General features: G+C 43.4%; 3 protein-coding genes and 1 pseudogene across 3 annotated transcripts in view; 1 reads left to right on the forward strand and 3 right to left on the reverse strand.

Annotated features, from left to right (window-relative positions):
- Positions 1-247: 247 nt before the first annotated feature.
- On the forward strand, positions 248-41,413 carry RGS7BP (regulator of G protein signaling 7 binding protein). The gene is made up of 6 exons (XM_086629728.1): positions 248-406; positions 3,161-3,327; positions 30,828-30,958; positions 35,935-36,082; positions 37,539-37,609; positions 41,322-41,413. The coding sequence occupies exons 1-6, from the start codon at positions 248-250 to the stop codon at positions 41,411-41,413; spliced, it is 768 nt and encodes a 255-aa protein (XP_086485854.1).
- A 4,254-nt stretch (positions 41,414-45,667) lies between these two features.
- LOC147526341 (syntabulin-like) lies at positions 45,668-53,316 on the reverse strand. The gene is made up of 8 exons (XM_086629297.1): positions 53,267-53,316; positions 52,190-52,232; positions 51,618-51,689; positions 50,870-51,014; positions 50,314-50,416; positions 49,846-49,995; positions 48,769-49,151; positions 45,668-45,684 (listed from the first exon to the last, which is right to left on the reverse strand). Exons 1-8 carry the CDS (start codon positions 53,314-53,316, stop codon positions 45,668-45,670), a joined length of 963 nt encoding a protein of 320 aa, XP_086485423.1.
- A 2,606-nt stretch (positions 53,317-55,922) lies between these two features.
- LOC147526342 (syntabulin pseudogene) lies at positions 55,923-58,721 on the reverse strand (annotated as a pseudogene).
- Positions 58,722-65,154: 6,433 nt separating this feature from the next.
- LOC147526343 (uncharacterized) overlaps positions 65,155-71,102 on the reverse strand; it is an 8,181-nt gene continuing 2,233 nt past the window's right edge. The window contains exons 5-10 of the mRNA XM_086629298.1: positions 70,908-71,102; positions 68,033-68,115; positions 67,447-67,591; positions 66,891-66,993; positions 66,423-66,572; positions 65,155-65,728 (exon numbers count right to left, since the gene is read on the reverse strand). The exon at positions 70,908-71,102 is cut by the window's right edge and continues 188 nt beyond it. Of these exons, the coding sequence (XP_086485424.1) occupies positions 65,155-65,728; positions 66,423-66,572; positions 66,891-66,993; positions 67,447-67,591; positions 68,033-68,115; positions 70,908-71,102 (1,250 nt within the window). The remainder of the gene's footprint in view (positions 65,729-66,422; positions 66,573-66,890; positions 66,994-67,446; positions 67,592-68,032; positions 68,116-70,907) is intronic.

The following is a 71,102-nucleotide window of genomic DNA, read 5'->3' on the forward strand; positions in this document are numbered from 1 at the left end:
CCGCGGTAGCGGAGGCGATGCTGCAGGGCGCTCCCGGGGCTCTCCCGCAGGCGCCGGGCTATCACCCACAGCAGCCGCGCTCGCTGCCGTGAGCGGCGCGGTCCCGGCCGCGCCGAGGCGACGAGCGGCGCGGGCCCGCACCCCTCCTCGGGGCGGCGGCGGCGGCGGCGGGAGCGGCGGGGGAAGGCGCTGCCCGCGCCCGCGGGGCCCCGCGCGGCGGGCGGCTCCGCGCGGCGGATGCGTGTGCATGAGCTCTGCACCGAGCGGGCGCAGGAAGCGCCCCCGCTCCGCCGCCTCCATCTTCCAGGGCAGCAAGACCTCGCCGCACGGCCGCGACAGTGACCGCCGGGGCAGCGGCTCCGAGAGCGCCTGCCAGACCCAGAGAGCTCTGGATGACTGCAAGATGGTGGGTACCACAAGTGGGCTTGCCTTAGTTTTTGCCTTTTCCGAGCGTTCTCGTCGCTGGCGGCGGTGCCGCTCCTGCCGCCAGCTTGCCTATTCCCATCACGTGCAGCTGCACTATTTTTAAAACTGCAGTCCCCGTCGGGGCTGCTGCCCTGTAGCCCAACTCGTAGCGGTTCCAAGGCGGGAGAGAGGAGGGAGAACGAGACCTGCGGGGAGCCGGCTGGGTGCTGCGGGACAGTCAGGGCAGGGACCGGAGCCGGGCGCCTGGTCCTGCAGGAGCGGGAGCCCTCGCCCCACCGCACGCCTCCTTCGTGGCACTGCCAAGCAGCCGGAGTCGCTTTTTGCTAGATTTGGCCAAATCTGTCCCCAGACTTGCACTCCCTGGAGCCTGAGTAAATAGTTGGCTCCCCTGCATCGCCGCACGCTCTGCTTGCTGTCTTATGCAGCAACCACGCTCTTGCCCTCAAATGCTTCTAAAACAGGACTTAGAATTTAAGGCCCTGAAATTCCGTCCCTGACGTACGTGGTGCCTGTTTCCAGCCTCCCCAGGGTAGCTGGTTGCAATTGTAAAATCTCAGATCAAGCACCTGCATCCATGTTATTTTTGGACTGTCACGTTATGGCATGACATATTTCTCCATTCATGTTCTAAATGCTTGAATCCTGACACTTCCCTCCAAATCAGCACCATACACCACATATCTGGCTCCTTGAGCTACAGTCAGCTGGACATTGGGCCCCAAAATTGATCCTCTTAACCAATGACAGAAGTAGAAAACAAATGTAGTTGTTGCTGCTTTAGTTGAAAAAGCTGGATTTTGCTAGAGCTCTGTCCAGTGGCATTGGAAATGTACCTGCTACTTCTGTTGTGCTGGCAGTTTTTTTCCTCTAATACTGCAAATTGTGCTGGCAGATAACCACTCTGATAACTTCAAAATCGGGAGCTACTCCCAGTGCACTGAGGAACAAAAGCTGTCACTGTAGCTCTATAAATACACCCAACAAGTGGATCTTACTGTGTCCTCCTGCCTTTTTTCCCATTCCTGGCAGCATAATGTGGTTAGTTAGACAGAAGTGCTAGCTTTGTAGAATTCACTGATTAGAAATAAAATGTGATTTACAGATGAGTTGTCCAGATGAAGTATGATTCAGGAGAAAAAAACCAATTATTTTTTTCTTGTTCTGTCTTGGGGCTGCAACATCAGTGTGTTTTTGTTTTCCTTGGCAATGTTAAGGTGGCTGAATGTGTCCGCTGTTTAGACAGGGGGTGCCAGGTGAGAACGCAAAATGTGTCTGGCACAATCAGTTACCAGTTGCAGAATGAGACACTTTTCTCTTTTTCTTAATGCAGAGTAATTGCGCTATGACACAACATAGTATTTTTTTTTTTGTCTCCATTGGTTTCATGCATTGTCTTAAGCTACAGAATGAGAGACCTGAAGCCAAATTTAGCAAATATTGTGCCTGGGGCTTTGTTTGGTGTGTGCTTTTGATTTCGTTTGAGGTTTAGGGGTGGGAGGGTGCAGATGAACTAGAATGCTGCTTCAGAAGCAGAGAAACCTATTTGCTGCTGCTGCTACGATGACATTTAAGAAAGCACGGCCAAAAACCAGGTCCTGGTACTAGTTCTCAGTTATACAGAGTTATTACAATGGGATGCATGAAGAGTCAGAATGTGATACTGCAGGAGAAGCGACTCATTTATTTTCTGAGTGTGAGAATTTGGGCACTTGACTTAAAAATTTGATAGGTCTGGTAGAATCCAGTTTTTTAGCATGCGTGTGTATTGGGATATGATAAATTTCGGGTAGTAATGACAGCTGCAGAATTACGAGCAGTTACTCTTGTCTGTTTTTATGTAGTTTGGAAATTGAGGTCAAATTAGCAAAACACAGATAAGTAAATGCTCTGTTCTGTTGCTCCCTGCCTTCCACCCCCGCCACCATGTGCAGCAAACAGTCTGATGTGCTTGCTTTCAGAAGACAGTGAATGCTTCATTTCCTTAAAATATAATCCCATGTATGTGATCAGTGGAAGTAAACAATAATGATCTTTCCATCACTGTATAAGTTACCCGTTTATCCAATAGCATCTGTGTGTATCTGCTGGATATTAGATTTCTGTAAAGGCTGAAGTGTTTGTTTACTTTGTCTGTTTTTCCCACACACAGATTGGAAAAAGTGCTTTCTAGAATCCTAACTGGAAAGTGCCTATCTGGTATGTCTTCTGATCTTCTGGATCTGAAGCCAATAACTTCAGATCAATTTTAAGTCTGAAATCTGGGTTAGAGGCCAGTGACAGAACAGAAATCATTACAAAATAAATTAGCAAAATCACCAGTGTAAAAGCAAATGCCACATTCCAATCCCTAAATGTGCTGTTAATCAGGAAGCAGGAGGAGCAAAGGCAATAATTTCTGGAGATATTTTTGTCTTTTATGATAGCAAAAAATAACCTCGTGCTACTAGTAAAACAGCTGGGTTTTTGTCTGCTTAATATTTAAGACTAATAACTCAAACACTTTTGGAGATTAAAAGCAAAACCACTACATTCCTGCAAATGAACATTTATAGCTCACAGAAGAGGCAGCTGTCGCGGAGGCCCTAGTCATTTACTAAATCTTGGACGCTTGATCCTGTATGCCACGAAATTGGGAGCAGCAGGAACAAGCCCTGGATTGGGCATATTTTTAAAAAACTTATTTTCATCAGCGTAGTTAAACATCTTGTGTAAGTAAATCCTCTTTGTTTTTCAGCTTGTCCAGGAGTTCAATACCCAGGTGGCTCTATACCGGGAGCTGGTCATTTCCATTGGGGATGTCTCAGTCACCTGTCCATCTCTGCATGCGGAAATGCACAAAACTCGAACCCAAGGATGTGAGATGGCCTATCAGGCTCATCAAAAACTAGCAGCAATCTCTGGGTAGGAGTCTACTTACGTTTAATTAAAGCTGTACTTATATGCACATCTTTGCTAAATACTACATTACAGAACCTTTCAGCAAAAGCATTAACTCCGGTTTATATTTTAGCCATAGTCATGCGTGATCACAAATTTCTACAGAATGCTGGCATCCTTATGATAGTGCAATTTTGGGTCAAATCCTGGTCCCCTTACCAAGATGGTATCCTGCTGATTTCACTGGCTGCTTTTATGTAAGATGAACAGGATTCTACTCCATATCACTAGACAACTTAAAAAGATCAAGGCAGAAGCCATGCCTTTCAGGGGTCAAATAGCAATAGCTTTCTGCCCAGTCCTTCACTGATATACTTAATTGGACAGTTAGAGACAACTAGCTCAGTTCAACTAGAGACTGAACAAAATTAGGTGAAAAAATAATTAGGTGGAAAAGAGGGGGGAAACACAAATACTATGGTGAAAAGTTGTATTTACATTCTGCATGTTTTTAAATCCTTATCTGTGTTGAAATGAGGATTGAAGCTTTGCCAGCATATAATGTTTTCGTTTATGCTTTGGTATTACATTATATACGTTCCTTTCCATGGTGACGGAATGTATCACCGCATACTCGAGACTATGCCTCAGTACAAGAAAAACCACGATACCTATCTGTGTCTTAAGAAACAGGAATTCATGCTGCTTACACAAAGTCTTAATTGTTTGTGTGTTCTTCACAGGATGGTGGCAGGGGCATTTGTACTAGCACGTGTACCTCCCAAGCCATGTCTCTTTGACTACACTGTGTCAGAATTTTCTGCACCTGCCTTATCCACCATAAACCATTTTGTGCCACTGGAAAAAAAGCTTTCTCTTTTGCAGCTCTACCTAATCCCGTTGAAGTTCTTGCATTACTTTAATATATGTGAGAAATCTGTCATAGGTTTAGTATGTAAGGGAAGGCCACACTAAACAAACTAACAGACGTTTGTGGCACTGATTGGTCATTTTAGTAGAACTGTCAACATTTTCAGATGTGCGTTTGTGCAAAGATTCTTAAGTTGGTATTGCAACCTCTGATTTGTTCCTTGAACAAAATATGTGCTTTAAGTTACTAAAGTCTCTCAGAATTTTTTTTAAAAAAGGACCAAACAACCAAAAGATACAGTTCTTTTTCACCAGTGTACACTGCCTCAACACAGTAGTGAAATTGATCTCATGCACTTTCTGACTCAAAAGAGAGACTAATAGCAGAACCAAAATAATACATCTGAATAGCAGAACCCAGCTTGGACTTCCACACCCCCCACCCCCCAATAAAGGAAGCCATCAATACGTGCTCATTTAGAAGTATGGATTTTTTTTAAGCAATCATTTCCCAGTTGGGAATCTGTCATATACAGAAAGATGTCCTGAAGGTTGTGCAGTTGCTGCGAGATTGACATTTAGCTAATCTAAAACTGTTTTAAATAACTGTGATAACAATGTGATATCCATAACAACTGGTAGGTGTTAGAAACTCTCTGGAAATTACTTGTTTGGTTTGACAGACGTTTTACAAGATGTGCTTCACATCCCCACCCTCCTAGAGCTGAGGAAAGCTATATAAGCCAACTTAACTTGTTCGGTGTATCTGTGAGGAAGGATGGGAGATGAAAGTGCACAAGGATTCAGCGTAGAAAAAAAAATAAAAGAAGTAGTAAATAGTCTCAGGGGTTCAGTCTTTAATTCTGCAGGAAGTGCAATGTAGTGCATAAGGCATAGAGTCTGGAATGGGAACCTAATTTGGTAGGAAGAAAAAATATCAGGAAGAAAAATACTTAGGGACAGGAATGTATTAAATTATCCTCAGTATTAAATAGTCAGGAGGGTAGTGTATTGCTCAGAAACCACTGGTAGTCAGTGCATGGGACAAAGGCTCATTTAGTCCACTCCTAGTGTTCAAAACGCACAGCACTGCACTGTGTGAACTTTGGGTAGCACCACCAATTCCATCTTACAAAGCTTGTTAAAGGATTCCTATTGGTTTCCCACCCAGAGAGAATAATAGCAATTAGCTGATTATGTTACTAGACTATAAAATGTAATTACATAGCAGCATTGTATTAGTTAAGGTTGTCAGTAATGTTCAGTTAGTCTCCAAGTGACATAAGCTGTTGCAGGGCACTCTGATTTTCTTTCAAGAAGTTGACATAACTGTCTAGGACAACATTAAGTTCATTAATCTTTCTTGGAAAATTAGCAGACAGCTTCATTTTATGCTTCTTGTTTCAATACGTCAGGATGTGAGACTCTTAAATGCATACGGTACAGGCAGCTGGAAGAGGCACCTATTTCCCTTTCTAACTCATCTGTTCTAAAAGACTGAGGAAGACAACAAAGAGGAAAGGTGCAAAGACTTGCAAGGAAAGAAAAAGGAATAGATCCACTAGCGCTGAGAAAGGCAGCTGTGGAAGAAAATTTGGGAATTGTCAGAAGAGAAAGAAATGCTGAGGTGGAGGTAATGCATTAGGAACTGAACAGGATAGAAGTCATGAGGGGGAAAAAGCTTTGATCATGGGTGTATCAGTTCTGGAATATTAGATGGACATCAGAGTAATGGTGGTGTAATGTGAACAAGAAGAGAAGGCTGCAGTTGTAGGTACAGAAAAAAAAGTATGCACTGATACACCATCAAAAGGAGATTCAACTAGGGAAATGGAGGAGGTGAAAGCCACATTATGTTTTAAAAGCTGAGAGAAAGAAAACCAAAGGACATGATGACAAAGATAAGGAAGTAGCAAGGAAACATAAAACCTTACGAAGTCTGCACTAGATTAGACCATATCACGCCATCTAGCACAAAGCTAACAGATGTCAGTAGAAGAGATTTTGTAAAAAAGCATATAAAAACAGGCTGTGCATAAAGTGATGCCTTCCCTTATATACTTTTCACTGGCCAGCAGTTGTTAGTTTAGGGGTTTCCTGAGCCAAAGGCTGCCTCTGAACAATTTGTATCTGACAAATATGAGTTGTCATAGAAGATTTTAGGATTGTCTAAATATGAAGGTCCTTTACTCAGAAAATGCTGAGGGTGAATAATGACATCTTTACACTGTGTTGTGTTTTAAAATGTTACAAATCAATTTACAAAAAAAAAAGATTATCGAGAAAGGAAACTTCAAATTCAATCTTCAACTTCATAGGGCTTCATAGCTATTACGTCTCCTACTTAACTTGCTCGCTTAACTTATTTTTCTTGTAGAAATAGGTAAAGTTTTGTCAAAGAGCAGATGCATGCCTGAGTTTACCAACAGTATTATGACTTTCAGGGAATGAAGATTAGAAATAAAAAAAAATTTAAATTGAAATATCCTAGTTCTAGTTGATGGTCATTTAGAAATGCAATGAGTAAACTCATCTTTCGGTGTTGGTTTTCTCAGGACTTCAGGTCAGTTCCTGCTCACCACACTCTCACTAGAAATTCTTAGTGATTTTTAATGAAGGAAGTGAGTAAGGTTTGGTCTTTTCATTACATTTTCTGCTGTATCAATTTATCAGAAATTAAATATCTCAAATTAATTACTTTGTGCATCCTTGCAGTATCAGATGTCATGGTCAAAACTGGAGAAAGTAAAGCAGCAAGAAAATGAGTCAGCATGATTTTTTTTTCCAAAAGAAAAGAAAGAAAAAACACTTGCAGCAATACGAAGATGGGGAAAAAAAGTGCAAGTCTCTGTTTTGGAAGGAGGTCTGCTTTATGGGATGATAAAGACTGGGGATATTTTAGAAGTCAGCAAGTAGAGAGCCACCTTTATAGGTGAAGTACACTAAGTCTGGGATGTAAATGGAAAGATAGAACTGTATTTTAATGTACAGGTCTGCAAGACTGTGTATGCACTTTTGTAAATGTCCCTTTCATATTCTCAAGCCACTTGATATGCTTACATAATGAAAGTACTTCTGTGTGTGCTTGGCACACTGAAAGCAGAACTGGCAGTATCTCTGTGACAGTCTGATATATATTTTGACAGCGGCTTTTTTTTTCCTGAAATAAAAGTGTGTGGGGAGCTCAGGGGTGCACAGCAATACACATGCGTGTGAATATAGCTTTGAAGGTGGTTGTCCTCTGTTGTTCAGACTGATGTTGCAAAGTCCTGAATCTAAGGAGGAGTAAACCCATACATTAATACAGGCTGGGGGCCAACCACCTGGAAAGCAGCTTTGCGGAAAAGTACTTGGGAGGTTCTGGTGAACATCAGGTCACACATGATCCAGTACTGCCCTTGTGGCAAAGAGGGCCAACAGCCTCCTGTGTTACCTCAGGAAGTATTGCAAGCAGATTGAGGGAGTTAATCTTTCCCTTCTCCTCAACACTGTTGAAGCCTTATCTGGAGTACTGTGTCCAGCTGTGGGTTCCCTAACAGAAAAGAGAAAACAACGTTACTGAGCTGGTCTGATCAATGGCCCTGAAGATGATGAAGAGCATGTAACATCTGACATACAAAGGAGAGAGTGATATATGTGGGATTGTTTAGCTTGGAGAAGAGACAACTTGGAAGGGGATCTTATCAAAGTGTATGAAAAATATTTGATGGGATAGTGTAAAGAAGACACAGACAGACTTTTCTCAGTGATGCCCAGCAACAGGACAGCAGGCGCAAATTGAAATACAGAAAATTTGATTTAAACATTTTTAAAATCTCTTTTTGACTGCGAAGTTGGTAGAATATTGGAACAGGTGCCCCTAGAGATTGTGAAGTCTCCATCCTTGGAGATGCCTGGACCTCAGTTGGACATAGTCCTTAATAACCTACTCTAGCTGACACTGCTTTGAGCAGGAGAGTTGGACTAAATTAGTTCTAGATGTTCCTTCCGGCCTGTGGCAAAAGTTGCTGCAAATCTTCTAATTGGGAAAATTCCAAGATAAAATTTCCTTATTTGACATTGAGGTGCACCTGTTACTTTTATAAAATAGTTGTTAATGTAACTTGCCCTGAGTTCAAGAAAAGTTAAGGAAGTAGACCTAAAAATCACATCCTGATTGCATTCCTGTCTTTATTGCAGTGCACAAAAATGTTGTGCAACTGTGGTGTTGCTGTAAGTATGTAGTTTTAGGTAATTTCTACTTTTGTTTTCCTTTGCAATCTACAGTAGATTTCTGATGTTTTCGATAAGCAATGAAGGGTAGTTTTTCAGACCTAATTAATATTAGATCAGTTCCTAAGGTTGCATTAAAATGTTCTATTGACACCCAATTGTGGCCAAATTTTTATTAAACCATCTGAATTTTCCCCAATTTATGACACTTTAAAATTATTACCTGCTTTCTAAAGCACACTAGCAAACATAAAAGACTGCTTGAAAATATTTTACAAATTAAGAGAGAAGGAGACTTCAGGCTTGAAACTTAATGAAAGCTACATTAAGACAGACATAACGGAAACCATTTTAACTGTTTAACTTTAGATGTTAAATAAAGCACTGCTGGCAGGCAATATAGCTGAGCAGAAACAAAACATAGCAACACTTAGCTCAACAGAAAAGAATTCTTATGATCATGAATCAAAACCAAGGTAAAGCCAGCAGATAAAGCGACAAACTAGGACTCTGGCCAAGCTAGATACCAATGAAGCGGCGTTTTAAGACCTTAAATATGTGACCTTAAAAATCCTATTAGATAAGTAGAAAAAGATGAGATTCTCTGCTTCTGAAAAGTGTTGGAAACTGAGAACTTCCTATTTGCACTCACAGGCGTATACTAAAATCATCTCAGTAAGTTGTTCCAATCTGGCAGGCCAGATCTCACAATTCTTAACAATCATTGAATAATAGCTTACTCAGCAAGTTGTGCTGTGACTTAACTGGGACTGTCCCAAATGAGAAATGAGAAGAGTCAAAGGTATCTTTGTTTCCCTTCAAAAAAGAGCTTCCAGGATCTGGAGCACATTCATTACTGAGCATTATCGTATAAAGTCTCATTTTCCATGAACATTTACATTCAGTGTCTGTAAACATTTACTGTAACTTTCTTAAATGCTTACAATTTTCTTGTGATTTTGAGCCCGTCAAATTCTAGGGGCAAATTCTTACTGTATTTGTTCCACTTTGTTTGGAATATCTTCACTTATTTCTCAGTCATAAAGTGACTCCAGACTTACTACTGTGTATCAGAGACTGCACCTGTTCCAGTGACTCAGATCCCATTTTTGACTAATGGGAGTTGATCTACATGGGAGTGTTTTGGGGTAAGCTCAGATGTGGATATCTTGTAAATACATTTTTTGTAGACAAACTAGCACATGATAGCACAGCAAGTATACCATAGCTTGCTGCTTTCTCAAGAGGGTAAGATGCACGTACGTTGTTCTCACTAGATTACTTTGCAAAAATTTCTCTAATTATATAAGCCATGTGCATCTAAAATGATGGAAAGGGACAATGGAAAGCTAAGACCATTTTGTGTGGAACTAAGTTAAGGTGATTTCTGTTGCTGAGTATAAAATCTGTTTACTCAATTTAAGTTACAAGTTGAAAAAGAAATTTAAGTCAGATACCTAAAGTTCTAATAGGTGAATTCAGAAAACAAATAATAGAGGAGAAAACAAGGTTGCTTACTAAAGCTAGAGTTCTCAAAATAGCTAACCTCTACAGACTCACTTTTCTTCTGTATTTTTGTCTTTGGAACTGTGCTCTAATAGGCAGTTGGGACTTGAAGATACAAGATATTAATATCTCCCTTTATAGATCTGTCTTTCATAACTGGAGGCCAGATTTAGTAAAGGGCAAACATACCTAAAATCGAATTTAGCCTTTCCTTCTCTATGTCCGAAACAGCAATTCTGAAAAGCCTGGAAGTTCTACATCTGCAGTGACACAGTGTAACTTAGTTTTGACAAAGTGGAAGAGCTTAGCACCTTGCTTAATTAATGTAAACCTAACCAGCAGGAAGAAGTGAGGCATTCTTGCTTGTGCAAGCTCTGGTGAGCTTAGTCTCATAGGGGCTGTCAGAGCATCTTCAGTGCCTAACACACACTGACAATTTCTGGACTCTTCACAAAACACAGTGGCACCTGCCACTTTCTTTTGAACCAAAGCTGAATGTGAGTCAACTTAATTTCTAGACCACTTGCACGTACATCTCAGAAAAATGCCGTGACTACAGTCAGGGGAAAATGGGAGCTAAGAGTAGGACAGATATCATCTTTGTCAGTCACTTATTTGCCCCTTTCGTCCATCTCACACTCAATTAGCACATTCATAGCACCTCCCCGTGCAGCACTGCCACTGCTGAGACACTCAAGGACTGCAGATGCTGGGTAAGACAGACAGGTAAGCCTGCTGCTTACCTGAACGGTCTTGTAACAGCAGAGAAGCTGTGTCCCAGCCCAGCAGCCAGGAACTCTGCCCCGTGCTCAAGAATTACCACAAATAGCCATATTCTCCCAGGCAGGCATAGAGCAACCTAGCTTTTTCTCTGTGACATGACCTGAAGCTATGAGGTACCTGTGGGGAAGGAGGGGGCACATTGCCATCGTCTGACTGGGCAGAGTATTGTGCATGAGGGAGCAAAATGGTGTAGAGGTCTGAGCTCTACTTGTGTTCCAAGCGGTGCCAGTGCAGGTAAACACTGAGGACTGTTACGGAACTTCCTTGGTGGTAAGGAGATCTCGTATTCTAGTCCTTGCTCTCAAGACTTTTTCTGTCATTTAAGCAGATAAAACACAAAGATGGAGGGGAGCAGAGATTCAAGACTTACATAAACGCTAAGTATTCTTTAGCATTCCGTGTCTTCAGCCTGGTGAACTGAAAATTCATCTACACAGTACCTTGGTCTAGAGTTGGAGTAGGCTGCAGGTTTAGGCTGGTTTGGCTTCCATTTCGACATGCCTTCTGCACTTGACACTCCATTCTGGGTCCCAAACATCAGCCTGGAAGAGGATACCAAAAAGTAAGATGTTGCTGTATTTTAAGTCCTTCACTGGAATGCTCTTCTCTGCTATCCATGAACAGCATTCTGCTACGTTTGGATTCCAGGGAGTTTGTTCCTCTAAATCTAACTCAGGAATAATGGAGTATTCCAGCCATCAGTAAGCCTATTTATCTGTAGCGATGGTTGAAATAACCACTCTGGTTTACACTCCTTTTCTGAGCTGTACAAACCTTTTACATCAGAAATTGAAGTGAAGGAGAACAATGTATGTAGACAGACAGATCTGGGGACTTGAATTGCATTGGCAGTGTCTTTAGAAATGCTGCAGCATCAGAGCTGACAGACAATCGTTCAGACAATTAAGAGCTTCTGCAAGCATTCTCTACCTTCATGCCCTTCTCTTGCCCCATTTTGTCCTTCCTTCAGAATATCTGCTATCGCTATTGGACATAAAGAGATTTTCAGACTTCTTCTATGAAAGCAATTTTCTTAGGGAGTAATCAGCCAGAGGATCCAGCGGTTAGGTACATCTATAGAAGCAGGAAACGTGGGTAGATTGAAAAGCCAAAAAAACTTAAGTGGTGACTCTTTCTTGACAGGTGCTGTAACCTTTGCTTCACTCCAAATTTTCTCATACCCTCTTCTCCCTTGTTATCCCTTCTCTTCAGCATTTCTATTTCCTGCATTTTTTCCCTCATAGCCCATCTCCAAACAGTAATGAAATTAATATCAAATTTGCTGCTGTCATATTAATTATTTGGAAACTCTCCAGGGCAGAGACCTGAATGTACTTAGAGCAAGCCCACTGGAATCCATGTACCTTTAGATCTCTGGTATTACTGTAATAAGCGTGATTAACAAGAAGGAGGAATGTTTTGAATATTTTTTTTATGTTTTGGGAAGAGTATTGAAAATCTTTCATTCAACTTCTGACTGATGTTCTAGGTGAATCACTCAATAAATAGATGTGTCAGTACTTATTATCTCTGAAAAGTATTGTGTATATTATTTAATGCTTTTACATCATATTTCAATCTTTCAAGGGGAGGCATAATATTGAAATACTCTATTTAATTATTGCTGTAGTGTTTCCTTAATAAGGCATGTGAAGATTACATTTTTATCATATTGTTTTCCTAAATTCTTTCTTAAGAAATTGATTTTAAATGTCAATTTGCTGGAACTTTAGGTCCTAACACGTAACAGTACATAGCAGCTCCTATATGTATCTTGGCATGTCTCAAGTGGAATCAGTCAATAAGTTCTTCTTGAGCAAAAGCCTGAGGGATACTAACTTAATATATGTAAATAGTGCTTTAAAAGGGATTTAAAACTAAATTTTAAAAGGGATTTAAAGATTTACTTGTGTGGCTGATTATGACTCTTTCATGTCATGCTAATGACCCTATGCCCATAAAAATTACGGATACCACATGTGTTCAAAATTAATGTTAGACCAATACAAAATATTTTTTTCATTTCAGGACTCTGAAAATTTCTTTCTTGGCAAAATTTTGCAAAAATCACATTTGTTGAAAAAAGTATACTGAAGCTTCATGCTTAGCTTCACAGATGCGATTAAAAATTGCAGTTGCCCTGATCTATGATGAAGACAGCCAAGAAGAGTGCTTTTATGTGCCATTTAATCCTACTGCTTTGAGATCTGCCTCACCAGCATATTTCACTAATTTTCTTCTCTCTATTTCTGCAGAAACACAGCTGAGGGCAAAGCTGAGAATTTAGTCAGGAGTTTTAAGTGCTTCTTTTCTAATCATTTTCTTAAATACCGTTTGATTAAGAAATCCTACATGGCAGCAATTTTTAATGTTAGACACTCTGCTTACCTTGGTTCTATATAGCTTTGGTTATATTGTTTTCAGAAGATTACTTCTGTTTCTCACTGAAGTTCTTAACAAATTCAGACTCTTTTAGCAATATGTTCATATATCCTCAGAGAGGTGAGAACATGAAATAATGAAGTTGGGCATTAGAAATAGACTTGAACATGAACTTTTAGAATGCTATGTATACTGGGATTTTGCTTCTAATGTCTTAACTCTTTTTTTAAGTTTTGGATTGAAATTTTCCTGTTAACAGAAATATTTTTATTAATTCTCAGTAGTACTCAACATTCTGAAACACTTTTCTGTAGTTAGGTGTCGTGGTTTTAGGCTGATCCAGCAACTAAAACTCACACAGTCTCTCCTTCTCCAGTAAAGTAGAGAGGAGAAAAAAAAACCAAAGGGACTGAGGGTTGAGAGAAGAACAGAGGGAGCACCCACCAACCATGGTCCTGGGCAAAACAGACAGGGCTTTCTCAAAGCAAAAGAGTTTATTAATGATTACTTAGAAGGACAAAGGGAAACAAAAAAACGATTACTCGAGAGGACAGAAAGAAACAAAACCAGATCTTAAAACCGACACCTTCCCCCCCCCCCCTTTCCTTTTCCTCCCAGCTCTACCTCGTCCCCCCAGCAGCACAGGGGGCAGGGACTGGGGGGGTGCAGGTCAGTTCATTCCGTGCTGTTACTGCTGCTTCTTTCTTAAAGGAGGAGGAGTCCTTACACCCTTTTCCCCTGCTCCAATGGATCCCCTACCCACGAGGAAAAATCCACAAACTTCTCCAGTGTGAGTCCAGCCCACTGGAAACAATCCTTCCCCAGAGATTGCTCCGGTGTGGGCTTTACCACAGTCTCGGGTACTTAGGGAGCTGTAGCCACTCGCTCCAGCGTGGGTCGTCACGCAGACTCCAGATGCCTCTCTGCCTTGCCGTGCACCCCAACACGACCATCCTCAGGCTCAGGCATCTTCTCCCCATGGGTTGCGAGTGGGTCTCTGCTCCACCGAGGCTGTCCTGGTTGCAGGGGGGCCGCCTGCCATCTCACCATCAGCCGCAGGGGAAACTCGGCTCCGGCACACCTCCTCCCGCTCCATCCTCACTGACCTGCTGTTGATGCGGCTGTTTCTCTCAGATCTCAGTCCTCTCCAGGTGAACTCAGCCCAGTGGGCACCCCGGGAGTGGGGTGCCCCCGAGTTCCTCAGCTGGCTCCGCCGCCGACATTCTCCGTGGGCGGCGCCGGCCTGACGCAGGCAGCTGCCCGGCCGGGAGCCAGGGAGCGGGGGCAGTGCCCTCCTCCCTTCTCTGCTCGATCCTGGGCGAAGCACCTTTTCCGGTTCCCTTGTCCTGACTTAAATAGGGCAATTCGCAGAGGCGCCCTATTGGCTCAACCCCGAGGGGGATGGCAGTCTGATCTGGTGGCCAGAACTAAGCCTAACCCGGTTCCAAAATCGGGGAGGTCGCAGGGAGCAAAACCCCTCTCCTGCCACCAGAACCACCCCCCCTCCACATCAAACCATGACATTAGGAAAAACAAATTTAATTCTGTACCCCTCACCAAAATCAGCCAGTGCAGTTGATAAGTTAGCTGGACGGGACCATGCAATTAAGAGGAGATCCTTCTCATGACCAATGTCCTGTCATGCCCCTTCAAGTGCTAGACTTCCTGCAGAGTTGTCTAAGAAAAGACTTCATATTTATCGTGAACTTTGGTGTATAGAGGTTTGCTCTAGTAAGATGGGGAGTACCAAACCGTAAAGTATAACTGCTCTCAACAGCATCATCAGTAACTTGCAAGATCAGTCTCCTACCAAGGGGGATCTCAGATCTGTCAGGCTTACACAGTGAAAATTCCAGCCAAATCCAAATCTACTATAAGCTGTGTAAAATCTGTTCTAGTTTTTCTAATTCCTTTATAGTTCTGTTTCATAACAATTACATATTTGAAACCATTATCTGGGCATTAAAGTCTCATCTGAACAAAGCATTAAATTAAGTATTCCTTAATCAGGAATCCTTCCAGTACTATCAATTAAATAATGTTTAAATTCATGTTTTAAAATTAAACATATACTGAAGTGCTGCCTATTATTGAATACAATTTCTTCTTTGCTGGATACATGTGCAGATCTACGTTTAGATTTTCTGCATAATTTTTAACTCTAAGAGACGTAATAAACTCAACTATTGGTACATGAACAATTATCCATGTAGGTCTTCCTTTTCTCTCGTATGTTCCATTTTTTTACCTTGATGTTCTTATCTTTCATATGAATACTTTCTGGGTGAACATTTCCTGTCAGCACAGGAATTTGGCATAAGAATTCAGATACTGTCATATTATATTAAATTACGTGCTTGAAGTTGTTGAATAAACTGCTTTCCCGTTGCAGAAGAAAAGAAGTATCTGCCCATCATGGCAAGACAGATCATTGCAAATGGGCTGTTAGTAAACTTGTCAGCATGGCAAATGGTTAAGTGGCAAAATGTTTAAAAGTGCCTTGTTCCTACAGCAGCCTCAGATTATTTCCGTAAGTTCTGGAGCTGTTATTGCGGTGAAGCAGAGCTGTCCATCCATATGCATTTACTCCCCTTTCCAAAAAACACCACCACCGACAAAACAGAGATTGATACTTTGGGACAGTATGACAACTGCAACTGTAACATTGTACATAGGCTGAGCAATGTGAGGCTGTGTGCTGAGGAAGCCGTACCTTCATGCAGGCTGAAGAGCACCAGGGCCCTAAAGTCATGGACATTCCAAAGTATGGGCATTTAATTTAACTGCAGACCTACCCAAAGTAGTGTGTGTACAGGCTTGCTATTCATTTTACATCATTCAAGAGGCGGAAATGAGTACTATGACCATGCAGCTGCTAATACAGGGTGCTGGATGTCCAAGGAAGACTTTGTGGAGGTATCCTTGCTTCCCAAGCAGAAATGGGCATTTCAAAGAGGCTAAAAAAGTAAGACCAGTTCACAAAGTCAAGTGGTAGACTAGAGCAGGATTCAAAACTGACGTGAAAAAAATGCAAAGTTCTTTATGCTAAAATACTGCTTCCTGAACACATTTCATCAACAGATGGTTTAAAAAATTTCTTTCACCATATATGAATTTAAAAATTTCAGGAAGCTAATCTATTTCTTTTTTCTCTCCTTTTTTTTTTTTTTTGACACATTGAAGTTTTCTCACAGTCTCTCAGCTATGATTTTTAACTTAACTACTCATACAGATATGATCTGTGAAATGTCTGTTGGGCCTGTGCAAGATACTTCTACTGACACTATACCACAATTTCTTTTTCACTTGGAATACTTCTGTATGGAAGTATTTGGATATTTGTTTTTAAAAACCTAAAGTACTCCAGGGCATAAGAATGACCTATTCAAAGCACATCCAGAATCCCAAATATTACCTTATTCTGAGCACCCTAGTAATTACCTGCTTGGTGGACTGTTTTCCTTTCAGTTTAAAATTGCAGCAGTCACATTGTTTGACTAAAAGAATTTAAAAACGGATTATGAGACTGGATCTTTTCAGTAATTGTTAATGTACTATAGCTCTTACGCAAATTGCAGTGAAGCCTACAGAACATTTTCCCCTCAGTTTCAATAGTTCCTAGACCAAAGTGTTTTGTCATATTTTTGAAGAATGCAAATACATGTTCCTTACCACTTCTCATTTTACCATCTCTTCATATCTACTCTGTTTTTCTCATTTTGAAATGTGGAAAACCAGAAATCTAAGTTACGAACAGATAACAGGTATCCAGATCACACAAGTAGTTTATGGAATGTCCTTTGGAAAAATTTTTATATTGAAATTTACATTCAAAGTAGGTACCAGAGACAGAAAAAAAAAAAAACAAAAAAAAAAACAGAAAAGAGAAGTGTCATAAATCAAAGCAGTCATCTGGTTTAGTGTCCTGTGGATGGTCAACAGCAGATGGCATCATTTGCCTGCAGCAGAGTTCCTTCTAAATCCCATATGTTAATAGTTTGTTGTGACCTAGATCCTACAGCAACAAATACCAAAAGCACTTCATTCATTTTCAAGCCTGTCTGGGAAGTCTGACCCTAGTTGTCCGCACAGATCAGAAAAAATTCATAGATCATCCCTCATGAGATACTTGCTTTGATAGTTTTCAAACATTCTGTTTCCAATATTATCCAAGGGAACTACACAAGAGTGTAGCTATGAATCTTACCATTTACGTTTTGCAGACTTTTGAAAGATCGAGTTTATAAATCATTTATTAATGAGTAGTATGTGATTAAGGGATTTTGAAGAATTTAGAAGCTTAACTAAAATCAAAGAAGAAATCCATAGGCAGCATGAGTCTGCAGTCAAGTTTTAAGAGGCAATATGGAGGTAATCGGGGCTTGAGCTTGTTGGCTGGCGCAGACCTGTTCTGTTCTCTCTGCTGGCTTATCAGAGAAATTAATTTGAGAACAACTTGCAGATGCTGACAAGGCAGGGTGCTGAATAGGAATTTCTTTGGGAAACTTAAAAATTGTTGCATATACAACTACTCTGACCGCCTCCTTCTTGGTTGGCACAGATCCTTTCTGGAACGTCTGTGTCATGGTTTGGGTTTGTCTATTAGAAGTGTCATAGAATCATAGAATGGTTAGGGCTGGAAGGGACTTTCAAAGGTCATCTAGTCCAACCCCCCTGCAAGGAACAGGGATATCTCCAACTAGATCAGGTTGCTCAGGGCCTCGTCCAACCTGGCCTTGAATGTCTCCAGGGATGGAGCATCCACCACCTCTCTGGGCAACCTGTTCCAGTGTTCTACAACTCTCATGGTAAAAAATTTTTTCCTAATATCCAACCTGAATCTGCCTCCCTCTATTTTAAAACCATTACCCCTTGTCCTATCACAACAGGCCCTCCTGAACAGCCTCTCCCCATCTTTCCTGTAGGCCCCCTTGAGGTATTGGAAGACCGCTATAAGGTCACCCCGGAGCCTTCTCTTCTCCAGGCTGAACAGCCCCAACTCTTTCAGCCTGTCCTCATAGGAAAGGTGCTCCATCCCTCTTATCATCTTCGTGGCCCTCCTCTGGACCCTCTCCAACTGGTCCATGTCCTTCTTATGTTGGGGGCTCCAGAACTGGACGCAGTACTCCAGGTGAGGTCTCACGAGGGCAGAGTAGAGGGGGAGAATCACCTCTCTCGACCTGCTGGCCACGCTCCTCTTGGTGCAGCCCAGGATGCGGTTGGCCTTCTGGGCCGCAAGAGCACATTGCCAGCTCATATTGAGCTTCTCGTCCACCAGCAGTCCCAAGTCCTTCTCCTCAGGGCTGCTCTCGATCCATTCACCACCCAGTCTGTATTTGTGCCTGGGATTGCCACGACCCAGATGTAGGACCTTGCACTTGGCCTGGTTGAACTTCATGAGGTTGGCACGGGCCCACCTCTCCAGCCTGTCGAGGTCCCTCTGGATGGCATCCCTCCCTTCCAGCGTGTCGACGGCACCACACAGCTTGGTGTCATCGGCGAACTTGCTGAGGGTGCACTGTTTGTCATATAATAGGAGGCAGTGAGGCCGTGAGATTTTTCATCCGGCTGAGGCTAGAGCTAAGCAACGCTGACTTGAGAGCTTGCTCAAAGATTCCTTTCATCTAACCTGACACCACCTCTTCTGAGCAGGGAACCTGTTAACGTGCAGAGAGAAAGGCCCTCTTCAGCTCATCTTTGGCTAGTGCACAGGTCGAACGTATTTCTATAAAGTAAGGGCAAGGGACAGCCAGCTGAGGGAAAGAACAATGGAAAGGAGGCTTGGAGTTAGTTTCTGCAAAGGTTTGGTGGTCAAGCCCTGCATTTATTTTTTTTAAATCTTAGAGTAGCTCAAAAGCATGATGAAAGACACATGCAATTTCACTTGGAATTCTGAGTGCTTAGAAGTATCCCGTCAGGGATTTGAAGTTTAGCTAGTGTGGCGGTTTAGCCTTGGCCAACAGCCAGACTTCCACCCAACTGCTTGCTCACTCACTTCTCAGCAGGACCTGGGGAGAAAACAGAAATGAGAAAGGTAGGAGGGCAATGAAGATGGGGACTTTGCATACCAACTGCTGTTGCAGGCAAAGCAGGCTTGGCTTGCAGAAGATTAACCTAATTTATTGTCAGTTAAAATAATTACCAATTTGGGTAATGGGAAGCAAAAAGACAAACATTAAACCAACACATTTTCTTCTCCCTTTCCTGCGCTCAACTTCACTTCGGAATCCTCTGCCTACCCCCCGAGCAGTGCAAGAAGGGTGAGGAATGAGGGATTACAGTCAATCCACAACAGTTCCACTTTGCCTCTCCTTCTTCCTCGCACTTTTCCCCTGCACTAGCGTGGGCTCCTCCATAGGCTGCAGTCCTGTCAGGAAAATCTGCTCCAATATAGGCTCTCCACAGGTGGCAGTTCCTTCAGGAATATCCATCTGCTCTGGTGTGTTCCTCTCTGCAGGCTGCAGGGAATGTCTGCTCTGCCATGGAGAACTTCCTCCTCCTTTCTCTGACCTTGATGTTCCCTCTCTTGTTTCTCACTTGTTTCCTTCCTTCCTCCTCTCTCCCAGTGGCATTTTCTGCCCTTTTTTAAAATAAGTTTTCAAAAAGGTGCCACACATTTGGCAGATGGGCTCAGCTGTGTCCTGCCGTGAGTGCCCTGTGGACCCCGTGGCTGTCACCACCACCAAAATCGTGCCACTTACACCCAGAACACCTTGTCTCACCTAAAGGGGGGCGAGCTTGAATAAAATTTCTTACATTAGTGATGATTACTCAGATCCAAGAAGTTTTACCAAGTGATGGTAATCAGTTGTAGTGGAACAGTTTGAGTACTCCCCTGGTGATTTACTTCTTGCTCATGCTTGAGTTAATTCAGCTGGCAAAATTCACTTTTGAGGGAACAAACCTAGAAAACTCCAGTCTGTGATTCTGATCGTTTCAAAATATGTTTTCTGACTAGCACCTGCAAATACTTGGTACGCTGCTAAGCACATGCACAGCTACTAAAAACAGTGTGTGGTACTTGTTCTCCTGATAACGTGAAGTCAGGGATGTGGAAGAACCACAGTATTAATTAATTAATAATTAATTAATTCATTTTAAAGGCAAAGTTACTGCATCTGTAGTAATTATCTCATATAGTGAGTTTCCAAAAGAATATTAGGACTTCAACATTAAAGAAAAAAAAAAACAACAAACGACGACTTCAGTAATATAAGTGATACTGTATTTTTTCCTTTGAGGGTATTTCTGAAAGGGGGGAGCTCTCTAGAAGAAGGAAGCATGGCCCTTGATTTATCACATAACATCTGTGGCAGTCAGTGAGATTTTCTTCAATGAATAAGAAAAGGATATTTCCTACTGTTAATAGTTGTAGGTAAATTGTTCTAGCATGGAAGTGTGTAAACTGCCATCAACTTAGGAGTTAGAAATATCTCTACAACGTGAGTCATTGCATTGTATTTTTGTTCTACTTCTATTATCGTACTTGACGCTGTCCCGCATGACATCCTTGTCTCTAAATTGGAGAGACATGGGCTTGACAGATGGACCACTCGGTGGATAAGGAATTGGCTGGATGGTCGCACTCGAAGAGTTGCAGTCAACAGTTCAATGTCCACGTGGAGGCCAGTGACGAGTGGTGTTCCTCAGGGGTCAGTACTGGGGCCAGTGCTATTTAACATCTTTGTTGGAGACATGGACAGTGGGATTAAGTGCACCCTCAGCAAGTTTGCTGAAGACACCAAGCTGTGTGGTGTGGTCAGCACACTGGAGGGAAGGGATGACATCCAAAGGGACCTTCACAGGCTGGAGAAGTGGGCCTGTGAGAACCTCATGAAGTTCAACAAGGCCAAGTGCAAGGTCCTGCACGTGGGTCGGGGCAATCCCAAGCACAAGTACAGGCTGGGCAGAGAATGGATTGAGATCAGCCCAGAGGAGAAGGACTTGGGAGTGCTGGTGGATGAGAAGCTCAACATGAGCTAGCAATGTGCACTTACAGCCCAGAAAGCCAACCATGTCCTGGGCTGCATCAAAAGAAGTGTGGCCAGCAGGTGAGGGAGGTGATTCTCTCCCTGTACTCTGCTCTCATGAGACCCCACCTACAGTACTGTGTTCAGTTCTGGAGTCCCCAACGTAAGAAGGACATGGAGCTGTTGGAGTGAGTCCAGAGAAGATGATCCGAGGGCTGGAACACCTCTGCTATGAAGACAGACTGAGAGAATTGGGGCTGTTAAGCCTGGAGAAGAGAAGGCTCCCGGCTGATCTTACAGCAGCCTTCCAGTACCTGAAGGTGGCCTACAAGAAAGCTGGAGAGAGATTTTTTCCAAGGGTGTGTAGTGATAGGATAAGGGGTAATGGATTTAAACTTCAAAAGGGTAGATTTTGATGAGATATCAGGAAGAAATTTTTTACATTGAGGGTGTTGAGGCACTGGAACAGGTTTCCCAGAGAAGTTGTGGATGCCCCATCCCTGGAAGTGTTCAAAGCTGCATTGGATGAGGCTTTGAGCACCCTGATCTAGTGGAAGATGTCCCTGCAGAGAGGTTGGAACTAGATGATCTTTAAGGTCCCTTCCAACCCAAACCATTCTATGATTCTGTATACCCAGATTGACTCTATCAGCCTTATCAGAGTAATTGGAGATTTACGCTGGTCTAACTAATGTGATCACATATCTTCTGTTACTGAGAGTGCTGTTGTAACTGCTTCAAAACAACAATCTGATTTAAAAAAAACAACATTGCAGCCGTTTATGGGTCTACTAGAAACAACTAGCCCTGGCTGGACTGGAATGTTGTGTAGCAGTTGTACCATAGAATCATAGAATGGCATAGGCTGGAAGGGACCTCAGAGATCATCTAATCCAACCTCCCTGTCATGGGCAGGGACGCCTCTCAACTAGATCAGGCTACTCAAGGCTCCGTCCAACCTGGACTTGAACACCTCCAGAGAGGGGGCATCCACAACTTCTCTGGGCAATTTATTCAAAAGTCTTCCCACCCTTGTACTGAAGAATTTCTTCCCAAGATCTAATCTAAATCTGTTCTCCTTCAACTTAAACCCATTTCCCCTTGTCCTATCAGTGGACACTCTTGTAAAAAGTCCCTCCCCAGCCTTCCTGTAAGTTCCCTTCGGGTATTGGAAGGCAGCTATTAGATCCCCCGAAGTCTTCTCTTTTCAAGGCTGAACACTCCCAGCTCCTGCAGCCTGTCTTTGTAGCAGAGGTGCTCCAGGCCCTGGATGATCTTTGTGGCCCTCCTCTGAACACGCTCCAACAAATCTATGTCTCTCTTATGGTGGGGACACCAGAACTGGACCCAGTATTCGAGGTGGGATCTCACAAGGGCAGAGTAGAGGGGGAGAATCACCTCTCTTGACCTGCTGACCACGCTTCTCTTGATAAATCCCAGGATGCAGTTGGCCTTCTGGGCCATATCAGAGGATTAACAACCTATTAGTAGAGAACAAAAAACCAACACATGATACTGAAACTGTCAGCAGCTTGTGTGAAACACATCAAAAAAATAACCCCAGCAGATGGAAGGAACACAAGTAAGAATGTTTTCTCAAGTTCTGTTCAGAGGAAAACATAGTCGTTGGATGACTTTTCTACTTACATTCAAAATGAATCAGCAAGTCTTTTGTTACCTTCAAAGATGAATGGTTGAGTGATAAAGAAATAAATGATGTATTTAAGGTAGAAAAACCGAGGCAGGCTTAGTAGTTTGTTGCGCCTGAGACATAATCAGATCATAATCATAAGGGGATTAAGTGGGTCCCCTCGGCCGTATTTGTCACGTTTTTCATTCTAGCAGAAGAGCCATAATGCCTGAGGTAGGCCTTGTTTCCAGATCATCTTTGTAGCTGCTATATATTTCTAAACTACAGTGTTTCTCATACTAAATTAAAAGACAATCTACAGGGCGGTGTTTGTGGACAGTGATTTGCCATAGCTTGTCAAGCCAATTCACTGTCCTTTTCATGAGAAGTACGTGTATGAGGCATAAGGCAGAATTTGATGAATTAATTTTCACTCTAATTTGCCAAAGGTTTATTTTCCTTTAGCTTTTGAAGACAAACATTCTTCATTATACATCTGGGTAGTTCTTTCAGCTCATAATATTTTAGAACTATAGATACTGTTCATAAAAATGATACTTTTTCTTAGAGTTAAGCATAGAATTTGTCAAAACAGTACTTTTAAAAAAAGGTGCATCATATAACTCAGCTACTCTTTTAACCAGAGATAATACATCAGTACGTGTTTTTAAATGTTGTTGATAGTAACATTTTGTAAATGTGTGGCTAAAATTTTTCAGTTACATTCAGAATTAGACCATAATCTTTGTTCAGTTTTAGTAGTCTTGAGTTTCACTGATTTTAATGGAACTAGGAATGCTGGACACCTGGGAGAATTCAGGAGAACCTGAAGGTGTTTTTCAGTTGTAACCAACGTTTTGGCAGTAAAATAAAATCATCTGTCAATTGTTTTGGAAAAAAAGCAAAATTTTAAATGGAATTTTCTCTCTTTACCTTTCCATGTGAAGGAGGGGAATTTTATCATGTTTATTCTTGTATTTTAAAATGATTATCTGAAGAGCCGCATTCATTTGTCTTTCGTATGTATACTGGGTACTACATGGTTGGTATCAGAGCTCCCTCTATAGGTTTTATTTTAAATTTCAGCATAGGAAAATACTAAGTAAAGTAAATCCCACCTCTTGTCAGTGCTTCATAAACGTATTCAGTTGAACAACATGACCTCGTTTTTGAAAAGAAGGATTTTATGGAAAGAAAACCATCGATTTTACCAGTGGTTAAAGTATGAAAATGTAATGTCAAAGATTTGTTTAAGTTGTATTTACAAAAAATTCATACTTTTTATTTTAATAGCAGCCTGATAAACTGTGTAACTTAAGCTACTGTTGTATAAAAGAATAACCCAGCATTTTCTCTTTTCTAACTACTTTTAATACATGTAGGTGTCAGAGCTCTCAAACTGCAGAAGTACGGCTCACACAGTAGTACAAGTTTCTCATCAACTGAGTAGTATTCATGTCTTTGAATAAGCACTTCTACCCTTTATGGCACCCTGGTGGTATAGTATTCATGTGACAACTACAGAAATTCTTAGTAAGGGAGGGACAGGATATTTGAAACTATTTAATACACAGCTATCAGCATAATTTAGCAGACAGAGAAAAAAGGAAAAAAAGAGCTAAATGATCTGCCAGTTTTCCCTAGACATCAGTGAGTGTTTCTAAGTCAAATAAGTAATCCTACAGACCTCTTGATGGAAGTGTGGTTGTTGGTAGTAATAAGCTAATCATCTGGCTTGCTTTCATATAGAGTTTTTATTATTGAAAACAAACAAAAAAATCTCTGTATGAAGGAACTCATTCTCTTAGTTCTGCTTGAAAATTAAAGCCTTCTGTTTTCTAGTGAAGATCAGGCAGGAGTGAAGCTTGACAGTTATTAAGCAATATGCCAGCTTGTATGGACCTAAAAACTTTACCCTACATGCAGAATATTTGCATAAGCACATATACACCCATCTCGGCCAATGGCATCCTGGGGTTTATTAGAAGGAGTGTGGTTAGTAGGTCGAGAGAGGTTCTCCTCCCCCTCTATTCTGCCCTGGTGAGGCCACATCTGGAATATTGTGTCCAGTTCTGGGCCCGTCAGTTCAAGAAGGACAAGGAACTGCTTGAGAGAGTCCAGCACAGAGCCACAAAGATGGTTAAGGGAGTGGAGCATCTCCCTTATGAGGAAGGGCTGAGGGAGCTGGGTCTCCTTAGCTTGGAGAAGAGGAGACTGAGGGGGACCTCATTAATGTTTATAAATATGTAAAGGGTGACTGTCGTGAGGATGGAGCCAGGCTCTTCTCAGTGGCATCCAATGATAGGACAAGGGGAAATGGATATAAGCTGGAACATAGGAGGTTCCGCTTAAACATGAGGAAGAACTTCTTCCCAGTAAGGGTAACAGAACACTGGAACAGGCTGCCCAGAGAGGTTGTGGCGTCTCCTTCTCTGGAGATGTTCAAAACCTGCCTGGACACGTTCCTGTGTGATCTGATCTCGGTAGTCCTGCTCCGGCAGGAGGATTGGAGTAGATGATCCTTTGAAGTCCCTTCCAGTCCCTAACATTCTGTGATTCTGTGATATACCCATCTCACCATTTCCCCTTCTTCATGTATGGGAACACATGTGTCTTGCTGCTTCACTGGCAAGTCAAGAGGCTTCCTCTGAGCAGTAGAATTCCTTAAATTCTATCTATAGTCCCTTCCTATATGGGCCATTCATTGCATTCATCTTGCCACAACCTGTCTACCTAAGTCCTGTAAAAGTTATCAGTACCTCTTTATCTTTCCTAAGTGGATAGGGAGAAGCAAGAAAACTTCTGCTCCACATTGGATGCGGGAAGTGAGCACAATTCCTCTTCACAGCCTTGTGGCAGCTGTGCTCAGAAGCCAGCGATGAGGAACTGATCTTTGGCTCATGGGCAGGTGCTCAGTAGTGTGCTAGCTCTCGTGTCCAGCTGCACGTAAGCTATTAAACAGCTCTGCTGGTAACACCATTTAGTGAGGAGTTGTATGAGATTGTGTTACATGAGATTTCTTTTGAATATCTAAGTGGTCTTCGTGAAGAAACCGGCTGTACTAACTGAAACGGAGGTAGCTGACTTGGGGGGTTAGTAATACAAGTTTGCACTAAGTTTTTTTTGTAAATAAATAAAAATTTGGTAGATAGCAATGTAATAATAAACATATAATCAGCATTCTGAAAGTTAGGTCTTAATGAGTCCTCTGTTCAACATTTCTCATGGCATGACACTGTATAGAAATAGAAAATTACTGAGAGAAGAGAAATTGATGACACTTTAAAAGGAAATTTTAAGTTCACTACACAGAATGAATGTCATGGATTGTAAAAGAAATCTTTATGTGCATTGGCATCGGAATGCCTGGCTTTCAGAGATGAAAATGAGGCCTATATACATGCTTAGCAGAAAATTATTTGTTTGCAAGATGATGGAATTCTTGTGGTCATTATCGCAATTAAACACTCATTAAACAGTTTGAGACAATCAGTGAGGGTAGTGGCCTGGAAGTAATTCTCATTGTGTAAAATTTGGATAATTAAAAATGTTTTTCCTGAATGTCACTACTGTTACTCTGGATTTGCAAATGAGAGAAGAATTTTGCTCACAGTCCAATTACAGATACTCTATAGTCTTGAAAAAAAAAAAAAAACAAAAATAGGTCAGAGCACACATATATTATAGATGTTTCTAGTTCTTATTCTGCTATTCATAAATACAGTTTACAAGAAAAATATATTTACAACAGCAAAAAGGGTCAATTAAAATATATATTACTATGCTTTAAAATTACTCTTCCAGCTCACTTGTGAATAGGAAGCCACCGATAAATTCAAATTGGCTTATGAGGAAATTGAATTGTATGTAATTGCCACCTTCTTAGTCTTAACAATTAAAAATTCTGTCAGATAAAAAAAGTTTTAGAGAAAGATTTTCACCATTTTTGCTTCTTAGAAATTAAACAGCTGTATGAGGAAAATACTATTTTCTTCCACCTGTGTGCAGACCCTCAATCTTCTTGCCAGTTACAGTTAGAAAGGCAGACATACATTCAACATTCACTTTATACCTGAACATTTATGGGGCAATGCCCTGCCAGTGGAATAGGCAAATCAATTATCCATTACTAGTTCTGTACCTGTTCATCTTCAGGACAGAGGAAACCCTGCTCAGAAAGAAAAGTTTAAGCATCTGGGAAACTCAAGCAGAAACTGAAAGTGCCTGCGTGTATGTTGTTGGGGCCCCAGGTGTTACATGAAAGAAGCAAGAATTTTGAAGCGCTAAATTTTGGACCTGGGTGCTAAATATTCCTGAATGTTTTTTTAATCCCTCTATTGGTAAGGATAGCTCAAAGGAAATTACTGTATGTGTGCTCACAGGGAAATGAATTGCAACAGTGAGTGATGCAGATGATGGGGCAAAAAAAAAGCTGTATCTCCATCTACCACAGTAATCCTACGGTGCTGAACTTCGAAATAGTGTTCAGTGCACATGTAAGAATGTGTGACAGTAAGGGGTAAGTTAAAAGATAGGACAAATCAGGATAGTAAAAGTCTCCAAGAGGCCATGTATTATTTAAATATGTATCACAGCTATGTAAGATCCAAAGTTCAGAAAGTTAAAATTCTGTTCCAGAGGAAGAAGACATAGTATACTGTACTTTTGCTGTTATTTAGCTAGTTACTTGTTTCTTCTGTATTTGGTTAGGTGAATTCTGTAAGGTTACATTTATTCCCGAGACTGCCTCTTACATCAAACATCAGAATGCTATTTTACTCTACGATATATTCGATTTTGTGGTAACTCTTTTACAGAAAATGTTGAAATCATTAGGAGCAGTACCTGCAAAATGAATGACTAGATGCTAGTCTTGAAAATGTTGGTATGATCTAGAAAAAACAGTCTACACCTGAGAAACTGTTCCTGACTTAAACAAAAATTGAATTTGTATCTAGGCTATATGTGTTTTATCTTCTTTGGTTAATACCAATATGATTACATCAAAAACTCTTCTTGCCATCTGCCAATTTGAAAAGAAATGCTGTTAAATTTATGGTTATTGTTTATGCAGAGAGAACAGTCCATTTCTAATCAGCTAAGTGATCACAGATCTAACAACTGGAATTCATATAACAGATTGGTTAAAAATGAAAGAAACAGCAAACACAACTGCAGAATATGTTAAGATTTAACTCTTGTTAAACCAGGACTAGATACTGTGGATTAATCCAAGACGAAAAGCACTACATAATGCAAGGTTAAAAACCATAAAATATTGTAATATACAAAGTAGAACTTCTAAGTGTCTGAGGAGTCTGCAATTAAGTACAGTTTTAAAAAAATCTAATTCTGTTTATTCCAAAATAATTTTGTATGCTTTTATGTGTGTTGTAATGCTGTGTCTTCTAAGCATAATTTTCAGCATTTCAGAACTGGCATTCTTTATTTTGTTCCACTAATGCTTATGCAATCACACACGAAAAAAATGTTCCTATCCTTTGAAAAGAATGTGAGATTTCAATGTGGGTCTATGTCTAGGAAATACATGTTTTCATATGCACTTGACTCTGAATAAACAAAAAAAAATTCTGTCAGGAAGCTAATTTTTCAGGAAAATTATTCAGAGTCTTAAGATTATAAAATGTTTTCCAAGTTGAAATCACTGAGAATGCGAAGAAATATTACAGGAAGAATCTGAAAAGACATCTTCAGAGTACTGGGGGTGAACTCTTTTTGTTCGGCCATCATAGCTTTATTCTGTATTTATGATGAGACACAGGAAATACCATATCATGCATGGTATAATTTTTCAGCAAACACAGACTTCACTTAAAAAGTAGAAAAGTAGATTAGGCTTAAGTGAAATACTTGTATTACCATCTAGCCAAAAGAAATAAAGCTCCTAGGATGAGCAGGTTTCTTATTATGTGTATGATATTGCTCCTGAAGTAACAAAGAACCATAGCAATTGTAATTTGTACTCCAGTCATTTCCTGCATTTTTGATGAGTTCTACTTTGTAATGGATTGGCAGGTGGGACCGATCTTCCTTCGTCCCTTCTGACTAAGTCCAGCCTGATTTCTTTTCAATCTTCAGTCTTTTCCAGCCTTGTCTTTTTTTTCTTTTTTGGCTGCATTTTGGCTTGTTTAAGCATTCTTGATTGTACAGCTTACCACTACTGTGATTCTTACAGTTTTTCATTGGCATGTACAAACACCAGTAGTCTTCCTTCATAAGCTATGGAAGTACTGAGGTTGCTCTTTCCTTTTATGAAGGTTCTCCCCAATTCTGTGGAACCTTCATGGTCCCATTTGGTTTCGATGTCACTTGGAGGGACAGGAAGCCTTGAGGACCTTGGAAAACCACAGTTTCTTCCTCATTGGAGGCAGATTATGGCAAGACCTTGCACCAAATATTCCTTTGAGATTGCTCCTTTCTTCAGTCCACTGAGCCACATACATGAGGGCCTATCGTATACTGGCCCTATTTTCTTGCCCCAGGATATGACTAAGTATATTATTCCTTGCTATCAGTGAAATCAGTGGCAGAAGGTGCACACTTTCTAGGCAATGTATAGTCTCCTTTGTTAGAAGTAATGATGAATCTCAAATACAAGAATTAACAAGTTTTAGTATGCAGAATTCATTTAAACTGAACTTCAGTAAGGTTGTATCAGCACAAAGTGGTAGAATTTTCCTTAAAGTAGAGTTTTTAGGCTTTGTTCTTGACAAAAGAACTGGAGTTCACATTTTGTCTGGACACTGGATTGAGGTGTAAATAATGACCTTTTAACTTAGGTCAGAGAGAACCTATTTTGCTAGTTTAAGTAGACATTGTCTGCTGTAGGTCTCAAAGCCTAGGTCGGTATTAAGAAATTATTTGACTATAGCAGCCCAATCTGCTATTGCTGCAAATAATTTATCAGGTAAGTTACTCTTGTTCCCATGAGGAATCCCCAACTCTAATTTTATTTCATGTCTTTTGAAGCATAAGTTTAACCACAGGAAATTCAATCACTGTAAAGAATGCTAGCAATCTTTCTATTGTGAAAGCTTCATTTATATTATTCATAGGCTAGAAATCTGAAAACATAACTCAATTTTTTTTTCATTTCTTAGCAGTAGTATTCAGAAATGACATTAGGTTCAGATTGTTTAGGCTCTTCTAGTTCTTATTAAATTCAGTTTTGAGGGTTATCTTGCCATTTAACGTAACTATGTAGCAAACCAATAGCAAGAATGTCTGAAAATGAAATGGCTGAAATCCTAACTCTTCAATCTTACCACTTACTGCCCTATTATTGAAAGTACCTTTGGAAGAAGCATTGAATACCTGATTCTCAGATATGACTGGGTAAATCACTTCATTAGCACTTAAAGAAACAGTTAGGTTTATAAAAAAGTGTGTTTACACCCATGCGGCATTCTCAGCCTACAAAATTGAGGTTTATTGTCTGGTTTTACAGCCAGGCATGAGAATTGGTTCCTGGATCTGGGTAAGCAGTTAATTGGAGGTGTAGGGTTACTCTTGATTTCAGTGTTTGTTTTTGAGATAATTACTGCTTTTCTGAAAAAATTCTTGAACATCCCATTCTCCTCACAGTGTAGTATCACATGACTACTAATTTAAGCATGGGGCGGAGGAGTAGGAAATTCAGACAGAAACTATAGAACCAAAAGACTGACTTGTTGCTGATGAGAGTGTCTTCAAAGCAGGGTTGATTATGCCTAATCCAGGATTTGTAAGATGAACAGTGACTGTGAAACTGGCTCTGAAATCTACTGCACCTGCACCAGGACCAAGGATCACTGAAACCGGATGGCAAAAGAACCCTTCAATCTACCAGAAAATACTTATACAAAACTTATAAAGAGGAGAAAATATCTCAGTCACTTTTTTACCCCTTTTCTAAAAGTATGCAGGGAAGGAAATAAGGACATACAATCTTACCAAAGGCAAAGTATGTTCAGTTGTTTTAAGCTGAACAACTAAAGAATTATTTGTGAATACAGTGTCGTAGAAACAGGTTTTTTTCATGGTATACACATAGCTTAATAGTTTATGAAGCAGATTGTGGTGTGGTTCCTTTCAGCAGTAGGGAACTGATTTGATGACTCTCACGTCCTTCCAGTCCCATTCCTAACTAAAATTTTTCTGGTTTACTGCAGCCCGGAAGATGGTGAGATTCATCCCGAAATCTGTAGACTATACATCCAGTTGCAGTGTTGCTTAGAAATGTACACAACAGAAATGCTTAAATCCATATGTCTTCTAGGATCTCTGCAGTTTCATCGGAAAGGTAATGAATTGCACAAATGTACAGATGCTGATGTGAAAAAAAGAACAGTCTTTTAGGGCATGCATGGGTATTCATGAAAGACAAAGCACCAAACTGTAAAGTGTACTATACCACTGAAGCTTTTCAGCTACTGAAAAAATAGCTGTATTTCTATTTAATTATTGTCATTTTACAGAAGTGTGTCATATCAGGCATGTATAACTAATGTCCTTCTATGTTAGAAGTCTGAAAATTTTTTTAAAAGAGTGATCTCAAAAGTTTTACCTGTAATTAATCAGATCAGTGAGCAAACTATCTTGGTCATGTTATTAGAGGTGTTTGTTGGGTGTGATATATGAGGGCAAGTGTTTGGTGGAGCAATATGGCATGGTTTTAGTAATAAACTGGTCCCTTACTATCCCTGTTGTTATTTATCCAGCAATGCCAGCTTGTAGCAAAAGACGAATAAATATAGCTAAAAAGCTGCCCATCTTTATAAAAATAGATACGGGATTCAGAACTGAAATCTACCTCATAGAGTATTTTTACACACGAAGGAGATGTCCTTGCTTTGGTGAAAATGCATCTCTGTAATGATTTCATATTTGATTAGCCACCTACTGAAAGGAAGATGTAGAAATGCAGATAATTCACTGAATAGGTTACTTAATAACCTCATTACTCAGTGATGGCACATACTGATTGGGACTGTATCTGTGCTAATTGTAACTGCTCTTTCCCCAGATGATATCTCAGCATAATATTCTAGGTAAAGACAAGACCAAGTTCTGTAATGAACTGTAATGAAGGTCTTGTAATGAACCTTATGTGTTCCTGTCATGCTGAAAGATCCCATAATGTATTTTTCACATCTAGCTATAGCATACAGTTAAACCCAGTGATATTTTTATACTGAAAATAAGAATTAGAGGTTTATAACTGCTCAGTTGAGCTTCTCAGTCATTTTCTCAAGTCAAAAAGAAATCTATAAAATAGGAAGAGACAGAATTAACAGAGGCATTGTATAAGAAGATGCTAGTAGCTACTAAAATGAATCATCATTTTTAAAGACAGATTTTACTGTATTTCTTAGCATTGGCTACAGTTGTCTAACTACCTTCTGTAATTGCAGAAGGAAAGTAGCTTGAGGTGACCTGAGTAACCCCAATATGTCTTGTCTCTCTCTTTTGCCTCTGGATGGAATCTACATTAATAACTTAAACTAAACATCAAATTATTAGATGTCTAAAGTTGGATAAGATGAATTACAACATTATAGTATGGGCCAGCTTAGTTCCTATCTGGCAGTACTTTTGATATACATTGGTTCCTTATCTCATCATGGAGAAAGGCATGGTAGCTATTCTGCCATTGTTACATAGAGTAGTTTTTGTCTTGTATCCATATAGAGATAACCACACTAACCTGGCTTCAGGTTTCTGTGGCATTCTTTGAGAAAAATTCACAATAGGCTAAAATTATATAATCACAGGGTTTCAAATAATTTGAATTTTGGAACTTAGTCAATAGCGCATTGCTCTTGTATATTAAATACTTGCTATTGACAACACCTAGAAGTATTGTAAAGGCATCATGCAACAAGGGAAATTCCAATTACATGTTAAGTGTTTTTTGACCATGAAGGTAATGATATGCTTCTATAATTTCTTCATAGTAGCTCATATGGTGCCGTGTTTTAGATTTGTGACCACAGCAGACTGTTACTCCTCTCAAAGATCTTTCCAGTTCATCTACAGGGAAATCTAACTAGCTCTGGACCTATAATAGATGGGTTTTTTTCATTATGTAAGTTTCTCTGCGAAGTAGATCATGCCTAAGAGTAGGTGCATAGGGTAGCATGACAGAAGCAAACACAGAGGTCACCACAGAAGCAATAAGGAGCACAACAGTTGAGACACATAAAGTACAATGGTCACAGATGTTATATGTAGCTTTACTGAAGTGATCATTTTCTACCCTCTTATTTATCCTCACTCAATTTTGATCCTCAGCATTATTTAATTCTATGAATTTAATTTCATACTAAAGGCATTTTCTGCTTTTTACAGTAAAAAATGCTGAATTAGAGGCTAGAAAACAAAGAATACGTCATATTACATATTAATACATCATAATACATATTAAAATTTCACAGTAAAAGCAGCCTCTGTCTAGTCTACTGGCAAGAATAGCAAGTGTCTGTGAACACCTCTGATAACACTGTGTGCATGATCAAATTCCAACTGAAGTTAATTAAGGTCTTTCCACTGACTAAATTGGAAGTAAAATTTAGGGTTCATATCCCTATTTTAAGAATGTGCAATACAAAAGATATCCTTACCACCAGTAGAAGGATGAGAAGATTAAAGAGCTTTTGTTTCTCTACGGGCTGTGCCGTGTAGTAGAAATGTTAAGCCTGAGTCATGTACGTTATTCAAGCAAAGCCTTTATTATTAGCTGGCTCTTTTAACTGTGTTCAAGTGATGGAGCAGATGCTCTGAAATTCAAGAAAGGCTTCATGAATTGTTCACAATACAACAGAATTACTGATAAAGAGCTTTTTTCAGTTGAAAAGAAATCTGTGCCATTCATTCTGCTAAATCTGCAAGAGCTTGCCTTTGTGCTAACAAAAAGAAGGTTGCAGTCTCAGTGCTTCTGTTCTCAAGTGGCGAAAAAGAACCTTTTACATTATTGCATCTAATATGGTTATTGTGTCCACTGAAACACCTTTCACGTCCATGAAGGATGCATCTATAGGTGGGGCTGTTCTTGACAGTATGTCACCAAAGGCCAGGACAAAGTTCCAAAGTAACACTTCAAAATAATGCGAAAATTAACTAATACTCAGTTCCAGCAGTAACACCTTGTGATATCAGTGGCAAATTAAATGGTTTCCCAGGGTCAACTCTCTTTTACAAAGAAGTGGTGAGATATTGGTAACGGTGTGTTGTGTTACGGGCTTCTTGTAATGGGAAAAATAATGAATAATGAGGCTTACACAGGTAAACAATTAAAATTGTACGAAGTGAACTACCTTAAAATAACAGCATAAGCTGCACTTAAGAAGTAGAAGAATTTGAAAGTTATACCTATAGGGTGATACAGAGTAAAACATATCATACAGAAAGTGGGCATAGGCTGCTGTTCCAGAAACTATTGAGTCAGCGTAATAGCTTATTACCACCAGAAGGATCTTGATCTCTTCCTCTCTGTTTCCCCTCCCTTGTGCCTTCACTGCTTCCTCCCTTCCACTGGTTCTGGCCATATGATCATCCTCCTCCTCTGGCACTTGCTCTGGAACATGTAGGGTTCTTTACTGACCTGACAAATCACTGCAACATCAGAAAACTTCACATTTTACTTTTCCTTTTATTGGAGTAATCTTCTACCGTTTGATGGGTTAAAGTTGCTCACAGAGAGATCTGGCAAAGCACAAGTTAGCAGTGGATGCCAAAGTAAGCAGCAGAGAATGGACACAGGACATAATTCTATTTCACATTATAAACTTGTAATGTCAGGTCATGCAATCTCTTGGAGTCGTAGTTAGATGACTTGGTTGGGGGGGGAAAGCAGGGAAAAGGGCTTCCTGCTGACTTCAGAGAATAATGAAAACATTAAGCAAGTATCTTCTGTAGTATAAGTAACGTCTGGTTTGACATTCAGACAAGTAGCTAGGAATATTTTTTTTCCACCAAAGGACTAATTTACCAGAGTACAGCAGTTTAGAGAACCTGCCCAAAAAGAGCTTCTTAAGATCCAGGATTTTCTAGTTTTAAGAAAACAAGGTCAGAAGCCTGATAGCGGGGATACTTATTTGTGATCTGGAAGAGCAATATAGCGTAGTCTTCAACCTTCGTCTCTAGTGTCCCGGAAAAATGGGCTAAATGACCACTACTCTGTTAGCTGTCCTTGTTCTTCCTGTTCTTAGTCAAACGTTACAGGAACTGCTCAGGTTTTCCTGATGTGAAAATTTTTCAAATTGCAAAAACTGTGAGACGGAAAAACATTTCCTACTCAACTACTCATACCACTGGTTTAAACATTGACCTTTTTTTCTCGGTTTTTAAAAATTTTGTTTCTTTCTGAAGTTGTTTACTCCATTTCAAGAGAGAACTCAGGGTGGGGAAAAGCATTAATTTCTTAGCAACATGTCTGGGATGCACTCCAATTTTAATTGTCTTATTTAAATGTACTTGGTGTGAGGACTGTACTTGCCACTACAGAAAAAGAATACCATCAGACAGTCCACAAGGAGGTTTGCAAGGATATAAAAAAAATTCAGCCAGTACTTAACTCTCTTGCATACTCCACTATCACAGTCCACATCCTTTATCCCCTTCTCTCCCTGACAAAAGCCCTGGCAGATCTGTTATGAATCCCCCATTAAATTCCAACACTGTTTTGTTTTCATATAGCAAGCATGAATTAGACAAATGTAAGGAGGGAAATTGAGAATATAATGCATATTGGACTGTGGGTGGTGGCAGCTATGTATTGCTTTTAAAATCACCAAGTACGAATCTGGACGTTTTTGTCTTTTCTTGTCCTGTAGTATTGCTATAATACTAGTAAACATGGATTACAATGTTCTTTCGTGTTGAAGTTTTTGAAATTGCTTTCAGAATGTATGCTGTAGTTTCCTTACTTCTTTTGTTCTGTTTTGTCCTCTGGCTCTTATTTTGTGTCACGTGGGAGCCACTGGAGTGCAACTGAAACCCTTCATAATACCCTAATAATGTAAAATTTTCAGCTCCACACAGGCCTACATGGAACTTCTCTTAGTTCTGTTTGGTAGGAGTAACATAGAGCAGCACTCTGATTAGCAGATTGATGTGGACTGCTCTCTTTCTGAACCGTTTTTTCTGAGTTTGCATTCACTATTCTCTCTCCTCATTTATACTGTGCAAGGTCAAGGTCAAAATATCAGTGATACAATCTGAGTATGCATTTTAATTAATAAATAATGAACATATATGTTTTGTTTAAATATTTTAAAGGAAAAGAACCTTGTGCCCCACCCAAGATCCTAGATACTAAAGTGGAGGAGAGTTCTGAAGTACCTATTTTAGAAGATACGTCATCATCACCAACAGATATTCAACAGCATTTATGGCAGGTTTCCACAGATATTGAAAACACTGAAAGGTATGTGTAGCACTTCATTCCTAAACAAAACAAGTTTCTGTCTGGGGTTTATTTAGTCTTTTCCAATCAGACAGCCAGTGTTGCTACTACTAAAGGTATTAGTAAATTAAATAACCTGTTAACATTTCTGTTACATTTAACATATCTTGGAGCAACTCCTGAAAGTAGGACAGAGGGAAGTGACATCCTTAATTAGGATAATTAACAGAGGGTAGTTGTCAAAAACAAAGTGTGGGAAATGATGTTGCTAGTGGGCCAGGTTCTCTAAAGGAGGCATCTTTTGTCTCATCTTGAGTGGTTTCTGATTTTGCACCTGAAATCTGCTGGCCTGCGATTCTGCATTCATGAATCGAAAGCAGAGAATCTAGTTCGTGTGAGTTGTTTCTGCCCATAGTTATGATCGTGGGAGCCTTAGGAGGGGAGGGGAACATCATCCAGACGTTTGTCGAAGTGGAGTTCTCTTACCCCCTCAAATATGCAGCTGAAAGACAAAAATGAGACCCTCTAGTAGGGAGTAAATCTTATGGCCAACATTTCTTTGCAAAAAATACTTATTTTGATGGTTGTGTTTATTAAGGTGCTGCTGGATTTTAATGGTGACCATGTTTGTTTATATAAAATGACGTTCTGTTCTACTGAGGGAGTAACTTGGAGAATAAAATTGAGCAATTTCTTACAAGTCATGCTGCTTCATTTCTAAGAACTATTTTATATGTAGATGAATGAGGCAAGACCACATTGTTTTTAAATCTTGAAGGCCTTAAGACAGTACACGCCTGCACAGGAAATTGCCAGTCTCCCATCTATCTGTAAAACAGGACCTTTTTGCAACTTCTGGCCTCTCTCAAAACATATCCAAATGTAACTTGCTTTGTGAGATGATATTTTGTTATCGTATTTTCCATCTTCTGCCTTTTAGAAAATTTCATGCTAGGGTCCTCCTAAGAGGAGTAATAGTGACAGCCTTGTTTCTAAAATTTTCACTTAATGTGCAGGGAGCTAAAGTGTCATGGATTAGCTACATGTATTATAATTTCCTTTGAACAATGAAGCACATTCATGGCACAAGCTACAAAATGCTGGTAAGGGTTATTGAGTTGACATTAGTACTAGCTTGTGCTAATGTTAAGGCATATTGTGTATTTTGCCACTAGGATCACTTTGTGCCCACCAACTCATTTAATATGGAATACTCAAGTGCCAGAATAGATCATAAATTTGGATTAGATGTGACTAGTTAATATCAGTCTGGCTTAAAAGTGCTCCCTTATTAAATCTACTGCCTTTTATTTTGGTATGCATCTTCTTCTACATGTATGTGAACCAAACGCTTGCCCAACAGACTTTTGTATTTGTTTCTCCAGTATTTCAGCATATAAAGCTATGCTGTGAGCCACTCACCATTCAGTCTTCAACTGCTGTTCTATTTTATCTCTTTCAACTTTTGTTTCCCCAGAGATATGAGAGAAATGAAAAACCTTTTAAGTAAACTCAGGGAGACTATGCCTTTACCACTGAAAAATCAAGGTAGGTTTTGTATTCATGTAAGGAAAATTAAGATAATTAAAGGTTTTGCCTTCCATTACATCTGAAATCTAGAGGTTTTTAATAGAAGTTACAAAAAGAAAAATCTAGGTAAAGTCTCTTCCCTACTGATACTCAAGTTTCACATAAGGTATTCTGGAATTTTACAGATCTGCTATGTATAGAAAAAATAATAGACTTTTTCTGGTGACATGAAGGCAGCAGCACAACTAATTCCCTGTCAGGAAGCTTCCTTTTTAAAAGGTAATGAAGGTGTAAATTGCACAAACTGTGACAGGGATCCTACTGAGTGATGGGGTTTGCTTTACCCCTACAAGGCTTGTAGCTTCTGTGACATGACACTGACCCTATGCAGAAAAGATACTTGCCTTGAGTCTGCTAACACCCTGCTTTTCACAGTAATCAGCTATAAGGCACCCTATAGAAATGCACAGGGGGGCAGGATCTCCATCCTATGCATGTATTTATCAATGGGCCTTCATTTTGTGGCCCAACAATGTTAAATATTCCACATCTACAAGACTCTCTTCATGTGAACAGCATTAAAAAGATAATAATTTTCTTTTTTGATTTCTTCTTCATAATGCATATTTCTTAAACGCTGTGTAGTCTGCACTGTGGCAGCTGATGAAGTATGCCTAACATGTCCTAGATCTTGTCTCAAGTAGCTAAGCAGTCTAGCATTCATCATAATATGGTAAGAGATGAATATAGAATGGATTAATTTGTTATACAAGTAACTTTGTGGCAGGATGGCTCGATGAGAAACTGTGTGACAGAAGAAAGGGCATTGCTTATGGTACATGATACAGATGTGCCATTGTAGAGGCTGGAAAAATGCCGTAAAGTCTATGACTAGCCTAGAAGAAAGGAGCATGGTGGAAATAAGGAAGAAAAAGGTAAATTTGAGGCATATAAAGCATATTGAAACTTGAATTCAGAACAGAGATAAAGGCATACAGAATTCTTCTCTGCTCTTTAATGTCTACACTGTCCTTCAACACTGGCCAGAAAGTCACTGATCACCTATGCAGCAGGATGGGAAACATGTCAGCTAGAGTTTAAAAGCTCTGAGATGTGTCCCAGGATCACGTAATCATAAATGGTGTTTTTGCAGCTCCCACAGACTCCCAACTGTGGTCATAGTTTACTGATGACCTCTGAGAATGGATGACTCAGGACTGGACAGTCATATACATTATTCATACATATAGCCCCTAAAATATTTGAAACATTCCAAGCCCTTTAATTACCTAAAACTAGATAACAGTATAAATAAATGGAACAAACAGACGACATTATAGGTAATTAATATGGTCCAGACTGTAGTTTTGATATGTGTATGATTTAGAAGCACTGTTTAAGAGAATGATTACGAGATGAATGAATGCCATTGAATGAGGTGATCTTTACAAGACTGGATCCTGCTCTCAGTAAATTAGTGCTTTGCTGTTGATTTCAGTGACAGCCAGAATGGAGTTAAGGTTGCAAGCCCACAGAAGTTTTACTTAATGTTACAGACTGCTCACAGATCTGTTTTGGTTTTTTGGTATGGAATTCTCTTAAGTGACAGCAGGAAGGTTACTATGCTAAGAAATTTAGCTGATGTGGTTCGTAAGCTTGAGTCACAATATTAAATGATCTCTTACCTATGTTCTTACAGTTAAGTATTCATATTACAGTAGTGTCTAGAGCCTACAATCAAAACTAGGTCCCTGATGTAACCAGAATAGGAACATAATGAGGCATAGCTCTTAGTCTGAAAATATGCCTGAAGATGGCTGGAATTCAAATTGGGTTCTAAAGATTTTGCAAGATAACTCATGGACATTGCATGAGTTCACATAAGTATAGGCACTAATATGTACATTTTGTATGAATTTAAAAGGAGTGAATATAAAAGGAAGAAAGCAAACCAGAAATAGGGGGAGTGTATTGTGCTAACTTTCCCAGACAAGTGCTTTTTCTCTTGATGTGCCAAGTATTGCAGTTTTAAATGGAAATTCTCCCTGTTGTGCACAAATTGCCACCCAATAATTTTTTTTTTTTTATGTAAGCTAAGCCAGAATTTAATTTTGGGATCAACATTTCTAAACTTGCATGTCTGCAAGATCTCAAGCTATTTATCTTTAGGTTTTATTTGGGACCCTAACATTATCAGTCAACCAGAGGGACCTTGACTGGCTGGAGGGGCGGGCCTGTGAGAACCTCATGAAGTTCAACAAGGCCAAGTGCAAGGTCCTGCCCGTGAGTTGAGGCAATCCCAAGCACAAGTACAGGCTGAGTGGAGAATGGGTTGAGAGCAGCCCTGAGGAAAAGGACTTGGGAGCCAGCAATGTGCACTTACAGCCCAGAAAGCCAACCGTGTCCTGGGCTGCATCAAAAGAAGCATGGCCAGCAGGTCGAGGGAGGTGATTCTGCCCCTCTACTCTGCTCTCGTGAGACCCCACCTGGAATACTGCATTCAGCTCTGGAGTCCCCAACACGAGAAGGACATGGAACTGCTGGAGCAAGTCCAGAGGAGGGCCACGAAGATGATCCGAGGGCTGGAACACCTCTGCTATGAAGACAGACTGAGAGAGTTGGGGCTGTTCAGCCTGGAGAAGAGAAGGCTCTGGGGTGATGTTATAGCAGCCTTTCAGTACTTCAAGGTGGCCTACAGGAAAGCTGGAGAGGGACTTTTTACAAGGGCGCGTAGTGACAGGACAAGGGGCAATGGATTTAAACTGAAAGAGGGGAGATTTAGATTAGATATAAGGAAGAAATTTTTCACTCAGAGGGTGGTGAGGCACTGGAACAGGTTTCCCAGAGAAGTTGTGGATGCTCCATCCCTGGAAGTGTTCAAGGCCAGGTTGGATGAGGCTGTGGGCAACCTGGTATAGTGGAGGATGTCCCTGCCCATGGCAGGGGAGTTGGAACTAGATGATCCAACTAAAAACTTATGAGGAGCGGCTGAGGGAGTTGGGGCTGTTTAGCCTGGAGAAGAGAACGCTGAGGGGAGACCTGATTACGGCCTATAAATACTTGAGAAAAGATGGTGGGGAGGTGGGGGAAGGGCTCTTTACACTAGTGATGGGTGATAGAACAAGAGGAAATGGGCATAAGCTTAGTCAGGGGAGATTCAGGTTGGATGTTAGGAAGTATTTCTTCTCTGAAAGGGTTGTCAGCCACTGGAATAGGCTGCCCAGGGAGGTGGTTGAGTCCACATCCTTGGATGTGTTTAAGAATAGGGTGGATGATCTACTTAGGGATATGGTTTAATGGGGATTAGGGATGGTTGGACTCGATGATCTCTAAGGTCTTTTCCAACCTAGAAATCTATGAAATCTATGAAATCTATGATCTTTGAGGTCCCTTCCAACTTGAACCATTCTGTGATTCTATGATTATTCGTCCATGCAGAAATACTGTGGCTTAGGTCTCCCAGTAGTAGAGGTTTGATTTCCTTTAGGTTTCGTCATTGAACTGATATTCTTCTTGCCAAAATTTCTATTGCATTATCATGGAGATCCTGATAATTAGCATTGTAAGGCTCTCATATAAAAAAATCAGATTATTATTTGCTGTATGCCTAGATCAATGGGATCTGTTACTTCATCATGTAAGTATTTTTAGGACACATAAATTATATAAAATTTTGTGTGTGTATGCATGTACACATGCTTGTATTAAAATGTGGGCTTTTTCATCGCAGATGATAGCAGCCTCCTAAACTTGGCTCCATATCCATTGGTAAGAAGACGGAAACGAAGATTCTTTGGACTGTGTTGTCTTGTCTCAAGTTAGAAGATTAAGTACAGAAGCACCAAGAAAATCATAACTTTGATTAAACCGCTATTATTTGACCACTGAAAAGATGAATACAAGTACTCTTGATTATAAAGTACATTTTCTACACTAGCCTATTCCTTGTCTATTCTGCTCCATCCCCCTTTTCAAAACAAGGGTTTTAATTGTTTAAAGTTATGGTAGTCAAAAAACAGCTGTGGAATAGATCTAGCAAAATTAAGAATGTTTTTAAAACTTTTTAAGGTATGTTTTGCATGCTTACTTTCAACCACTCAGAGAAAAGACACATGAATTATGGTTAATAGATAATTTTAAAGGGTTTTTTTATTGTTTGAACTGCAGCTAAAAGTTTGTGCATAGTACAGTACTCTTAATAGTATCATATTAAAATACTTGATCATATTCTAACAGTCTTTAAGCATAGAAAACTATTTAACAGCAAAAGTATTAAAGTTCTAAAATACTTAAACAATATTGTAGCATAATTTGCACAAAATCTCCAGTTGCTTTTTGTGCTCTCATTCATATTTAGTCTTCCACTATATCTCAATTTAAAAGCTTCATAGAAAAATATCTTAATTTATGATACACAAACGATATATGAAAACACTTAGAAATTGTAAATACAGAGAAATAATATCTACATACTGTACAATGCATAGAAGCAACAGATTTCCTTTTAAGCTGATAGTATCCTACAAGCTTTTGGAAAAAATAAATAATTTATTAAAAGAAGGTGTAGTAAAATAAACAATGTAAAACACAACACCAACGCATTTTGTTTCCAATAGAATTCAAAGCATGGTGTCTGCATATCACTAAGTATTAACTCTTATAGGGCATGCCAGAATTATCTCAGACTGTAAGATATTAAACGTTTTACATTGTTAATAAAGTTTTTTATTTAAATTAATTGTTGTCTTGTTTCTAGTTATATTGCCGGAATATGTGTTTTTTTCTCTCATTTTATTGTCAGAGTACTACACAAAGTTTTGATAATATTTCGGTTTCATGGAGTGTATTCACAAAGACAGATAAAAACTATGATGAATATATAAATGCTAAAATGACAGCTAGTAGCAGCAATAGATATGAATAGGTCAGACTCATTGTACTGATAGTTCAGGATGATAGGCAAGACACCAGAACTAAACTTGTGCTAGACTGCAACGCTATGAAACCCATAACAATCTGTAACTACTGCATAGAGCAAGTCACCCTACCCTTGTAGTCAGTAATACACGAGCAAAGTGACTATGAGCCCTTCTACCATTCCACCACAACCCAGCTTGTCAACAGGAATCAAATTCCTTCTTACTGTGTAAGAGTTTAGTGGTGGGTAGGGAGGTATTGTTTCCTTGTCCCAGGAAACACCCATACAGTTAAATTCTCTATGTTTTTTTGATAGGATAATATTACTACACCCCTCAAAGTAGTTTATTAGGGATAGGTATTCACTGGACTATGTCTGACACCTACAAGCTCACTGATTTTTCTAACAAGTTTTTCTCCTGGAATGCCATTTGCTGAAAAAGGGAGAAAACACTCACATTGTCAGAAATATTAGTGTACTGTCTATAGCAAGGACCAAAATTTCAGATCTAATTCCCAAGAAGGGAAGGGTCTTCCTCAGTTGCTAGACCACTCGTGCTTTAGGCCTTCCTGTAACAGCTTCCAGCATTTCTCTGGAAGGGTATCTTTCTTTTCACCCAGATAAAGCAGAGTGTTTTGTTTTTTATCAGGTTGGACTGATAAGTTTGCTTTTCACCTTTCAGTCTCCCAGACAGAAAATGTATTTTTGAATAATCAGGCCTCCAAATAAATACTTTAAATGCAATGAGGACAAAGAAATCTAAAATTCTCTCATGGAAATTGTGTTTCCATAAGCAAAATAATTTCCATCTGAGGAATGCATGACCAAATTCTTTAAATAGCACAGAAGAAGGTAACTGCAATATGTTTTTAAGATTTCAGGTCAAAAACTATTCTTCAGCATACATGGTGTTTAATGCAGGGAGATCCCTACACATTCAAAAAGCTATGTGCTTGTGAGCACGAATGCATTTTTAAGGAGAATGGAATCAAAGTCTGCAGCAGGATGTTTTTCAAAGTTAATTCTTTGATGTTTTCCCTGCATCTCTCCTGAACAATGTCCTAGTTAGTCAGATGCTCGTTTTCGGTAATAAGTAGTTAAAGTATGTCCCAAAGGTGGCAGCACTGACATGTTTTCAAGAAAAGTGTACAAACCAATAGACATGCTCTGTGGTTCCATCCCCAGAGATACAACAGGTTTTGCAACTGTTAAAACTTTGGAAAAACAACTCCTCGTGTCTAATGGCTATTAAAAAATGCTATCTGGGGAGATGATCTGTAATTACAATTAACCAATTAATTTTGGTTCAGCCTAAATCAAAAGAGAGACCGATACTATTTTATTAATCCTGTAGACATTAATGCCAAAAAGCGATGTATAAACACAAGACTGAATATGCAGAGATGCTACGGGAGAGAAGGCAAGAAACAAAATTTCACACAAGCAAACTATATCAATCATTTTTAAATCTTGTTATATTAGCATACACAAAGAAATTGCTGTATCAGGTCAGTGTGGTGGGTTTTTTTTAACAACTACATTCAAAGGGAGATTAAGCAGTAAGTGTGTCTCGTGTGGTACCGGGCCACGTATCATCACACGCCAAGATACATGACAGCTCATATCTCTGTGTTTTTATCTCATCTATTGCAATGGAATATACATTAGTGAGAGAAATGTATACTTGTTAATTACTTATGCAAAGCTCCTGAGATCAGTCATACCTCATGACAATGGTCTGCGCAACTTTAGCTTATTCTGTTACGGAAACAGATTTACAGATGTTGTCCTTAAGGTCTCTTTTGTTTGCACTGTTTTAACGTGTACAGTTAGATGCATAACCTTGTACCTTTTGTTTTTCTGGAAACTTTAGTTGTGTCTTCTTCCTCCTGAACTAAGTTCATTTTGAAGCCTTTTGATAAATTCTAAACAATTTTGCAGTTTCTCTCAAACCTCCTGTAGTTATTATACCTTTTACTAATCCTAATGGACACATGCTTCAATTCCCAAGCTTTATGGCTACTTAAGGAATATCAGTAATTGAGGGTAAATGGAATGTCCTCCAGTTACCTGTTAGTAGATAGTGGCCACAAACCAAGACCTGGTGAGTATCTGAATTGAAAGGTCTTAAGGCACAAATTGACTGACTTAGGAATGCAGAGGATTATCTTTTACTAAAATTCAAAAGGAAACAAAAGAAAGCCCCAGAACATCAGGTAGGTCTCAGAAGGATAAATGTTAATTATATTACTACATTTTAGTTTAATGGAATAGGGTGATGTGGGATTAAAGTTAAAAAGTTCCCTCAACAAAATGATATACAAAGCACTTAGACATGATTTAGAACCATTCTTTTATGGAGTTTGAACATTTTACTTGAAAATGCTATAGGTTAAACGCACCACAACTCTTATGCAGGGTAAGAAACAAGTGAAATTTCTGTACCCAACAAATATGTCAAGTTGCACCAACTCTTTTTTACTAAAACTTTGTGCAGCTCTGACTTTTCTGAGCAAAGCCAAATTCTTTATAACTACCGTTGACTTGTAGCACCTTTCTTCTTTTCAAAGATATTTCATATCATAAAAAACACCTATCTAAATACATAAAATCTATATACAGTGTAAAGTGTAAAGTTTTCAGAGCAGAAGCAAAATACGAGTATACAGAAATAGTAAATGTATATTGCAGGCTGCATGTTAATTCACCCAATATGTTAAAAAAAAAAAAAGTTAGCATGCAAAATCTGCATGTTAACGTATGCAATACATAAAAGGTTGTCCCTGTGACCTATTAACTATTCCTCCCATAGCAGGCCTACTTGGGATGAGATGAAATATAAAGACATTAATTTTTCAATAAAGGTAAACACATAACTATAAGTCAAAGGACTTACAAGAGTTGTCTTGACTGTGGTAATACTAGGGCTATTATAAGAGATGTTTATTACATAGCCCCAAATTTATTTTCTTTGAAGCGGATATAGAAACTCCACAGATATGAAAACAGAAAATCAGTGTGAATACAGTAAACTAAATTACAATGAAGATATGAGAAAAATATTAGAGAACACAACAACAAGCTTAATGGAACATTTTTGTTGAATACTGTGGTGAGTTGACCTTGGCTGGGTGCCAGGTACCTGCCAAGCCATTCTATTACTCCTCCTCCTCAACTGGACAGGGGTGACAAATGTGACAAAAGGCTCATAGGTTGACATATGGACAGGGAGATCACTCAATAATTCAATTACCATCACAGGCAAACAGACTTGACTCCGGGAAATTAATTTAATTTATTGCCAATTAACTACAGAGCAGGATAATGAGAAATAAAACCAAATCTTAAAAACACCTTCCTCCCACCCCTCTCTTCTTCCCGGGCTCAACTTCACTCACAATTTCTCTACCTCCTCCCCACAGCTGGCGCAGGGAGGTGGGGAATGGGGATCGAAGTCAGTTCATTACATGTTGTCTACTGCTCCTCACGTTCTTCTCCTGCTCCAGTATGGGGTCCCTCCCAAGGGATACAGTCCTCCATGAACTTCAGCAACATGTGTTCTTCCCATGGGCTGCAGTTCTTCATATTCATAAACTGCTCTAGCATGGGTCCTTCCCACAGGGTGCAGTCCTTCAGGAACAGATTGCTCCAGCATGAGACCCCCACAGGTTCACAAATCCTGCCAGAAAACCTGCTCCAGCATGGCCTCCTCTCCACAGGGCCACAGGTCCTGCCGGGAGCCCACTCCAGCACAGGCCTTCCACAGGGTCACAGCCTCCTTCAGGGCACATCCACCTGCTCTGGTGTGGAGTCCTCCATGGGCTGCAGGTGGACCTCCGCTCCACCATGAACCTCCATGGTCTGCAAGGGGACAGCCTGTCTCACCATGGTCTTCACCAGAGAAGAAGGGAATCTCTGCTCCAGCACCTGAAGCACGTCCTCCCCCTCCTTCTCCACTGACCTTGGTGTCTGCAGAGCTGTTTCTCTCGCATATTCTCACTCCTCTCTCCCAGCTGCCGTTGCACAGCAGTTTTCATCCTTTCTTAAATACATTATCACAGACACACTACCACTGTCACTTATAGGCTCAGCTTTGGCCAGCAGCAGGTTTGTCTTCAAGCTGGCTAGAACTGGCTCTGTCCAGCGGGGGGGGAGCTTCTGGCATTTTCTTGCAGAAGCCACTCCTGTAAGCGGTCTGTTACCAAAATCTTGCCACATAAATCCAATTCAAGCACCCACATTATGCTCATTTATACCCTGGGTCTAATGTGTTAATACACAAGTAGGCAAAATTCAACCTGGAATGAGGCATTAGCTCCTTCACATGCAAACAAACATCATGAACACAAAAGGGTCGAGTCTTTGAATTTAGCGAATATAGTAGAGAAGTGGGTAATAGCAGGGAAAAAAAAAAATAAAAAGCTGTGAGGCTTTGGTGAGATCCAAATAATTTTAACAATACTTTAAAGAAATAAAGCTTTCACTTTCACACTGTGCCAGAAAAAAACAGTAGTCAGCATGAGATAAATACTTTAAAGATTTAGAAGTGTCTAGTGATGTTATGCAAATATTGACAAGAAAATTCTAAATACCACATACTTTTCATGCAACTTGGCAGGTATCTCTAGAAGTAGAATGATACTAGCTTTTATATCAGTATTCCATAAATGCAGGTACAACTGAGTCTAAATTTATTCACGTGTCATTTATGAGGTGGCATATACTCCGGAAACACTTTACAGAATTATTCATGATTGAAAGCATGAAATATACAGATGCTTTTGAAACAGAACACAGTCTGTGTCAAATGCGTATTGGCTTGATAAAGTCCTAATTCCACTAAATGGAAAGAAATCATTGACTTCAATGACACTTTTGGGGGAAAAAAAATCACAAAGATAAATAAATAAATGTTTAGGGTGCAGCCACCTTCTGCAGTGTGGATTCCCTCCTCACAGACTGCACATGTGGATTCCCTCCTCACTCTGCTCCACGGTCGGTCTCCAGCAGCGTGGGAAGTTCTTCCCGCCAGACAATCCTCCAGGTGTGGAATCGTACACACAGTCACAGTTAGGATCTGATCTTGATGATTGAAGTCTGTGTTCTTGACGAGTTGGGAAAAAACGATAAAGAGAACAAAAAAGAAAAGGGAGTGTGAGAAGCTGGCGTAGGGAGTGTGAGAAGCTGGCATAGGGAGTGTGAGAAGCTGGCATAGGGAGTATGGGAAACTGATATGGGGAGTGCGAGAAGCTGATATTTAGCTTAGCAGAGAGAAAAAAATGCTTTTTTAGGCATAGCCAATAGTAAAGCTAAAATAGGCGCGTGCACTACTGGTTGTAACCAATCATAACTAAGCAAAGGGCGCGTGGACACATCATGGCTAGAAGAATAGTCCGAAAAAAACGGCTTGTAACTGTAAATAAAGGTCTCTCGTATCACATCTACGGAGTCTGTGCGTTTCGGCCACCACATCCAGGAACTCTCTTGTGTGCAGGCGTCTCTGCTCCAGCATGGGGTTTGCTACAGGCTGCAGGTGGATCTCTGCTCCACCGTTAATCTCCGTCTCACCACGGGCTGCAGGGGAACCTCAGCTCCGGCACACCGACTCCCGCTCCATCTTTGCTGACCTGGTGTCTGCGTAGTTGTTTCTCTCAGGTCTCAGTCCTGTCTCTGCTCCAGCTGTGCTGTGCCTGACGAACCTCAGCAGTCCCAGCAAGACAAACTCCACCCAATGGGTGCCCCAGGAGGGGGGCACTTTGGAGCTCTCCAAGCCGTGCCACCACATTTAATTAAACCACAACTTAAGGCACAAGTCTTTGAGTTAGTATATCTCTATGCGTTCTCCAGGTCCTGGTGCTTCCTCCTGCCCTGATGCAGTGCCTCCTGACGCTCAGCTTGTGCCTGACAGCTCGGCTGGGACGCGGTATTTTTTCTGGCTTTGCTACAACAAAATACTCGCACAGGTTTAACGCTTCTAACATGCTTTATTGACCTTGTGATTATGAAGGAGTTTTACAATAAAAGAACTAAATAAACAGTAACTCTTTATGTTATGGCCTGTTCCACCATCACTTTGCTGCTTTTCTGCTCCTGCTGGGCACAAGTGAGATGTTCCTCCATGCCGCTTTCAAGCCTCTCCCTATTGAGCGCAGAGCTGGAGGGAGCCGAATGAGTCGTCTCCGTGGTCGTGGTGGCAAACTCCCTTCAGAGGAATCAGCCCCGGCAGCTCCAGTGTCCTCCTGAACAAGCAGCCCACTACCTGCCACCTCCTCCAAAGCTCCGTCGTCTGCCATCAGGCTGTCTGGCATCGTGGCACACGACACTAACGGCTTCTCCTCCGCATCACACGTGTGCTCCAGGCACTGCTCATCCCTTACAGAGCTGCCCAGAGCCACCTCCATGCTCTGCACCAAAGATTCCAGCTTCTTGTCTTCAATGTTTATGGCGAGGAAGTGTTTCTGCAGTTCTTGGTCTTTCTCGGCCAAGCTCTTCTTCATGCCCTCCACCACCTGCTTGAGTTCTTGAATTTCCTTTCTTGCTTCCAAGAAAGCCAGCTCCGCCTGCACGCGCTTACACTCTTGCTCAATCCACTCTTCCTTCATCCGTGCCAGCTGAGCTTTCAGCTCTGCTATGTCCCTTTCCCTGTGGCAGAAGAAAAACGGTGTCACACGTGTGCTGACTGCACAGTGCAAGAGCCTCTGCGTGAGATGCAGCCCTTGCCGATGCAGAGGTGGGGGGCTATCCCGAGCTGGACCCAGGGGGCGCTGGCTCCCTGCCTTGGGGCTCCACTCAGACGGCCCTTTGGGCCCGCCTGGCCTGTGTGTGCTGGAGAGCCCGCTCTCAGGGCGCTTTTAGGAAAAGCGTCCACCCAAAGGGCTCCCGGGAACAGTTCGATACCGAAGCGACAAAAGCACAAGCGGCCACACTGGTTTGGGGAAGAGCTTTTCCTTCCTTCGGGCAGCAGGGGGACTCCTGTTTCCCTGAGTGAGGTACAACAGGAGACTAAGGAAAGACATGCTTGCAGGGCAGGCAGAAAGCGGTTTATCGATAAAAAGTGCCAATGCTAAACGAGACCCGGAAAAAAGTTCTCCTTTGAAAAGATTCTGCTGGGATAGTTCGAGGAAGAGAAGAGAGACAGGAAAGTGCATGGTCCGTTTTCACAGAGCATGCCACGAAACCGTGAAATACCTGAAAACAACCGAGTCAGACTGACCATGATTACATTGCTTAAAGAAAACTTGATGTGCTCGAGAAACGAGTAAAAACGTGCAGGATTCGCATTCCTAAATGCTCCTGAGGAAATCATTCTAACGCTGATTTCTGAAGGGAAGTATACCTTTCCTTAACTTTGCTCTCAGAGTCCTTCAGCTTTGTCTGCAGATGATGTACTGTGACTTCGTTCTGCTGCCGAGGAGTCACATACTGCTCTGGATTTTGTGGCTTAACGCCGTGACTGTCACCATCAGAAGCGTTCCTCGCTGACTGCCTGAAAAGAAGAAAAAAACCCAAACCGTCACAGAATATCACTCCTACAGTTGGGCTGATGCGGCACCTTGACAGGTTTGGTGCTCCAAATACAGCATCTTTTTCCTCTCTCTCGTCCCACAGTTCTCATCGCCATAAGTGCTGCCCGAGAGCGTAGTGTCACCCAACTGTTTTGTGTACAGTCACTGTAGTGACACTACTCTCACTACAGTGACTGTAGTGTCACTACAATACAGGCTGCTATCGTAGGTCTTAACTGCAGTAGTCTCTCTTTGCACTAGCAGCACTTGCCCTAGGCAGGACAAATTGCTTTGCTTACTCGTGAGAAGAAGAAGATCTTTGGCTTCCAGCAGCAGAGACGTGGAGCTCAGGCGCTGAAATGCTGCCTGTGCAGCTTGAAGAGCTGCAGTAGGCTTCACTCCCTGGGAAAGAAAAGGCAAGAGGGAAAACAGGATGGAAATGACCACGCCAAGATGGTTTTCCAAATAAAAGTGCATCACAAGCATCCTTCCTTGTGCATCCGCTGTGAACTTCAGCAGTTGCGTGAGTTTTCAGACATCCCTGAAGGCAAGCGCTGGATTTGTTCCTGCTTTCTCAGATTACGGACACACAGGTCCAGCAGCCCTTTGGGAGGGCACTCTCCTTCTTTGGGCTCAAGTCTGTCCTCCCCAAGAGGCAAACAGATCTCAAGACAAGTTTTCCTCAACTAAGTAACAGGGATCTCTTTGGATGTGTTTGGTTTCCTTTGTGAGGAAGGAGGCAAATACTGAACCGCAGAAGACTTGCGCCCAAGACCCGGAATTGCAGGTGGCCTGTGCCATCAGCCCATAGCTGGGCAGGCCATTCGCTAGGACAGGAGGGACTCAGGCTCTCACCTTTGACTCGCCAAATCCTCCTTGGCAATTTACTGGCTTTTTGTTTGGATCCTCCATTGTCACGGCGGCATCCGGACGCCTGCTGCAGCCCGAGAGTCTTCTGAAGAAAGAGAGAGAGAAGTCTTGAGAGGCCACAGCCCAACCACTAAGTGCCTACGTCTCTAGCAAGAAACATCTAAACCCGTTTTTCAGAAGGGGGTGGCTTGGAAGAGTTGTGACTCAGAATAAAAAGATTGTTTTTCTAGGCCGCTTGAGCAGGGACTTGGAGATGTGGCTGCAAAGATACGCAACGCTTGAAAGCCAAACCACCCCTTCTAGCTGCTGCATTGCTTACTCTCCTTTGAAAGAAATGCTTGGCTATTTGAACATGATTTCCACCTCCATTTGAGCAAACTGGTTTCAATTCCAAGTTTAAATCTAAAATAGCTGTAAAGCCAAACTAAAAGTAGAGCGCCAAGCCAAAAATTTTTACCTAACTTGTTAAGCATCTTTGGTTCAAAATACCTACATTCGGATTCTATTCCAGTAGTATCTCTCGCAAGTTGCGGAGCACTTTTTTCACTTTGATGCGATTTAGTTAGCTTACGTCCCACAAACACACCATGCCTGTGATTTCACGGCGCAAAACGACGTAGAGAATCTCCCTGGGCAGTGCCTTGGGCAGCGACCCTCAGCAACAGGGCAAACAGAGAGTGCCTAAGCTTAGCAGGGAGGAACAGAAGAGGAAAAGGCATCTCATTAGACCTACTTGAAGATCCATGTGTGGTCTTCCAACACAAACTTTCTTCCGCAACTGAAGGGCTAAGACTGATCCTCCTTTCTGCAAAAAAAAGTACACAGAGAGAAAGAAAAGAGTCAGAGGCTGTACTTGGCTTCAAGGAGGACTAAGAGCGGAGTTGGGAGAGACCTGATGAGGAACACCGGAGACCGGGATGGGAGTCTTCTGACTAAATGTGGATTTCTCTACCGTAGACACCCGTGTCCCAGCCAACCTCGGGCCCATTCTTAGGCAACGGAGAGTTAGGCAGTACAAGCAGGGAGCTGAGGGTACTGTTTCTCTTATCCTAAAGCAAACGCTTCTGTATTTGGTCGGAAAGACCACACGCTAGATTCACTGATTGTACGCGTTATATCCCCTGCAGAGCTCAAGAGGACCTTAGCGCACTTGTGCAGGCGGGACATTCCAGGTAAGGAATCGAGGCCAGCTAAATTACAGGCCACCTCTGCTCTGCCCAACTTGGCTCAAGACCGGGAATTGACATCTCCCTCGCCTCCCAAACAGCTCCCGTAACCCCCAGAAGCAGGGAAATGCAGATTCACCTGTTGAAGCTGGTCCACCTCCTGAGAGCAATGGCACCAGTCACTGGAGCAGAGAAAGAGAGCCCGTCCTCACCCGCAACCCACAGTTCCTGAAGGTCGTCTAAGGAGACCTGTAGATTCAAATCTCCTCTCTTCTGGGTCACTAGTCCTGGACGTACTGTCTGGGCCAGACAGAGGAGCTCCAACTGCACCTGCCGGCTGCGCTGGATCTGTTGACCCAACTGGCAGGGAGCATTCCAAAACTGCCATTGTGACCCAAACGTTCTCTGGGGCGGGGCGGGGGGGGGAGGGGCGGGGGGGGCCCTCAGATATGCAAATGACGGAACCCTCAACAGCAGCTTCCACCTTCCGCCTTCCAGCCTCTTCTAGATCTTTTGCGTAGGCCCAGAATGAAAGGCGAGAGAAGGAAGAAAAGCAAAAGTAAATGAGAAAGAGGATTCGCGTCCAAAAGGGCCACAGCTGTATTTCTTAGACTGTGTGTTAGAAAAGATCTCGGAAAATTTAGTGTCCCAACTAACATTATGAAGTCCACAAATAAGAAAGGGAGAAGAGCGAGATGAAAACTGTCCAGGAAGTCAATGTTGCGCGCCGTTGGATCCCAGCGTCGGGATGCTTCCGCTGTCTGCTGTCAGGTGTGGGAGAGAAGTGAAGCATTCACACCACGTGCTGACACCTGGGAAAGATGACACGTGCCCATGTGCTTCCACCCTTTTTATTGCCAAGGGGATGTTTTCAAAAGCAGACGGAAAGCCTTCCAGAAGCACACGTAATTGACCGCTGCGTGTCTGCTCTTTGCCAAATATCGAGCTGCTTAAAAATCTCGTGCTCAAGTTAAAGCCATCCTCATCAGCTTTAAGTTACTGGGCCAACCTGGGCTTTTGCTCTTCTTCTTCTTTTCACTTGCGAGCTCCTCTGCACCCCTCAGAGAACTTATGCTCTACCCTGATCAATAAACAGGGGCACATCAAGAGATTGCTGACCATTAAAGCTAACACTTTAAAGAAGGGACGAAAGAAACAAAGACATGGAGAACTTAGGGTCATGGGCAAGATGCTCCATTATTGGTTATCAACCTACTTCATTCGCTCCATCGCAGAAATCAGGTCTTCTGATGACTTGTTCGACATTTCTGTTCCTGGTGGAAGAGGAATTGTAACATTTGATGTAAATGCTGGTTGGTGTGGCAAAGAGCTGTTTTCTGCTCTTTGAGTATTTCTGTGTTCCAAAACCCCAGGATTTTTATTCGTTCTCTATAAAGATTTTCTGTTCCAGCATTCTTTTCCTCTAATCAAGACACCCAGCTGGCTACAAAATCTGGCTAGCTATTCCTGCTTTCAGCAGGAAACACTCGCAGATGGCCTCAACACTGCCACTTGCCCCGCTCCGCTCACGGCGATCGGAGAAGAGGTGAACAGCCGGCAGGAAGGGCAGCCTGGCGGCCACGGCACCAGAGGTCCCTCCGCAGGGCCTCCCCTCCCTCTCAGTGCCGGCCCCTTCTCGCTGATTTTTGCTCCCCCGCTGCTTTTCCCTCCTTGCATTTGATGTGGGTAGCCTTCATAGATTCATAGATTCATAGATTTCTAGGTTGGAAAAGACCTTAGAGATCATCGAGTCCAACCATCCCTAATCCCCATTAAACCATATCCTCAAGTAGCTCATCCACCCTATTCTTAAACACATCCAGGGATGGGGACTCAACCACTTCCCTGGGCAGCTTATTCCAGTGGCTGACAACCCTTTCAGAGAAGAAATACTTCCTAACATCCAACCTGAATCTCCCCTGACTAAGCTTATGCCCATTTCCTCTTGTTCTATCTCCCATCACTAATGTAAAGAGCCCTTCCCCTACCTCCCCACCATCTTTTCTCAAGTATTTATAGGCCGTAATCAGGTCTCCCCTCAGCCTCCTCTTCTCCAGGCTAAACAGCCCCAACTCCCTCAGCCGCTCCTCATAAGTTTTATTTTCCAGCCCCTTGACCAGTTTAGTTGCCCTTCTTTGGACTCGCTCCAGGAGCTCAATATCTCTCTTAAAGCGAGGGGCCCAAAACTGGACACAATATTCCAGGTGCGGCCTCACCAGTGCCGAGTACAGGGGCAGGATCACTTCCCTGCTCCTGCTGGTCACACTATTCTTGATACATGCCAGTATCCCATTGGCCTTTTTGGCCACCTGGGCACACTGCTGGCTCATATCAAGCCGGTAGTCAACCAACACCCCCAGGTCCTTTTCCGCCAGGCAGCTCTCCAGCCACTCCTCCCCGACCCTATAGCGATGCTTGGGGTTTTTATACCCCAAGTGAAGGACTCTGCACTTGGCCTTATTAAAGCTCATGCCATTGGCCTCAGCCCAACGATCCAGTCTGTTCAAATCCCTCTGAAGGGCCTCCCTACCCTCGAGCAGATCGACACAGCCTCCCAGCTTGGTGTCGTCCGCAAATTTACTGAGGGTACATTCAATCCCCTCATCCAGGTCATTGATAAAGATGTTAAACAGAACTGGACCCAGCACTGAGCCCTGGGGAACCCCACTGGTGACCGGCCTCCAGCCGGCCACTAAGCTACCACGATACCCGAAAAGTTGGGGCAATTGAAACGGAACTTTCCAAGACTCGTTTTGGAGTTTTAGAAAGCAGGCATTCTTTATCGCAGCACCGGGTGCCTGGGGGATATCTCCTCCTGGCATGCACCCCCGGCCCCTGGACAGAACTTGGTTCTACACTGTGATCATGCATATTCATAACATGTTCACATATTCATTGTTATTCTCCTAAACAACTGGACCATTTTCTCTCGCTTTACGTGTAAATTACTTCACATGCTCAGTTCTCTTCCTCTGCCTCTTTCTTTTGGGTCTGGGGTATGTTTAGGGCAGGTGGTCCAGGAGTCGGTGGTAGCGATCTTCCCCTGCTGGAATTACCTTTCCCCAAGTTGCTGCTGCGCATGCTCACAGTTCACAAAAACATGAGAACAAAGCTTATACATTTCCTGAGATGTTCCATTCAAAGGCAGATAGTTCTGGATAAAGAGTCTCCCTTCTAATCACTTCCGGCAGCTTCAAGGATGTCATCTTGTTATGTTCTTTAGGTATGTGTAAACCACCTACTAAACCCTTCATGAAATTCTTAGACAAAAATTTTAACTCCTTCATGCTGGGTAACAACCAGGAGGCCGCTCATTCACTCCTCCCGCTCAGTGGGGTGGAGAAGAGAAAAATGTAACAAAAGGACTGAGAGTCAAGATAAGAACAGGGAGGAATCACCCACCGCCCTGAGCAAAAACCATTTCGGCCTGGGGACAAACCAGTGTAATTAGTTAACAGCACATTCAGAGAGGATAACAAGAAAGAAAGCCACATCTTAAAAACAACACTTCCACCTCCCCCTTCCTTTCTTCCCAGATCTACCTCCCCCCACCCTCGTGGCACAGGGGGCCGAGGAATGGGGGGTTGCAGGTCAGTTCATCACAAATTGCTTCTGCCATTCCTTTTCTTAAAAGAGGAGGACTTCTTACACTCTTTTCCCTCTTTTCCCCTGTGCCAGTGGATCTCATACTCAAGGGACAGTCCACAGGCTTCTCCATCGTGAGTCCTTCCCGCAGGATGCAGTCCTTACCCATCGGATTGCTCCAGCACAGGCTTTGCCCGTGGATTCATAGCATCTTAGGGTGCAGCCACCTTCTGCAGTGTGGATTCCCTCCTCACAGACTGCACATGTGGATTCCCTCCTCACTCTGCTCCACGGTCGGTCTCCAGCAGCGTGGGAAGTTCTTCCCGCCAGACAATCCTCCAGGTGTGGAATCGTACACACAGTCACAGTTAGGATCTGATCTTGATGATTGAAGTCTGTGTTCTTGACGAGTTGGGAAAAACCGATAAAGAGAACAAAAAAGAAAAGGGAGTGTGAGAAGCTGGCGTAGGGAGTGTGAGAAGCTGGCATAGGGAGTATGGGAAACTGATATGGGGAGTGCGAGAAGCTGATATTTAGCTTAGCAGAGAGAAAAAAATGCTTTTTTAGGCATAGCCAATAGTAAAGCTAAAATAGGCGCGTGCACTACTGGTTGTAACCAATCATAACTAAGCAAAGGGCGCGTGGACACATCATGGCTAGAAGAATAGTCCGAAAAAACGGCTTGTAACTGTAAATAAAGGTCTCTCGTATCACATCTACGGAGTCTGTGCGTTTCGGCCACCACATCCAGGAACTCTCTTGTGTGCAGGCGTCTCTGCTCCAGCATGGGGTTTGCTACAGGCTGCAGGTGGATCTCTGCTCCACCGTTAATCTCCGTCTCACCACGGGCTGCAGGGGAACCTCAGCTCCGGCACACCGACTCCCGCTCCATCTTTGCTGACCTGGTGTCTGCGTAGTTGTTTCTCTCAGGTCTCAGTCCTGTCTCTGCTCCAGCTGTGCTGTGCCTGACGAACCTCAGCAGTCCCAGCAAGACAAACTCCACCCAATGGGTGCCCCAGGAGGGGGGCACTTTGGAGCTCTCCAAGCCGTGCCACCACATTTAATTAAACCACAACTTAAGGCACAAGTCTTTGAGTTAGTATATCTCTATGCGTTCTCCAGGTCCTGGTGCTTCCTCCTGCCCTGATGCAGTGCCTCCTGACGCTCAGCCTGTGCCCGACAGCTCGGCTGGGACGCGGTATTTTTTCTGGCTTTGCTACAACAAAATACTCGCACAGGTTTAACGCTTCTAACATGCTTTATTGAACTTGTGATTATGAAGGAGTTTTACAATAAAAGAACTAAATAAACAGTAACTCTTTATGTTATGGCCTGTTCCACCATCACTTTGCTGCTTTTCTGCTCCTGCTGGGCACAAGTGAGATGTTCCTCCATGCCGCTTTCAAGCCTCTCCCTATTGAGCGCAGAGCTGGAGGGAGCCGAATGAGTCGTCTCCGTGGTCGTGGTGGCAAACTCCCTTCAGAGGAATCAGCCCCGGCAGCTCCAGTGTCCTCCTGAACAAGCAGCCCACTACCTGCCACCTCCTCCAAAGCTCCGTCGTCTGCCATCAGGCTGTCTGGCATGGTGGCACACGACACTAACGGCTTCTCCTCCGCATCACACGTGTGCTCCAGGCACTGCTCATCCCTCACAGAGCTGCCCAGAGCCACCTCCATGCTCTGCACCAAAGATTCCAGCTTCTTGTCTTCAATGTTTATGGCGAGGAAGTGTTTCTGCAGTTCTTGGTCTTTCTCGGCCAAGCTCTTCTTCATGCCCTCCACCACCTGCTTGAGTTCTTGAATTTCCTTTCTTGCTTCCAAGAAAGCCAGCTCCGCCTGCACGCGCTTACACTCTTGCTCAATCCACTCTTCCTTCATCCGTGCCAGCTGAGCTTTCAGCTCTGCTATGTCCCTTTCCCTGTAGCAGAAGGAAAACGGTGTCACACGTGTGCTGACTGCACAGTGCAAGAGCCTCTGCGTGAGATGCAGCCCTTGCCGATGCAGAGGTGGGGGGCTATCCCGAGCTGGACCCAGGGGGCGCTGGCTCCCTGCCTTGGGGCTCCACTCAGACGGCCCTTTGGGCCCGCCTGGCCTGTGTGTGCTGGAGAGCCCGCTCTCAGGGCGCTTTTAGGAAAAGCGTCCACCCAAAGGGCTCCCGGGAACAGTTCGATACCGAAGCGACAAAAGCACAAGCGGCCACACTGGTTTGGGGAAGAGCTTTTCCTTCCTTCGGGCAGCAGGGGGACTCCTGTTTCCCTGAGTGAGGTACAACAGGAGACTAAGGAAAGACATGCTTGCAGGGCAGGCAGAAAGCGGTTTATCGATAAAAAGTGCCAATGCTAAACGAGACCCGGAAAAAAGTTCTCCTTTGAAAAGATTCTGCTGGGATAGTTCGAGGAAGAGAAGAGAGACAGGAAAGTGCATGGTCCGTTTTCACAGAGCATGCCACGAAACCGTGAAATACCTGAAAACAACCGAGTCAGACTGACCATGATTACATTGCTTAAAGAAAACTTGATGTGCTCGAGAAACGAGTAAAACGTGCAGGATTCGCATTCCTAAATGCTCCTGAGGAAATCATTCTAACGCTGATTTCTGAAGGGAAGTATACCTTTCCTTAACTTTGCTCTCAGAGTCCTTCAGCTTTGTCTGCAGATGATGTACTGTGACTTCGTTCTGCTGCCGAGGAGTCACATACTGCTCTGGATTTTGTGGCTTAACGCCGTGACTGTCACCATCAGAAGCGTTCCTCGCTGACTGCCTGAAAAGAAGAAAAAAACCCAAACCGTCACAGAATATCACTCCTACAGTTGGGCTGATGCGGCACCTTGACAGGTTTGGTGCTCCAAATACAGCATCTTTTTCCTCTCTCTCGTCCCACAGTTCTCATCGCCATAAGTGCTGCCCGAGAGCGTAGTGTCACCCAACTGTTTTGTGTACAGTCACTGTAGTGACACTACACTCACTACAGTGACTGTAGTGTCACTACAATACAGGCTGCTATCGTAGGTCTTAACTGCAGTAGTCTCTCTTTGCACTAGCAGCACTTGCCCTAGGCAGGACAAATTGCTTTGCTTACTCGTGAGAAGAAGAAGATCTTGGCTTCCAGCAGCAGAGACGTGGAGCTCAGGCGCTGAAATGCTGCCTGTGCAGCTTGAAGAGCTGCAGTAGGCTTCACTCCCTGGGAAAGAAAAGGCAAGAGGGCAAACGGGATGGAAATGACCACGCCAAGATGGTTTTCCAAATAAAAATGCATCACAAGCATCCTTCCTTGTGCATCCGCTGTGAACTTCAGCAGTTGCGTGAGTTTTCAGACATCCCTGAAGGCAAGCGCTGGATTTGTTCCTGCTTTCTCAGATTACGGACACACAGGTCCAGCAGCCCTTTGGGAGGGCACTCTCCTTCTTTGGGCTCAAGTCTGTCCTCCCCAAGAGGCAAACAGATCTCAAGACAAGTTTTCCTCAACTAAGTAACAGGGATCTCTTTGGATGTGTTTGGTTTCCTTTGTGAGGAAGGAGGCAAATACTGAACCGCAGAAGACTTGCGCCCAAGACCCGGAATTGCAGGTGGCCTGTGCCATCAGCCCATAGCTGGGCAGGCCATTCGCTAGGACAGGAGGGACTCAGGCTCTCACCTTTGACTCGCCAAATCCTCCTTGGCAATTTACTGGCTTTTTGTTTGGATCCTCCATTGTCACGGCGGCATCCGGACGCCTGCTGCAGCCCGAGAGTCTTCTGAAGAAAGAGAGAGAGAAGTCTTGAGAGGCCACAGCCCAACCACTAAGTGCCTACGTCTCTAGCAAGAAACATCTAAACCCGTTTTTCAGAAGGGGGTGGCTTGGAAGAGTTGTGACTCAGAATAAAAAGATTGTTTTTCTAGGCCGCTTGAGCAGGGACTTGGAGATGTGGCTGCAAAGATACGCAACGCTTGAAAGCCAAACCACCCCTTCTAGCTGCTGCATTGCTTACTCTCCTTTGAAAGAAATGCTTGGCTATTTGAACATGATTTCCACCTCCATTTGAGCAAACTGGTTTCAATTCCAAGTTTAAATCTAAAATAGCTGTAAAGCCAAACTAAAAGTAGAGCGCCAAGCCAAAAATTTTTACCTAACTTGTTAAGCATCTTTGGTTCAAAATACCTACATTCGGATTCTATTCCAGTAGTATCTCTCGCAAGTTGCGGAGCACTTTTTTCACTTTGATGCGATTTAGTTAGCTTACGTCCCACAAACACACCATGCCTGTGATTTCACGGCGCAAAACGACGTAGAGAATCTCCCTGGGCAGTGCCTTGGGCAGCGACCCTCAGCAACAGGGCAAACAGAGAGTGCCTAAGCTTAGCAGGGAGGAACAGAAGAGGAAAAGGCATCTCATTAGACCTACTTGAAGATCCATGTGTGGTCTTCCAACACAAACTTTCTTCCGCAACTGAAGGGCTAAGACTGATCCTCCTTTCTGCAAAAAAAAAGTACACAGAGAGAAAGAAAAGAGTCAGAGGCTGTACTTGGCTTCAAGGAGGACTAAGAGCGGAGTTGGGAGAGACGTGATGAGCAACACCGGAGACCGGGATGGGAGTCTTCTGACTAAATGTGGATTTCTCTACCGTAGACACCCGTGTCCCAGCCAACCTCGGGCCCATTCTTAGGCAACGGAGAGTTAGGCAGTACAAGCAGGGAGCTGAGGGTACTGTTTCTCTTATCCTAAAGCAAACGCTTCTGTATTTGGTCGGAAAGACCACACGCTAGATTCACTGATTGTACGCGTTATATCCCCTGCAGAGCTCAAGAGGACCTTAGCGCACTTGTGCAGGCGGGACATTCCAGGTAAGGAATCGAGGCCAGCTAAATTACAGGCCACCTCTGCTCTGCCCAACTTGGCTCAAGACCGGGAATTGACATCTCCCTCGCCTCCCAAACAGCTCCCGTAACCCCCAGAAGCAGGGAAATGCAGATTCACCTGTTGAAGCTGGTCCACCTCCTGAGAGCAATGGCACCAGTCACTGGAGCAGAGAAAGAGAGCCCGTCCTCACCCGCAACCCACAGTTCCTGAAGGTCGTCTAAGGAGACCTGTAGATTCAAATCTCCTCTCTTCTGGGTCACTAGTCCTGGACGTACTGTCTGGGCCAGACAGAGGAGCTCCAACTGCACCTGCCGGCTGCGCTGGATCTGTTGACCCAACTGGCAGGGAGCATTCCAAAACTGCCATTGTGACCCAAACGTTCTCTGGGGCGGGGCGGGGGGGGGGAGGGGCGGGGGGGGCCCTCAGATATGCAAATGACGGAACCCTCAACAGCAGCTTCCACCTTCCGCCTTCCAGCCTCTTCTAGATCTTTTGCATAGGCCCAGAATGAAAGGCGAGAGAAGGAAGAAAAGCAAAAGTAAATGAGAAAGAGGATTCGCGTCCAAAAGGGCCACAGCTGTATTTCTTAGACTGTGTGTTAGAAAAGATCTCGGAAAATTTAGTGTCCCAACTAACATTATGAAGTCCACAAATAAGAAAGGGAGAAGAGCGAGATGAAAACTGTCCAGGAAGTCAATGTTGCGCGCCGTTGGATCCCAGCGTCGGGATGCTTCCGCTGTCTGCTGTCAGGTGTGGGAGAGAAGTGAAGCATTCACACCACGTGCTGACACCTGGGAAAGATGACACGTGCCCAAGTGCTTCCACCCTTTTTATTGCCAAGGGGATGTTTTCAAAAGCAGACGGAAAGCCTTCCAGAAGCACACGTAATTGACCGCTGCGTGTCTGCTCTTTGCCAAATATCGAGCTGCTTAAAAATCTCGTGCTCAAGTTAAAGCCATCCTCATCAGCTTTAAGTTACTGGGCCAACCTGGGCTTTTGCTCTTCTTCTTCTTTTCACTTGCGAGCTCCTCTGCACCCCTCAGAGAACTTATGCTCTACCCTGATCAATAAACAGGGGCACATCAAGAGATTGCTGACCATTAAAGCTAACACTTTAAAGAAGGGACGAAAGAAACAAAGATATGGAGAACTTAGGGTCATGGGCAAGATGCTCCATTATTGGTTATCAACCTACTTCATTCGCTCCATCGCAGAAATCAGGTCTTCTGATGACTTGTTCGACATTTCTGTTCCTGGTGGAAGAGGAATTGTAACATTTGATGTAAATGCTGGTTGGTGTGGCAAAGAGCTGTTTTCTGCTCTTTGAGTATTTCTGTGTTCCAAAACCCCAGGATTTTTATTCGTTCTCTATAAAGATTTTCTGTTCCAGCATTCTTTTCCTCTAATCAAGACACCCAGCTGGCTACAAAATCTGGCTAGCTATTCCTGCTTTCAGCAGGAAACACTCGCAGATGGCCTCAACACTGCCACTTGCCCCGCTCCGCTCACGGCGATCGGAGAAGAGGTGAACAGCCGGCAGGAAGGGCAGCCTGGCGGCCACGGCACCAGAGGTCCCTCCACAGGGCCTCCCCTCCCTCTCAGTGCCGGCCCCTTCTCGCTGATTTTTGCTCCCCCGCTGCTTTTCCCTCCTTGCATTTGATGTGGGTAGCCTTCATAGATTCATAGATTCATAGATTTCTAGGTTGGAAAAGACCTTAGAGATCATCGAGTCCAACCATCCCTAATCCCCATTAAACCATATCCTCAAGTAGCTCATCCACCCTATTCTTAAACACATCCAGGGATGGGGACTCAACCACTTCCCTGGGCAGCTTATTCCAGTGGCTGACAACCCTTTCAGAGAAGAAATACTTCCTAACATCCAACCTGAATCTCCCCTGACTAAGCTTATGCCCATTTCCTCTTGTTCTATCTCCCATCACTAATGTAAAGAGCCCTTCCCCTACCTCCCCACCATCTTTTCTCAAGTATTTATAGGCCGTAATCAGGTCTCCCCTCAGCCTCCTCTTCTCCAGGCTAAACAGCCCCAACTCCCTCAGCCGCTCCTCATAAGTTTTATTTTCCAGCCCCTTGACCAGTTTCGTTGCCCTTCTTTGGACTCGCTCCAGGAGCTCAATATCTCTCTTAAAGCGAGGGGCCCAAAACTGGACACAATATTCCAGGTGCGGAATATTCAAATCTGTTCAGTCTATTCAAAAATCTATTCAGTCTGTTCAAATCCCTCTGAAGGGCCTCCCTACCCTCGAGCAGATCGACACAGCCTCCCAGCTTGGTGTCGTCCGCAAATTTACTGAGGGTACATTCAATCCCCTCATCCAGGTCATTGATAAAGATGTTAAACAGAACTGGACCCAGCACTGAGCCCTGGGGAACCCCACTGGTGACCGGCCTCCAGCCGGCCACTAAGCTACCACGATACCCGAAAAGTTGGGGCAATTGAAACGGAACTTTCCAAGACTCGTTTTGGAGTTTTAGAAAGCAGGCATTCTTTATCGCAGCACCGGGTGCCTGGGGGATATCTCCTCCTGGCATGCACCCCCGGCCCCTGGACAGAACTTGGTTCTACACTGTGATCATGCATATTCATAACATGTTCACATATTCATTGTTATTCTCCTAAACAACTGGACCATTTTCTCTCGCTTTACGTGTAAATTACTTCACATGCTCAGTTCTCTTCCTCTGCCTCTTTCTTTTGGGTCTGGGGTATGTTTAGGGCAGGTGGTCCAGGAGTCGGTGGTAGCGATCTTCCCCTGCTGGAATTACCTTTCCCCAAGTTGCTGCTGTGCATGCTCACAGTTCACAAAAACATGAGAACAAAGCTTATACATTTCCTGAGATGTTCCATTCAAAGGCAGATAGTTCTGGATAAAGAGTCTCCCTTCTAATCACTTCCGGCAGCTTCAAGGATGTCATCTTGTTATGTTCTTTAGGTATGTGTAAACCACCTACTAAACCCTTCATGAAATTCTTAGACAAAAATTTTAACTCCTTCATGCTGGGTAACAACCAGGAGGCCGCTCATTCACTCCTCCCGCTCAGTGGGGTGGAGAAGAGAAAAATGTAACAAAAGGACTGAGAGTCAAGATAAGAACAGGGAGGAATCACCCACCGCCCTGAGCAAAAACCATTTCGGCCTGGGGACAAACCAGTGTAATTAGTTAACAGCACATTCAGAGAGGATAACAAGAAAGAAAGCCACATCTTAAAAACAACACTTCCACCTCCCCCTTCCTTTCTTCCCAGATCTACCTCCCCCCACCCTCGTGGCACAGGGGGACGAGGAATGGGGGGTTGCAGGTCAGTTCATCACAAATTGCTTCTGCCATTCCTTTTCTTAAAAGAGGAGGACTTCTTACACTCTTTTCCCTCTTTTCCCCTGTGCCAGTGGATCTCATACTCAAGGGACAGTCCACAGGCTTCTCCATCGTGAGTCCTTCCCGCAGGATGCAGTCCTTACCCATCGGATTGCTCCAGCACAGGCTTTGCCCGTGGATTCATAGCATCTTAGGGTGCAGCCACCTTCTGCAGTGTGGATTCCCTCCTCACAGACTGCACATGTGGATTCCCTCCTCACTCTGCTCCACGGTCGGTCTCCAGCAGCGTGGGAAGTTCTTCCCGCCAGACAATCCTCCAGGTGTGGAATCGTACACACAGTCACAGTTAGGATCTGATCTTGATGATTGAAGTCTGTGTTCTTGACGAGTTGGGAAAAACCGATAAAGAGAACAAAAAAGAAAAGGGAGTGTGAGAAGCTGGCGTAGGGAGTGTGAGAAGCTGGCATAGGGAGTGTGAGAAGCTGGCATAGGGAGTATGGGAAACTGATATGGGGAGTGCGAGAAGCTGATATTTAGCTTAGCAGAGAGAAAAAAATGCTTTTTTAGGCATAGCCAATAGTAAAGCTAAAATAGGCGCGTGCACTACTGGTTGTAACCAATCATAACTAAGCAAAGGGCGCGTGGACACATCATGGCTAGAAGAATAGTCCGAAAAAACGGCTTGTAACTGTAAATAAAGGTCTCTCGTATCACATCTACGGAGTCTGTGCGTTTCGGCCACCACATCCAGGAACTCTCTTGTGTGCAGGCGTCTCTGCTCCAGCATGGGGTTTGCTACAGGCTGCAGGTGGATCTCTGCTCCACCGTTAATCTCCGTCTCACCACGGGCTGCAGGGGAACCTCAGCTCCGGCACACCGACTCCCGCTCCATCTTTGCTGACCTGGTGTCTGCGTAGTTGTTTCTCTCAGGTCTCAGTCCTGTCTCTGCTCCAGCTGTGCTGTGCCTGACAAACCTCAGCAGTCCCAGCAAGACAAACTCCACCCAATGGGTGCCCCAGGAGGGGGGCACTTTGGAGCTCTCCAAGCCGTGCCACCACATTTAATTAAACCACAACTTAAGGCACAAGTCTTTGAGTTAGTATTATCTCTATGCGTTCTCCAGGTCCTGGTGCTTCCTCCTGCCCTGATGCAGTGCCTCCTGACGCTCAGCCTGTGCCCGACAGCTCGGCTGGGACGCGGTATTTTTTCTGGCTTTGCTACAACAAAATACTCGCACAGGTTTAACGCTTCTAACATGCTTTATTGAACTTGTGATTATGAAGGAGTTTTACAATAAAAGAACTAAATAAACAGTAACTCTTTATGTTATGGCCTGTTCCACCATCACTTTGCTGCTTTTCTGCTCCTGCTGGGCACAAGTGAGATGTTCCTCCATGCCGCTTTCAAGCCTCTCCCTATTGAGCGCAGAGCTGGAGGGAGCCGAATGAGTCGTCTCCGTGGTGGTGGTGGCAAACTCCCTTCAGAGGAATCAGCCCCGGCAGCTCCAGTGTCCTCCTGAACAAGCAGCCCACTACCTGCCACCTCCTCCAAAGCTCCGTCGTCTGCCATCAGGCTGTCTGGCATGGTGGCACACGACACTAACGGCTTCTCCTCCGCATCACACGTGTGCTCCAGGCACTGCTCATCCCTCACAGAGCTGCCCAGAGCCACCTCCATGCTCTGCACCAAAGATTCCAGCTTCTTGTCTTCAATGTTTATGGCGAGGAAGTGTTTCTGCAGTTCTTGGTCTTTCTCGGCCAAGCTCTTCTTCATGCCCTCCACCACCTGCTTGAGTTCTTGAATTTCCTTTCTTGCTTCCAAGAAAGCCAGCTCCGCCTGCACGCGCTTACACTCTTGCTCAATCCACTCTTCCTTCATCCGTGCCAGCTGAGCTTTCAGCTCTGCTATGTCCCTTTCCCTGTGGCAGAAGGAAAACGGTGTCACACGTGTGCTGACTGCACAGTGCAAGAGCCTCTGCGTGAGATGCAGCCCTTGCCGATGCAGAGGTGGGGGGCTATCGCGAGCTGGACCCAGGGGGCGCTGGCTCCCTGCCTTGGGGCTCCACTCAGACGGCCCTTTGGGCCCGCCTGGCCTGTGTGTGCTGGAGAGCCCGCTCTCAGGGCGCTTTTAGGAAAAGCGTCCACCCAAAGGGCTCCCGGGAACAGTTCGATACCGAAGCGACAAAAGCACAAGCGGCCACACTGGTTTGGGGAAGAGCTTTTCCTTCCTTCGGGCAGCAGGGGGACTCCTGTTTCCCTGAGTGAGGTACAACAGGAGACTAAGGAAAGACATGCTTGCAGGGCAGGCAGAAAGCGGTTTATCGATAAAAAGTGCCAATGCTAAACGAGACCCGGAAAAAAGTTCTCCTTTGAAAAGATTCTGCTGGGATAGTTCGAGGAAGAGAAGAGAGACAGGAAAGTGCATGGTCCGTTTTCACAGAGCATGCCACGAAACCGTGAAATACCTGAAAACAACCGAGTCAGACTGACCATGATTACATTGCTTAAAGAAAACTTGATGTGCTCGAGAAACGAGTAAAAACGTGCAGGATTCGCATTCCTAAATGCTCCTGAGGAAATCATTCTAACGCTGATTTCTGAAGGGAAGTATACCTTTCCTTAACTTTGCTCTCAGAGTCCTTCAGCTTTGTCTGCAGATGATGTACTGTGACTTCGTTCTGCTGCCGAGGAGTCACATACTGCTCTGGATTTTGTGGCTTAACGCCGTGACTGTCACCATCAGAAGCGTTCCTCGCTGACTGCCTGAAAAGAAGAAAAAAACCCAAACCGTCACAGAATATCACTCCTACAGTTGGGCTGATGCGGCACCTTGACAGGTTTGGTGCTCCAAATACAGCATCTTTTTCCTCTCTCTCGTCCCACAGTTCTCATCGCCATAAGTGCTGCCCGAGAGCGTAGTGTCACCCAACTGTTTTGTGTACAGTCACTGTAGTGACACTACACTCACTACAGTGACTGTAGTGTCACTACAATACAGGCTGCTATCGTAGGTCTTAACTGCAGTAGTCTCTCTTTGCACTAGCAGCACTTGCCCTAGGCAGGACAAATTGCTTTGCTTACTCGTGAGAAGAAGAAGATCTTTGGCTTCCAGCAGCAGAGACGTGGAGCTCAGGCGCTGAAATGCTGCCTGTGCAGCTTGAAGAGCTGCAGTAGGCTTCACTCCCTGGGAAAGAAAAGGCAAGAGGGAAAACGGGATGGAAATGACCACGCCAAGATGGTTTTCCAAATAAAAATGCATCACAAGCATCCTTCCTTGTGCATCCGCTGTGAACTTCAGCAGTTGCGTGAGTTTTCAGACATCCCTGAAGGCAAGCGCTGGATTTGTTCCTGCTTTCTCAGATTACGGACACACAGGTCCAGCAGCCCTTTGGGAGGGCACTCTCCTTCTTTGGGCTCAAGTCTGTCCTCCCCAAGAGGCAAACAGATCTCAAGACAAGTTTTCCTCAACTAAGTAACAGGGATCTCTTTGGATGTGTTTGGTTTCCTTTGTGAGGAAGGAGGCAAATACTGAACCGCAGAAGACTTGCGCCCAAGACCCGGAATTGCAGGTGGCCTGTGCCATCAGCCCATAGCTGGGCAGGCCATTCGCTAGGACAGGAGGGACTCAGGCTCTCACCTTTGACTCGCCAAATCCTCCTTGGCAATTTACTGGCTTTTTGTTTGGATCCTCCATTGTCACGGCGGCATCCGGACGCCTGCTGCAGCCCGAGAGTCTTCTGAAGAAAGAGAGAGAGAAGTCTTGAGAGGCCACAGCCCAACCACTAAGTGCCTACGTCTCTAGCAAGAAACATCTAAACCCGTTTTTCAGAAGGGGGTGGCTTGGAAGAGTTGTGACTCAGAATAAAAAGATTGTTTTTCTAGGCCGCTTGAGCAGGGACTTGGAGATGTGGCTGCAAAGATACGCAACGCTTGAAAGCCAAACCACCCCTTCTAGCTGCTGCATTGCTTACTCTCCTTTGAAAGAAATGCTTGGCTATTTGAACATGATTTCCACCTCCATTTGAGCAAACTGGTTTCAATTCCAAGTTTAAATCTAAAATAGCTGTAAAGCCAAACTAAAAGTAGAGCGCCAAGCCAAAAATTTTTACCTAACTTGTTAAGCATCTTTGGTTCAAAATACCTACATTCGGATTCTATTCCAGTAGTATCTCTCGCAAGTTGCGGAGCACTTTTTTCACTTTGATGCGATTTAGTTAGCTTACGTCCCACAAACACACCATGCCTGTGATTTCACGGCGCAAAACGACGTAGAGAATCTCCCTGGGCAGTGCCTTGGGCAGCGACCCTCAGCAACAGGGCAAACAGAGAGTGCCTAAGCTTAGCAGGGAGGAACAGAAGAGGAAAAGGCATCTCATTAGACCTACTTGAAGATCCATGTGTGGTCTTCCAACACAAACTTTCTTCCGCAACTGAAGGGCTAAGACTGATCCTCCTTTCTGCAAAAAAAAAGTACACAGAGAGAAAGAAAAGAGTCAGAGGCTGTACTTGGCTTCAAGGAGGACTAAGAGCGGAGTTGGGAGAGACCTGATGAGGAACACCGGAGACCGGGATGGGAGTCTTCTGACTAAATGTGGATTTCTCTACCGTAGACACCCGTGTCCCAGCCAACCTCGGGCCCATTCTTAGGCAACGGAGAGTTAGGCAGTACAAGCAGGGAGCTGAGGGTACTGTTTCTCTTATCCTAAAGCAAACGCTTCTGTATTTGGTCGGAAAGACCACACGCTAGATTCACTGATTGTACGCGTTATATCCCCTGCAGAGCTCAAGAGGACCTTAGCGCACTTGTGCAGGCGGGACATTCCAGGTAAGGAATCGAGGCCAGCTAAATTACAGGCCACCTCTGCTCTGCCCAACTTGGCTCAAGACCGGGAATTGACATCTCCCTCGCCTCCCAAACAGCTCCCGTAACCCCCAGAAGCAGGGAAATGCAGATTCACCTGTTGAAGCTGGTCCACCTCCTGAGAGCAATGGCACCAGTCACTGGAGCAGAGAAAGAGAGCCCGTCCTCACCCGCAACCCACAGTTCCTGAAGGTCGTCTAAGGAGACCTGTAGATTCAAATCTCCTCTCTTCTGGGTCACTAGTCCTGGACGTACTGTCTGGGCCAGACAGAGGAGCTCCAACTGCACCTGCCGGCTGCGCTGGATCTGTTGACCCAACTGGCAGGGAGCATTCCAAAACTGCCATTGTGACCCAAACGTTCTCTGGGGCGGGGCGGGGGGGGGAGGGGGCGGGGGGGGCCCTCAGATATGCAAATGACGGAACCCTCAACAGCAGCTTCCACCTTCCGCCTTCCAGCCTCTTCTAGATCTTTTGCATAGGCCCAGAATGAAAGGCGAGAGAAGGAAGAAAAGCAAAAGTAAATGAGAAAGAGGATTTGCGTCCAAAAGGGCCACAGCTGTATTTCTTAGACTCTGTGTTAGAAAAGATCTCGGAAAATTTAGTGTCCCAACTAACATTATGAAGTCCACAAATAAGAAAGGGAGAAAAGCGAGATGAAAACTGTCCAGGAAGTCAATGTTGCGCGCCGTTGGATCCCAGCGTCGGGATGCTTCCGCTGTCTGCTGTCAGGTGTGGGAGAGAAGTGAAGCATTCACACCACGTGCTGACACCTGGGAAAGATGACACGTGCCCAAGTGCTTCCACCCTTTTTATTGCCAAGGGGATGTTTTCAAAAGCAGACGGAATGGTAAGGATGCAGTCCTTACCCATTGGATTGCTCCAGCACAGGCTTTGCCCGTGGATTCATAGCATCTTAGGGTGCAGCCACCTTCTGCAGTGTGGATTCCCTCCTCACAGACTGCACATGTGGATTCCCTCCTCACTCTGCTCCACGGTCGGTCTCCAGCAGCGTGGGAAGTTCTTCCCGCCAGACAATCCTCCAGGTGTGGAATCGTACACACAGTCACAGTTAGGATCTGATCTTGATGATTGAAGTCTGTGTTCTTGACGAGTTGGGAAAAACCGATAAAGAGAACAAAAAAGAAAAGGGAGTGTGAGAAGCTGGCGTAGGGAGTGTGAGAAGCTGGCATAGGGAGTGTGAGAAGCTGATATGGGGAGTGCGAGAAGCTGATATTTAGCTTAGCAGAGAGAAAAAAATGCTTTTTTAGGCATAGCCAATAGTAAAGCTAAAATAGGTGCGTGCACTACTGGTTGTAACCAATCATAACTAAGCAAAGGGCGCGTGGACACATCATGGCTAGAAGAATAGTCCGAAAAAACGGCTTGTAACTGTAAATAAAGGTCTCTCGTATCACATCTACGGAGTCTGTGCGTTTCGGCCACCACATCCAGGAACTCTCTTGTGTGCAGGCGTCTCTGCTCCAGCATGGGGTTTGCTACAGGCTGCAGGTGGATCTCTGCTCCACCGTTAATCTCCGTCTCACCACGGGCTGCAGGGGAACCTCAGCTCCGGCACACCGACTCCCGCTCCATCTTTGCTGACCTGGTGTCTGCGTAGTTGTTTCTCTCAGGTCTCAGTCCTGTCTCTGCTCCAGCTGTGCTGTGCCTGACGAACCTCAGCAGTCCCAGCAAGACAAACTCCACCCAATGGGTGCCCCAGGAGGGGGGCACTTTGGAGCTCTCCAAGCCGTGCCACCACATTTAATTAAACCACAACTTAAGGCACAAGTCTTTGAGTTAGTATTATCTCTATGCGTTCTCCAGGTCCTGGTGCTTCCTCCTGCCCTGATGCAGTGCCTCCTGACGCTCAGCCTGTGCCCGACAGCTCGGCTGGGACGCGGTATTTTTTCTGGCTTTGCTACAACAAAATACTCGCACAGGTTTAACGCTTCTAACATGCTTTATTGAACTTGTGATTATGAAGGAGTTTTACAATAAAAGAACTAAATAAACAGTAACTCTTTATGTTATGGCCTGTTCCACCATCACTTTGCTGCTTTTCTGCTCCTGCTGGGCACAAGTGAGATGTTCCTCCATGCCGCTTTCAAGCCTCTCCCTATTGAGCGCAGAGCTGGAGGGAGCCGAATGAGTCGTCTCCGTGGTGGTGGTGGCAAACTCCCTTCAGAGGAATCAGCCCCGGCAGCTCCAGTGTCCTCCTGAACAAGCAGCCCACTACCTGCCACCTCCTCCAAAGCTCCGTCGTCTGCCATCAGGCTGTCTGGCATCGTGGCACACGACACTAACGGCTTCTCCTCCGCATCACACGTGTGCTCCAGGCACTGCTCATCCCTCACAGAGCTGCCCAGAGCCACCTCCATGCTCTGCACCAAAGATTCCAGCTTCTTGTCTTCAATGTTTATGGCGAGGAAGT

Source organism: Tauraco erythrolophus, chromosome Z (genome assembly GCF_009769465.1).
Source record: "Tauraco erythrolophus isolate bTauEry1 chromosome Z, bTauEry1.pri, whole genome shotgun sequence".
In the NCBI taxonomy this organism is placed as follows: Eukaryota; Metazoa; Chordata; class Aves; order Musophagiformes; family Musophagidae; genus Tauraco; species Tauraco erythrolophus.

Excerpts from the sequence above, each read along its gene's own strand:
- LOC147526341 (XM_086629297.1), bottom strand. The coding sequence starts at position 53,316 with ATGTCGAACAAGTCATCAGAAGACCTGATTTCTGCGATGGAGCGAATG. Across the intron at positions 50,417-50,869 it reads GAGGATTTGGCGAGTCAAAG|GGAGTGAAGCCTACTGCAGC; the intron begins GTGAGAGCCTGA and ends TTTCTTTCCCAG. Across the intron at positions 49,996-50,313 it reads AGATCTTCTTCTTCTCACGA|GCAGTCAGCGAGGAACGCTT; the intron begins GTAAGCAAAGCA and ends TCTTCTTTTCAG.
- RGS7BP (XM_086629728.1), top strand. The coding sequence starts at position 248 with ATGAGCTCTGCACCGAGCGGGCGCAGGAAGCGCCCCCGCTCCGCCGCC. Across the intron at positions 407-3,160 it reads CTCTGGATGACTGCAAGATG|CTTGTCCAGGAGTTCAATAC; the intron begins GTGGGTACCACA and ends TTTGTTTTTCAG. Across the intron at positions 37,610-41,321 it reads TTTACCACTGAAAAATCAAG|ATGATAGCAGCCTCCTAAAC; the intron begins GTAGGTTTTGTA and ends TTTTCATCGCAG.